The 72,089-nt window shown below is 38.1% G+C and overlaps 1 non-coding gene across 1 annotated transcript; it reads left to right on the top strand.

Moving 5' to 3' along the window:
- The first annotated feature begins 42,555 nt into the window (after positions 1-42,555).
- On the top strand, positions 42,556-42,662 carry LOC118760516 (U6 spliceosomal RNA). The gene has a single exon (XR_004996824.2). It is a non-coding gene; the product is annotated as a U6 spliceosomal RNA (small nuclear RNA).
- Positions 42,663-72,089: the final 29,427 nt, after the last annotated feature.

Genomic DNA, 72,089 nt, shown 5'->3' with positions numbered 1-72,089 from the left:
ACATGGTTTCCACTGAAATCATCATGCTAGTACAATGTGACCTCACCTCTTGTTCACGGTAGATTGTTTAAAGGTTTTCCACCTGACCCAGAGTGGGCCAATTTGTTCTATTCTGAGATGGAGTAAAAAGAGCATTCTAAACACTTAGTAAAAACTTGTTGACCTGAACTGAAGGAAGGGTGAAGCTTTCAGAAACCATATATAAAAAACTCTTCCAAAACATACAAATTAGGGGATGATTATTCCCATTTCAAGAGAAAAATTTTACTCTTCTAGAAGATTGACTGTAATTTCCCTTTAAATAGCAGTCTTCTAGTGCATTCAAGCTTTTGTTTATGATCATTAGGTGCTTGACAGGCTCAGGTTGAAGGGAGAGCATTTTAAAGCTAAAGCATAAGGAAACAATTTTTATTTGATTCTTGCTGTGTGTTTGGAGCCTGAGCTCTATAAAGTCCTCTCTTTTCCAAACAGTGGGTTGTGGGTTATTAAATGAATTAGCACCCAGTATCAATATCAAAGAAATGATGGTAGGAAATAATGGTGCTTTCTTTTTTTTTTAAAAGATTTATTCATTTTATTACAGCCAGATATACACAGAGAAGGAGAGACAGAGAGGAAGATCTTCCATCCGATGATTCACTCCCCAAGTGAGCTGCAACGGGCCGATGCACGCCAGTCCGATGCCAGGAACCTGGAACCTCTTCCGGGTCTCCCACGCGGGTGCAGGGTCCCAATGCATTGGGCCATCCTCGACTGCTTTCCCAGGCCACAAGCAGGGAGCTGGATGGGAAGTGGAGCTGCCGGGATTAGAACCAGCGCCCATATGGGATCCCGGGGCTTTCAAGGCGAGGACTTTAGCCACTAGGCCACGCCGCCAGGCCGAAATAATGGTGCTTTCAATGTGAATTCCAATTGGTATGCTTTATGCCTTGCATTTAAAGACTATATTAAATGTAGAATAAATTAATCGAAGAGTGATGTATGTGTACACATGAGAGAAATAGTTACCAAAGAAATTAAGGATTGCTAAACCAAAGAGTAGGAACCAACAGTATCATATCTATTGAGGATGAGTTTATGCACACTAATGACTACCAAAGTGCTTCTGCCACGTTGGAGGGTAAGAGGAAAACAAAGGCAGACAACCTCCTATTGGAGCAAGAGTTCTTTTTTTAATATTTATTTATTTATTTTGGAAAGGCAGATATCCAGAGAGGAGGAGAGACAGAGAGGAAGATCTTCCATCTGATGACTCACTCCCCCAGTGAGTACAATGGCCGGTGCTGTGCCAATCTGAAGCCAGGAGCCAGGAAATTCTTTCCAGGTCTCCCATGTGGGTGCAGGGTTCCAATGCTCTGGGCTGTCCTCGACTGCTTTCCCAGGCCACAAGCAGGGAGCTGGATGGGAAGTGGAGCAGCCGGGATTAGAACCGGCGCCCATATGGGATCCCAGCACGTTCAAGGCGAGGACCTTAACCACTACACTATTGAGTTTAATGTCAAATTTGGATAATCTGTCATTGAAGTGCTTGCATGTGTTTGGTTAAGGAAGTGATACATGGCCCTGATCAGGTTAGTGCTAGATAATACATAAAATGTCAAATTCAAGTTAGTCTTCTATGAAGAAGGAAAAAGGGGAAGAAATATGAAAAAGAGGTGGAGGAACAAAATAGAAGACAAAAAAAGATTTTGTGAACACTGATAGCTGCTAAGAGCCATGGGACTCTTCATTTTTATCATGCATGCAGTTGAACTCACATGCTTAGAAACTTTTGAACGAGTTCAGGCACAGCAAAATGTTTGTTATAATGTTTGAGTGAATTTAAATAATTTAAAGACAATAATACACTGTTTAAATCTGTGCAGGGCATCAAACATATTAATCATTTCTTTAAATCCCCATATATATTTTTTTAAAGATTTATTCATTTTATTACAGTCAGATATACAGAGGAGGAGAGACAGAGAGGAAGATCTTCCATCCGATGATTCACTCCCCAAGTGAGCCGCAACGGGCCGATGCGCGCCAATCCGATGCCAGGAACCAAAAACCTCTTCCGGGTCTCCCACGCGGGTGCAGGGTCCCAATGCATTGGGCCGTCCTCCACTGCTTTCCCAGGCCACAAGCAGGGAGCTGGATGGGAAGTGGCGCTGCCGGGATTAGAACCGGCGCCCATATGGGATCCCGGGGCTTTCAAGGCGAGGACTTTAGCCGCTAGGCCATGCCGCCGGGCCCTAAATCCCCATATATTTTAACAGTTACAGTAAAATCTCTGTCAGATTTGCACTTTGCAAGTTAACCCAGCTACTTTTTCAGTTTTAGTTTCTGACAGTTTTGTGATCATAAAATAATGTAATGTAGTATTCAAGGTAGTATCAATTAGGATTATAGTAAAAATTTAATATATATAATATATATCTCTATATATAGATAGATATAGATATAAATATAGATATACTCTTGTTCAGACAAAAGAGCTACTTATCCATGGAAGATGATCATACTTCTTTGTAAAAAAAATAAACTTTTTCTCTAGAATAGTTTAAAATTTTTTAAATGTTGTGAACTAGTATAAAGAATTCCCCTAAGTCCCATACTTATCTTCCCTATTATGAATATATTATATTCTATTTGTCACAATAAACTGCACCTACTTAATCACCCTACTTAAACATTTTTGAAAGTGTTACAGAGAGAAGGATAAAGAAACAGAGAATGAGATTCCATCCACTCGTTCACTCCACAAATGGCTGAAAAGGCCACGGGAGAGGAGGTCAAAGCCAGGAGCTTATTCAGCCTGCCATGAGGGTGGCAGGGGCCTAGATTCTTTTGCTGCAGGGAACTGGAATAAGAGAATACTTGAATCAGTTCCTATATGGGATTCCATTCTTGCAAACAACAATTTAACTCAGTATTGCCTTTACTCACTGTTTCCAGCTCCTAGAAACCATTTTAATTTCTCATATTAGTATGTTGTATTTATTAGAATTAAACCACACCAAGCTTCCTCTGTTTTTAAATCCAAACTTCCTCTGCATATTGATTTACTCAAGATAGACCTGGGTTTATTCCTGTTGTTCCAATATATGTGTTAATTTTGCCTTCTTTCATTCGTTAAGGTGTTCTGTCTTGAACAAGAAATTGTTTGCTTTTCATACTAGTTTCATGGTATTCCTGAAGCAGTCCAGATGCAAAGAACTGACAGGGATCTTCAATAACTCCTTTACTTTCTGAGACTTTGCACATGGTTCTTTCTGCTCTCTAGTCCCAAACTACTGCTGGAGAAGAGACTATATCAGCTCATAATTTGGTTGAAGCAATTTGTCACAGAACTAACACTTCAGCCAAGTTTGTTCGGTGGTCCATGTGAATGTAGACAGTGTAGGGGACCTTGGGGAATGGATGAATAGCATGACTTTTATTCTGTTCTCAACTTTTAGTTCTTCTAGCTTGCATTTTGACAGAAAATGGATAGCTATTGATTTAAACTTCAACTGTCTGGCAAGTGCCTTAACTGCAGAGATTTTTGTGTTGCTGATTGAAGCAAGATGCATAAGTTTCAGTTAGTGTGAATTGTTTTAGTTAGGATTAGGTCAGGCTGGTAGTGACAGAAAATTCATTCTATGAGGGGCTTGAATGAGACAGCTCATTTTTTAGTCATATACAGTGCTGAAGCTAGATGTAACAGAGTTAACTGTGTTAGTTTCATGATCTCGAGTCCTGCCATCGTTAGGTTCATTGCCAGTTGCATTATTTGTAGCCTTCATTCTCAAGGGGGTTTTGTTTCTCCGAAGGCTACTTCAGCTTGAGCCAGTGTTTCTCCATTCTAGACTGCAGGAATAGGCATAGGGGCAAAGAAGGGAACAACTTGCCCTATTCCAAGGGCACTGGTTATAAATGTTCCGTTTTGGCTTATGCCTACTTGGCCAAAATGCAGTTACATGATCACATTTACCTATAAGGGGGTTTCAAGAATGTAGTTTGAATTGTAGAATCACTACATGCTCTGTTAAAATTCAGGGTCACTGAAGGAAAACAGAAAATGAATGTTAGGGAGCAATTATCAGTCTGTGCCATGATATTAAAGGTAGAAACCTTGACATCCTGCAATGGAAAATAAAACATGATTTGTTCAGATCAAATGTTACTCCTGCCTCCACACAGCAGTAAATCTGCAAGTATATTTAGCTGCTGATGTCTTCCTCCCAAAATAGAAGTTTGGGTTGTGCTCGATGTCATTTATTATATAGCTATATGCCCTTTAATCCTTTTATTGTGTGCATATTTATTCAAAGTAATTCAACTTCTTAAAAAGTTATTGTGGAGAAAATGGATTTGGAATACCTAAAATTCCAAATTGTCTCTGGTTATGTAATGATTCTTTGGAGTGATGCTACCAGCTCCAGCCTAACTAGGCCTAAGCTTGTATAGCAGCTATATGACAGAACAGGGTTCTATGTTACTAAGAAGTACTTAGTATTGTGCTGTGTGATGAAGAAAAATGTGTGGATGTGGCAGTCTGCAGATGCTTTACTCCTCGTGTTAAACACTCCACCTTCTTGGAGCCTGCATTCGAGTTGGCTCCTAGACTTGTGTGTGCACAATCATAACATACATAAAGGAAGAAGAGTAAATTAAAACGATTTCAAGAGGAGAATACACTAGGAAGCAAGGTAGAATCAAGTTGTAAGGTACTTGGAAATATATATATGGGTTGAGAGAACGTTAAAGGCATATGAGCAAGGAGTAAGGTAAAAGGTAATCTTTTTGATAGGGTTTTGTAAATGAGGAGTTCTTAACTGTATTGCATGTGCTACACTTTATGCATTTCTTCGCCTGAACCAACTGGGTCCCACATGCATTCATTAATAAGTGCAATTGCAATTAGTTTGTATGTTGGGGTCTCCATAGACTTTGTTAATTCCTGCAAGAATCATATGTATCAAAATGTAATTAATATTGCCTAATGAATTTCCTGCTATGATCAATCATTTTGATGCTTTATATTTAAATGTGCCATTTACTTAAATACCAAGTAGCCACAGTTATCATGACAATTGATATGTTTTGGTCCCATGGAATTACTTGCCTAATTAGAGCAGATTATCTTCACAATTGTCTCTCAGAGATTTTTGGTTCCCTTGGCCATTGACGTGTAGGTGTATTGGGAGATAATTTAGCGGTCTCTACATTTGGCATGTTGCTCATTGCATGACTCTATGTGGCTGTCCTGAATACTATAAAGGGTAATGTATTCAAGTTGTTCCCCGAAGAAAATAAATAGTTCATCACAGCAAATGATATTTGTACTTTTTTCTGTACAGAATATACAGGATCATTTTTCTTGGGAAAAAGTGGAGAGGTAATATGATGACATTTTTAAAAAATAAGAAAAAGGTTGTTGCATGTTGGTCGTGTAGGCCACCTGAGGGTTAACTATCATGAGAGAAGCCTGCATCATTTAGAAAAATGAGACCAGATTCCAGTTCTATGGTATATGCAGTGTTTCGAGAAGGCAAAGCTTTGTGATAGCTTATAGGCAACAAGTAAAAATATAATAATGCTAGTGTACTGGGACATTCAGGAATAAACAGTTCTCAAAGAGGTTAAATGACCAGTTGGAATTAAAACTTTTTCTCATCACTTAATTTTTGAATGTTTTCTTGTTGGTTTTTGTCACTTTTGAGATTTCCTGTCCTTGTGAGAATACTTTTGAAATGATTCAGTTCTTCGCATCTGTATTATTTACCAGTCAGAGTGGGAGAAATAAAACAGTCTTACTAAACCAGATTTCAATAATCGCAAAAGCTATGTATACCTTTGGAGACATTAGTTGCAACCATTTTTCCTTCAACCTCTGCTCCTTACTCAGGTCTTACTCAAATAAGACTAAAATGTATGTAATCTTACCTTCTATCTGGCTATGCCATTGATCAAGGTGTCCTGCTTCAGAAGAAGTTCTAAAGCTTGGGGGGCGTTAGGGCCAGGTCTAGGAGGACCAACTGAAATGGTTCTGGGCTCTTCAAGAATTCTCCACAGAGGTGAACCTATAATCTGAATCCGTGATCTGGGGGATTAAGCATGGTGTACATGGCTAATCCTTTAGCTGGAGTTACAGGAGCTGACACAGGTACTGGGGCTGGGATGGGGGATGGAGCAGCCTTGAGAACTGTTCTTATACCAGGTTTCACTGGTGTGGTGCTTTAGTGTTGGGTTCATGCAATGTTCTGCTGTTTTTTTTTTTAACTCTTTCTTTCCTAAGTGGAAGATATCTGCACTATACTCCTCAACTTGGGGAGGAATTCCACAGGTAATTTGAGATTGTCCTACTTCCTTCAAGGAATCTTTAAATTTTTCTATGTGCTAAAGCCAGATAATGTAATGTCACATCTGTATTTGTTAGCTCTTTTGAGGGTATTTTCATGTGTGGATAGTTCAAAGTGATGCCTGCAAGAACACACTTTTAGAAAGGGCTATTTAGGTTACTCCCCAAATTAAAGATACATTTTCTTATTTGTTTTTAAAGCTTTATTTATGTTATTGCAAAGTCAGATATACAAAGAGGAGGAGAGGGACAAGAGGAAGATCCTCCTTGTGCTGGTTCACTCCTCAAGTGGCCTCAATGGCTGGAGCTGAGCAGATCCAAAGCCAGGATACCAGAGCCTCTTCTGGGTCTCTCACAAGGGTGCAGATTCCCAAGGCTTTGAGCTGTCCTCTACTGCTTTCTCAGGCCACAAACAGGGAGCTGGATGGGAAGTGGGGCTACTGGGATCCCAGTGCACTCAAGGCGAGGAATTTAGCTGCTAGACCATGGCACCGGGCCCAAAAGATGCTTTGATCATTAATATCACTATAAATGAAAGACAATCTACATACTAGGAGTAAAGTATATATTTATAACACATGAAATAATCTTAATATCAAGAATATATAATGACATCCTTATGTAACAAATAGAAAAAAAGCAGGAAAAAACTTGAGTGCCTTAGAGAAATGGAACCATACATAGTGAGGAGATGTATAATCTCACTAGATGAAGAACGCATGAAATACCATTTTACATCCATTTGGTCACTTTAAGGAAACCTGAGTATACCAAGTGTTAGAGAATATTTATGTGTGAATTATAGATTATTTGGAGTAAAAATTTGTATAGCTCCTTTGGGAAAAAAATACCTTTATCTAGTAAAGTTGAATATTTTGTGTCTTGTTACCTAGTGTTGATACTATATATGTTCCAAAAGAAACTGTATTGTATCTACACAATAAGATGCCTACTAGAATCTTTTGGTAGCATTTTCTGTAATAAAAAAAAATTGGGAGTCACTCAAATTCATGTGTAAAAGAGAATGAGCAGGTCCTGGCAAGATTGCTCTGCTAATATTCCATTTGCCAGCACTGGGATCCCATATGGATCACTGGTTCCTGTTTCAGCTGCTCCACTTCCTATCCAGCTCCATGGCTATGGCTTGGGAAAGCAGTAAGGATGGCCCAAAGCCTTGGGACCCTACGCTGAGGTGAGAGACCCAGAAGAAGTTCCTGGCTTCAGCTTGGCTTAGCTCTGGCTGTTGTAGCCATTTGGAAAGTGAAGTAGGGAATGGATTATCTTCTCTGTCTCTCCTTCTTTCTGTAAAATTTGCCTTTCCAGTGAAAATGAAATGAATCTTCCAAAAAATGAGCAGATGTATTGTAGACATTAAATAATGGGATATTGTAACTGAGAAAATGAATGACCTACAGCTGTAAACAACAACCTGAATGAAGCATAGTAATAAATCCTGAACACACTCAGAATATAACATTAAATAGAATGATCCTTTTGTAAAATTCAACAAAAAATCCAGTAATTTTAAGGAATATGCATAAATGGTTGAAAATGTCTTACAAGATAAAGAGAATTGTAAGCATACAGATTAGAGGAATGAAGAGATGGGAAATAGTAAAATGGAAGGATATGCGTAATGTTTCAGTTTAGGTGTTAGGCATGAGGTTTGTGGACATTTATTAGGATATTAACATAAATAGGTGCTATAAGCAGATGGAATAGAGAATTAAACAGTGGTGGTATAACCTGAACTAAGAATTATGATTTTAGCTCTGTGTAGCTGAAGCCCAAGAAAAATCCAAAACCATAATCTCCAAACATGGCCTACAAAGTCCCACGAGATCTGACTTTTGGTTTGCTTTTTGATTGAATTTCCTACCTTTTATATGCCTGTTCACTCAGCTTCAACTACACTGCTTTTTCTGTTGATCTTTTAGCTCTTTAAACATGTTCCTTACTCAGGGCTCAGAACATTCTTCCCTCAGATATTCATAGGTCTTGCTTCTTCACATCATTCAAGCCTGTACAGATAGATAAGGTAGCCCCTCTGAACCCCCTATCTAAAGTAAACATCAGTATTATTCTGTCCCTACATCTTGATGTTTTTCCTTGCACTGTTTACTAACAAATTCTCAATCTCTCTCTATATGTATATGTATTATATAAAATTGTATATATAATATATATATACTACATATTTTACATATGTATATATAAATTGTGTATGTGTCTATTCTATATATATATACACTTTTATTGTATGTATGTTCCTACTCTGAAGATACACTGACCAGATGTTATAACTTTGTTTAATATTGTATCTTTGTTCAGCCACTTTCTTCTTTGTTTAGATATTTTCCCTCTACAAACCTGTGATTTTTCTAGTCCCAATTAGCATTTCTCTTCTGGAATCCTATTCTACCATATGGATACCCCAAAATGAAACACCACATACAATTCTGTGACTCACTGAATGTTTGTCTGTTGCCCTAGATTTATAAATATTCAAAACCATACATCCTGTTATGCATACATGTTTGTATATGCATTTAATTCAAAGCATTTTAGTTGGGGCTGGCATTATGATCCAACATGTTAAGCCACACATTATTGATGCCATTCTCCCTTATCAGAGTGTAAGTATGAGTCACAACTTTGCCTATTTCTAATCCAGCTTCTTGTTAATGCTCCTGAAATTCAGCCTGGCTTAACCAGGCTTAAGTGCTTAGACACCTGCTCCCCTGTGGGAAACCCAGAGTTTCTGGCTCCTAGCTTTAGCTTGGGTCAGTACTGGTTGTTTTAGCAATTTAGAGAGTAAATCGGCACATAAAGATTAATATTCTCTCTCCTTCCTTCTCTCCCTCCCTTTTTCTCCCTCTCTCCCTCCTCCCTCCTCTCTCTGTGTGTCCCTCTCTATCAATTTTTCTTTAAAATAAATGAATGATTATTTAATCAATAAAACAGAAGAGTCAGCACGTGAATGATTCAGTCTTTGTGTTTAGGTTGCTAGAATATATGAATGAATGGGGTGATTGGGCACATAGAGATGACAAATTGCGACATAAATGGGAGGAGTTGCACGATTGAGGCTGAGACTGTTGTATTTCTACACAGTGCACCTTTCTGTTTAGATTTTGGTAAAGTTTGTTAGTTTTAGTGTGGAGTCTTCTGAGATACATCTCAGTTTAGATAATTTGTACATTTGCTTGAGGAACAAACATCCATGAACTTCTCAAATTTGGTGGAGTTGAGTTGAAGAGGCACTCATACCATATTGTGGTGCTCAGGTCCTGTGAAATGTTAGGGCTACACATGAGTAGGTTCATATTCCATGCTGTATGACTTTCACTGTGACCTAGTTTGTTCTTAGCTTATAACTCCTGTTTAGTGTGTGCCTTCCTTTTAATTTTTATTTATTTGTCCAGTGAAATACAAGATTCACTGGACAAGTCTCTGCTGTGTCATGTGAATAGCCAAGAGCTCTCGGTTGCTCGCAGATGCTCTCAGCGGTTTCATGTTTTCCAAATCAAATTACCCTTTTTTTCTGGCTCAGTCATCAGGGGATCATCTTTCTCATCATTATCAGCATTAACACGATGCCGTAATTATACACATAATTGGATCAGTTGCTCACTTGCATAGATAATTGCATGAATTTGCTGCCAGCTTTTCCACTTACCAAATATCATACCTCCTCTTACTGCATGTTCTCTTACACTTTTCCAGACCCATCAATGTGAAGAGGGAGAGTAGTGCTCTGAGCCAGGGTACCCCGTTCCACACAGTCTGTCTTTGTTTTCCAGTAATGATTTATTTTATCTCCTCAAAAGCTTCTCAAAGCATCATACTCCTGACTTTCTTGTGATCCAATGAGCCCAGAAAATAAAATGCATGTATTAGTCACAAATTTGACAGCACACATTCTTTTTTTAATTTAATATTTCAGGCTCTCTTCCTATTAGATTTTTTAAATTATCATTTGATTTTATGACAAAGTTCCATAGGCTCTGGGATTCCCCTGACCTCTCCCCATGCCCTCCCCCCATATTGATTTCATCCATATTATTACAATAGTACAGCTCATACCTCCATAATTCCATCATTGTGGGCATGTACCATGCAGAGAGTCCAGCATCTTATTGTCCAGATAAATTCAACAGTTTCCTTGGGAGACCATCTCTGGTCTGAAAGTAGAGCTGGCAGAATACCATCCCCTCCAATGAAAAGCCGCTGAACAACTTCAACCACAATTTACAACATTATGGAGTTAATTGACATGGTACTGAGTGACCAATATGTTAGAAAATGCAAGTTCTTAACCACATCCTGTGACTACTTCATTGACATCTCAATTTTAGTTTATACATAACCAACTGCTGTAAATCTTAAAGTAGTTATAGGATACTATTCAGCTGTCTCGTGTCTTTTTTTTCTTCATATTTAGCAGTTTATAGTGTTCAAGTGTGATTTTACTGAACTTCGTGAATTTTAAGATAATCCAAACAGGCTTATAATTCTAACAAGCCATGTATTAACGATTGAGGAGCAGAACAGTTTTAGGAGGGGTGTTCAGAGAAATCTTCAATACCTTAGTATTCAGTACCTTAGTATTCAATACCTTCAACACCTTATCTTCGTGTGCTACCTAGTAAGGTATATGAGAGTCCAGGCTGACTTTTTCTTGTCTGTTCTAAGCTTTCCTTATTGGTCTCTCTGTCTGATCTAATTTTGGGTACTCCGGAGCAACCCTGATGGTCATTGCAAGAGAGGGTTGGGAGCCAAAGTTGGAACTAAGTAAGGACCATAGAAAGCTCCTCTCCTGATTCCTGAAGGAAGTTGGCTGTTCTTCTGTCTCTGAGGACTGCTCAGGGCTCCTGGCTGTTGTTCCAATGTCCTTAGATCCTGTGAGGAAGGTTCTGGGCTTCTACCACCCAGTGTGGGAGATCCGAAAGGGAATGGATGACCTCAGAGTTCTCGGCCTACAAGGGCACTCTGATTCCCTGTGATCTCCTGACAGTTGGGATATAGTCCTTGGTGCCCATACTGATAGTCCTTGATGAGGTATCCACTGCTTCTGTGATGAAAACATTTTGGAGGTTATTGGGAGTCTCCGGGGTTAGGATACAAACCTCTTTCTGTCCTCCTGTTCCACTCTGGGGTTCCCTCCTGCTTTGAGTGCACATTCTTATTTATGTATGTTACTTTCTAAAATTTTTTAGTCAGAAGGGACATTCAAGATGGAAGATTGGCTTTCTTGTAACATGCAGTTTTCTAATAGTATGTTATTTCAGTGCAGACACATTCCTGGCAAGAATATTCAATTTAATTTTTTCCCAAGAAGGCAAAATAAACAACCTAAAGAAAAATACATCAATCTGTGTAAATCCAAGTATATAAACATCTAAGTCCTCACCAATTATTGGAAATTGTGAATGTGTCCTTTGGTGTGGCATGTCTACAAATTAACATAAACTTTATTTAAAAGAATTTGTTTTTTTGAAATCTAGTAATGATTTTCTTTTACTGTACCAATTTGTGGCAAGTCAACTACTGGAAGATTTAGCAGAGTGGTAATATCCTTTCTATTACCTTAGACACAATGGGAAATCTGGATCTTGAAAGAAATTATTTTTGCTCTGCAGTGGGTGCATAATTTCATATAGATCTGAGAAACAATAGTGAAAAGGCACATATTAAGTAGGCATTGGCTTTGTGTATGTAACATGTTTTTTATTTTGATCTAGTATTTTGCATACTGTGCAAGGTTCTGTGCTGTGCAGTATGAGGATTCAGATGAGTACAATAGAGGCTGTGATATTTAGGCAACTTAATCATTGTGACTGGCATCCAATAGCCCCATCCCGTTATGTCTATCTATTAGTTCAACCCTAAGTAATGTGTAAGGGATAAAATCTTTTGATGCATTCATGCATGTATTTGCATGTTTTGGGGATAGGAGAGTCATGATGAAACTGTACAGACAAAAGGCTCTTTTCATCAGTAAGTTGTTGCTTACCAAGTTAGTTGTTTTCTATAACAACTGAATATTGCTATTTTCCTGTCAGTGAATTAACTGAGCATTGCTGACCTCATCTGGTCTCACACATGCATCTGAAGATCTGTGGATCTCATGAGAGATTCCCTGTTGAAGATGGCCTCCACTTGGATGACTAAGCTCTTCTCCATACTCCTTTGTCTCTCTCTAGCATGTTAGCATGGCTGTGTTCATATGGTGATGGCATAGATCTAATGGCAGGCACATACAAGCAAAGATTGCTTTTGTGTCACAGTTAATATTCATTTACAGAAAGGAAATTACACATCTAAACTTAAAATGTGGTAAAATTGAAACAAAAAATTGAGCAACCACAAATGGCATTGCTGGCCCCTTAACAATAAAAATCATCTTTAATATATATGATACAATCTGCTGATGTCTTTAGAAATGGAATTGGTGACGTTCAAATGGATGCTACTAAGGTTATAATAATAAAGCTATCATGTCTGCTACTAAGGTTATAATAATAGCACTATAATGTCCAATACCATGAAAAAATTCTCCTTCTATATTTTCATGGTATGTTGTAAAACTAACATTGAGCTAACATTTAATTCTTAGCTAATATATACCACTAAGCAGCTTAAAAAGGGTATGAGACACTGTAATAATGGCAACAGTGGAAAAATGGTGGCATATAATGAATGCTTATATTTCCCCCCCCTCCCAATTTGTGTATTGAAGCTTAAACTATCAATGTGATATTACTTAGAAATGCTGATTCTGGGAGGTAATGCTTATGAGCATTGAACTCTCATAAATGGAAATACTTCTCTCAGAAGTGAATACATGTTTGAGACAATCTTGCTGTATCTTTATCAGACGAGAATACAACTGAACAGTCACCTGCAAATCAGGAATGAAGTTTTACGCAGACATAGGATCCAGTAGCACTTGATGTTTGACTAGGTACCATGGAAAGGGGTTTGAGTGTGAAGTGTGGACCGAGACCTGTCCCTAGCATCAGCCAGTGTGATGACTCACACACTTCTCCCTCACACTCTTAAGAATCAGCCTAAGCATAAAATAAAGAGATACAGAACTCGGGATCTAAAGAGGAAGCATGGACATCGCCATTGGCAGAGTTCTATGAGTGATCATTTGGAGCCCCACAGTATAGCATGGCTGGTAACCCTGATGCTGCAGCTCCTGGGTCAGGGGAGTGAGTAGACAGCGGAAGCTGAAGCTGTGCACAGCTGACCTGAAGCTTGCTAAGGGTAACACTACAGTGACAGTGTAGGGGGAAAAACACCTTTTACGTGTTTTCCTCCCTCCTTCTGTTCCCACACCATTGCCCCAATTTCATCACCCTTAGGGAAGGCAGAGGAGCCTGTGGATGAATTCACATAACCTTCTAGACTGAGAAGTAAACGATTTCTGATTAAGACACCTAAATTGATGATAATTGATTATCACATTCCAAAATGATGATGAATAGTAAAAGATTTGAAAATAACTTAGGAAAAATAGTTAACAAAAAGTGTGACTTTGGGACTACAAAAAATATGCTTGCTGGAGAATATAAGAAATGTCTTCAGCTATGTAAAACGCTGCCACACAGACCCCAATGTTGCAGCTCAATTGACAATTGCTAAGATATTAATCAGCAGATGTCCATCAACTCATGGCTGAGTATATACATTGAAATAATATTCATCCATTAAAAATGAAATTCTTTCTTTGATTTCAAATGGCTACAACTGGAAATCATTATATTTAGTGAAATAAGCCATTGTCAAGAATAATAAATACTTTTTGTCTGATATGTATCAGCTAATATAGAATGCAAAAAAATGTATTGGAACAAAACAGGGAAAAAATGTTGCTTTGTTTCATTCTAGAAGGCAGAACTGGCCTGTCTTGGGAAGGGAAAAACACATTCTTATCTGCGAGCTGTAAGATCATACAGGATTGGCTAGTGCATGTTTCTATCACTTCTTTGTCTCTGCTTTCCCCTTGCTCACTGCAGTCCAACCACACTGGCCACTTCTCTGTTCCTTGTGCATAATCAGGCCTACTCTTTGTTTTAAAGATTTAGTTATTTTTATTGGAGAGACAGATATACAGAGAGGAGGAGAGACAGAGGGGGAGAAATTCTGTCCGCTGGTTCACTCCCCAAGTGGCTGCAACAGCCAGAACTGAGCCGATCCAAAACCAAGAGCTTCTTCCGAGTCTCCCATGCGGGTGCAGGTCCCAAGGCTTTGGGCCGTCCTCGACTGCTTTCCCAGGCCACAGGCAGGGAGCTGGATAGGAAATGGGGCTGCCGGGATTAGAACCGGTGCCCATATGGGATCCCAGCACATCCAAGGTGAGGACTTTAACCACTATGCTATCATGCTGGGCTCTCAGGGCTATTCTTACCTCAGGTTTGTCAAGTATACTGTTCCCTCTCATATTGTTTTGATTCTCTCCTTGTAGCTATTAATTTCTGAGTTCAAAGTCACCTCCTTCATCAGGGTCATTTTTCAAGGATGCAGTAACTCCATCTAGAGCTCTCTTGTGTTTAATGGGAACCCCTGTTTTTCCATACATATTAGCAGGGAGCTGGATCAGAAGTGGAGCAGCCAGGACACTAGTTATGGAATGCTCATATTGTAGGTAGCAGCCATGCATCAGTGCCAGCTTCATAAAAGTGTCTTTTTTAATGTTTTTATTTCATACTTATTCTCCTTCAGATAGAGTGTAAACTTCCTGAAACTAAGGATACTGTCTTCCTTATTGTCACAAGATCTTTGTTAAACAGAATTTGGTGTTCAATAAGTTCTCAATAAGTATGAAATTAATAAATTGAATCTTTCAGTATTTGGGGGCTATCTTGTGAGATAATGAGTTCCTTGTCTTTCCAAGTATTTAAAGAGACATCAAGTAGAGGTAGGATAACCATCTATCAAAGAGACCTTCATTAGATAAAACACTGACCGGACCAATATTCTTGGAACTCAATTATAATGTCTGCATTTTAAGTTATGTGTAATTTTACAATACCTACAATCTAGGGTTCTTCTGTTATACAATTCATGAAGATTTCAAGCTTTGTAATCTCATACTTTTTAAAGGTTTATTAGTTTGTGGGAAGCTTGTTGAGATCAGACTATTGCCACCTAGGATGTGTCTCTATTTTTGATTTGTTTGCACTGTGGGCTCTTAAAATTGAATTTTAGCCACAATGTCATGCAGGTACAGAGTCTTGAATAAACTTCATTCAAGCGATCATCTGACCATTATCTTCTCCCATTTTTAGTTCCTCAAAGACTTGCTTAAAATGTGTGAATTAACTGGGTCTTAAAGAATGGATGGGACAATTTTGGATTATATTAGATAGTTTAATGTGGTGAAAGAGCCTGAATGAAGACATGGCCATGGGAATTAACACAGGATCTTCGTTAAAATAAGGGAACTTGGTAGATTGTTATGAGTAGTCAATGATTTTTTTAGATTGGTGTTATAACATTTATTAAAATAATTCTGTGAGTTAATAGAAACAACAAGGAACCAAAAAATTAAAACGCAGGCCATTAAAACCCAACTAAAACCGATAAGTGTCTTTTTTTGTGAAAATAGCAATTTAATTTTATTTCATTTTGTGACACAGTTTTATAGGTTTTGGGATTCCCACAACCCCTCCCCATGCCCTCCCCCCATGGTGGATTCCTCCACCTTGTTGCAGCATTACAGTTCAAATCCAGTCATGATTCTTTCATTGCAAGAATAGAGTCCAGCATCTTATTGTGCAGATAAATTCAATGGTTTCTTGGGGAGCCCATCTCTGGTCTGAAAGTAGAGCCGGGAGTGTATCGTCCCGACCAATTAAAAGCCACAACATAACATCAACAACAATTTACAGCATTATGGAGTTAATTGACATGGTATTGAGTGACCAATATGTTAGAAAATGCAAGTTCTTAACCACATCCTGTGACTACTTCAGTGACATTTCAATTTTAGTTTATACACAACTGGCTGCTACCCACCTTAAAATGGCTATAGGATACTATTCAGCTGTCTCATGTCTATTTTCATTTTTATATTTAGCAGTTTATAGTATTGAAGCATAATTTTTACTGAATTTTACAGCATTAGACATTGCAAAACTATAAAGACATACAGGGGGAATCAAGAGCGATCCTGACAACCTCTTAACAGGAGGTCATATACACAGAGCGGGGGAGGGGGAACCCAGAGTGGAGCAGGAGGACAGGAGGAAGCTTGTATCCCAACCCTGGAGACTCCTGGATCCTCACCAAGGAATATCAGTGTGGGCACCAAGGACTATATACCAACTGCCAAGGAGACAACGGAAAATTGGAATGCCCTTGTAGGCTGAGAACTCTGAGGTCATCTACTCCTTTTTGGATCTCCCACATGGGATAGAAGATGCCCAGATCCTTTCTCACAGGATCTACTGTCTTCAGAACAATAACCAGGAGCCCTGAGCGGTCCTCAGAAACAGAAGAACAGCCAAGTTCCTTCAGGACTCGGGAGGGGAGCTTTCTGTGGTCCTTACTTAGTTCCAACTTTGGATCCCCATCCTCTCTTGCAGTGACCATCAGGGTCACTCTGGAGGCACCCCCCCCAAAAAAAATTAGATCAGATAGACAGAGACCAATAAGGAAAGCTTAGAACCAGACAGGAAACGGTCAGCTTGGAGTCACATATACCTTACTAGGTAGGACACAAAGATTAGTTACTCCTCACTAAGGTATTAAAGATTTCTCTGCACACCCCTCCTAAAACAGTTAATGACTTTTGAAGAAAGGTTTGTAGATTGATTAGGGAAAGCCAGGTTAGCTTTTAATCATTTAGAAGCTTGAATATCAAGTGTGCATTTTATCCATAGAAAGTAGAATTTCAACGTAAGGGAAGGATGTGCACATGGGAAATAGTCGGGAAACCTGACCAAGACTTTTGAAAGATGTTTAATCTAAATTTTTCTGAAATGGAAATCTGAGGTGCATAAAGGAGAAATAACTTGCCCATGTTTTTATACCAGTTTACAACAGAGCAGTGGAAAGAGCCACAGCTTTGTCATGCTAGCACAGTGTACCACACACTTCGTTATGCAAGTTACAGAACTGAGAGAGGTTCTTGCCATTTTAGGCATCACATATTTATTTAAACATGCAAGTAATGCATTAAGAGGAATTCTCTTCTAACAGATGTTTAGGAGCATGTCCTGGAGACTCTGAGGACAATGAATGTGTGGCAATGACTGTTTTGATCATGAGCAGTACCACAGGGCACGGTGTTCCTCTGCAAACAAGAAGACCCTATCTACTGAGTCCATAGTATTTGGCCCAGCTGGGGAGATGATTAAATTTAGACATTAGATGGAAATGATCAAGTACCTCTCACCACATGTTCAGTGGTTTTGTTTAATTTCCAAATGGTGCACTGGCTAGAATCCTCCTGTTTTAATTGATTGATAGTCTCTTATTTGGCTGCCCAATGCACTCCTTTCCAACAATCATTATGATCCGTCACTGCTTTGTGTTGGACTAGCAATATTCACTATTCCTGGAGATTCCATTTTGAGTGGGCAATCCAGACTGGCAGCATGGGTAACAAAAGCTGCTTAAGATCTAAGTGACAGCATTGCGATTGATTTTTTTAGGGAATATGTAACTACTTGTGATGTGCCCTGTGGGTTCTAGAAACCCTGACATGTGATGTTTTCTGCTACCTTTCTGCCACCAAGCTTCACTGAACCTACAAATATCACTGCTTAAGTGAGAGGGGGACAGGAGAGGTACCTTTTTGTTCTTAAAATTGAATCTGTGAAACACATGAACTTTGTTCTCTTTATAGAAAAAAATAGTCATAGATGATTTCATATCTTCTGTCATTTAACATCTATGGAACTTTAGGCAAGTTGTTTCTCACCTCTAAAGTGAAAGTGGTAGCATTTAACTAACAGGAATTAAGTATTAAACTTCTGGTTTTTATTTTCATTTTCCTTGAAAGGCAAATAGAAAGATGTAAGAAGACACACACACACACACACACACACACACACACACACACACACACAGATATCTTTTCCATTCACTGATTCACTCTTTAGGGTGAAGCAAGGAGGCTAAAACTCAACCTGGGACTCTTAAATGTATGGCAAGGGAATCCAAGTACTTAACCAATCACTTGTTACTTCTGAGTGTACGCGTTAGCAGGAAAGTGAATTGAAAATAGAGAAACCAAGATTTAAACTAGAAATTCCCATATGGGCAAATAGTTATTTCAAGTGGCATCTTAATGCTGTGTCAAAGGCTTGTCCTGAGTAAAATGTTTTTAAGTGTGTGCAATATAAACTCATTTATGTGTATACTAGCATTGTGGATATGGAGATGGATAGAATTGAAGGTGGGGCCCGATGTGATAGCCTAGCGGATAAAGTCCTCACCTTGAACACACCAGGATCCCATATGGCTGCTGGTTCTAATCCTGACAGCCCTGCTTCTCATCCAGCTCCCTGCTTGTGGCCTGGGAAAGCAGTCAAGGTCAGCCCAAAGCCTTGGGACCCTGTACCCACATGGGAGACCCGGAAGAAGCTCTTGGCTTCTGGCTTCGAATTGGCTCAATTTCAGCCTTTGCAGCCACTTGGAGAGCGAAGCACTGGAAGGAAAATCTTCCTCTCTGTCTCTCCTTCTTTCTATACATCTGCCTTTCCAAGAAAATAAGTAAATCTTTTTTAAAAAATTGAAAAGTGTCCAACTTTGTTTTAGTAACCGACATACTTGTAAGGATAAAATTAAGTTCATCCTATTAAAAGAGAAAATAGGTCTTTAAGTGAGAGAGATGATGAATAGATAAGTTCAGAGTGTAGAAGATAGTGAAAATCCAATTCGAAGGATACTTTCTGGAATTGGACAGGTTTCATTTGGTACCACATAGGTCATATATATTCAAAGTAGAAAGTTGCCAAAAAGACATGAAATGCAGGAAACATCCAACAAATTCTGTTTTGCTAAAAAGCTTTTAAAGTCTATGATCCAGCATGTTTCAGGGAGGCAGGAACAAACACTAGATTTAGGAGCCCTGACAACCAGTCCTGACTCTATTATTTATCACAGTTGTGAGTTTACACAAATTGTTTAGCATCTCTAGGCCTTAAACTCTTAATTTGTAAAATGAGTGCTGAACTAGAACAGAAGTTAATAAATACTCCTTACAGGTCATGTCTGGCTGTTTTGCGCAGTCTGTATGTTAACATCTGATTTCAAAGAATTGTTTACCTAGTATAAAAAATGTAATGTATAGGAGTGCGATTGACTGAGAGTTGACTGTTGTGCATAGACTTTAAGTACACTCTTGAAGAACAGTGAAAAACAGTGTTTTTTTTTTTTTCCTCCCTTTTGGTTGTTGAGTTGAATTCTTTACTCAATGGAATATTAAGCCTGTGTTTGAGAAGTGAACCAGAGTTATGCCATGGTAAAAACTGAGAGAGAGACAAATAAGGAAGAAAGAGATAGCATAGGTGAGGAACTTGGACGTGAGGGAGGGTTTGGGGGTAGGATCACTGTGCTCCTAAAATTATTGTGAATAGCTTTCATGATAGTTTGAATTACCCATAATTTGTTCCCTTTATATGAATAAAATAACTTTAAACACTAAAAGAGCAAAACATACTGAAATGAATGGTATTAGCCAAGAGATCCACACTTATAAATCTAAAAAATCACTTTCTTCTCATAGTGGTTTTCCAACTTTATGAAAGTGTATTTAACCTATAAAATTATCTACACTTATAGTGAAACAAAGCAACCAAGAGGCATGTATGAGAGAGAAATCATCAGTGATTGTCCAGCCTGAGAATCACACCTGTGATTCTCACAGCTCTCTTGCCCATCAAGACATTTTCCAGGCCCTGGAGTAGATGACCAGTTAGATATTTTCTCCTTTTGTTTTCTTTTGTTATTGTTTTTATATTTTGTTTTATTATCCTGTAAAACTCAGGTGATGTCAGTCAAATAGTATACTATTGGTTAGCTTCATAACTATTATTAAAAGAATACTATGTACCCAGATTTTACACAAGACCAATGACTTATTAGTTATCTCCCAAACACTGCTTCGTGTAGCAAGTACTGGTACTGACAGTCAACATGAGCTTAAGCAGCCATGCGATTTTGGATGAGCGGACATTTGGTATATTGACTCCTAATTCCTAAATTTTCAGAGACAGATGTTTTCATAGATAGGTGCTATGAAATAGGAAGTAACACCGGCTATGAAATGTATACAGACAACTCTTTTTTTTCTACAAACAGGTTTATATGTCTCTTGGGAAATTAACTCAGCGGATTTTTCAACATTGACAGTGTATAATTTCAGTGCTTCATTGACTTGAAATTGTTTGAATGGACTATTTTCTTTTTCTTCCACTTACATTCTTACACTGACAATAAAATATATGGAGGAGTAGACGTGTAGTACAATGGTTAAATGGCCATTTTGGACCATGCCCCGTATTTGAGTGTGTTGTCCATGTTTGGTTGTTCTGCTTCCAATCTAGCTTCCTGCTTTATACACATTGGGATGCTGCAGATGATACCTCAACAATTGGATCCCTACCCACCCATATGGGAGACCTGGATTAAGTTACAGGTTTTTTGCTTTTATCTTGCTCAGCTCTGATTGTTGTGACCATTTGGGTACTGAAACAGCTGATGGAAATCGTGTCTCCATTCTCCCACCTGCATTGTGTGTATTTGCATATGAGCAATCCTTTCAAGTCAAATGAAAACAAATATCTGAAAGTATAATGAATGTAATTCATAAATAGAGTTAAAAGTGCATTTGGTTGTCATTTCCTTTTAGCTCTTTATATTCAGATAAGAAAATATTTGACATATTTTCCATGATTTCCTTTAATAAAATTTGTTTTTTTCACTTGAATGCAAAGAGAAATATCTTTAGTCTACTAAATCACACCCTTATGGCTGCAGTCATTGGGTGTAGTCATGTTCAAGCTAGGAGACTGGAATTTCATTGGGGTCTCCAACATTGGCAGCAAGGACACCAACTCTTGGACTGTCCAGAGTGCTTGAAGATAGCAGAATAGCCAGGTCTTGAGTCAGCACTCTGATATAGGATGCTTATGTAGGAAACAGTGACTTTCTCCACTTTTGCAACAATGTCAGCCCCTCTGAGCATTTCCAGCCCCTCTGACATTTCTCTTTCTTTTCATTTCACCAGGATAACTTCAGCCTTCATGAATTCTTTCCCTATCTTTACTTCTCTTTTGCTCACATGTCATTTTTCTTCCTAAGGCTTTCTTCCAAGGGACAGAATTCTCTTAAGTCTCTTTGTTTTACAATGACAGTCACATGGAAATGCCTCAAGAATACTGAAATCGCTGAATAGTACTCTATAGCCGTTTCAAGGGGTATAACAGCCGGCTCTATATATAAACTAAAATTGAAATATCAACGAGCTAATCACAGGATGTGGCTAAGAACTTGCATTTTTTTTTCTCTTAACATATTGGTTACTCAAAACCATGTCAATTCCATAATGGTGTAAATCGTTGTTGATGTTATGTCAGGATTCTTAATTGACTGGGACAATTTTCTACCAACTCTACCTTCAGACCAGAAATGGTCTCACCAAGAAACTGTTCAACTTATCTGGACAATAAAATGCTGGACTCTATACTTGGCATAAGTTTGCAAGGAAAGAATCCTGATTGAATTTGAACTGTAATATTGCAACAAGCTGGAGGAATCCACCATGGGGGAAAGGGATGGGGAGGGGATGGGGGAAACCCAGAGCCTATGTAACTGTCACATAATGCAATGTAATTAATTAAAAAAAGAAAAGAATACTGAATTCGAGGAATCAAGATGGCAGAATAGAGTAAGGACACATTTAAACAGAGAAATATTAGCCAGTGTGAAGCAGAGATGGCACCTTTTAGGAAATAGGAGAGGACAGAAAAACAGCAGAGGGGTACCTGGAGACTGACAGACACAGGAAAGCAGTGAACACAACAGTGTGGTGTTGCAGTGACTGATACCCCAGCAGCATTCAGCAAGTGGCAATTCGAATCACACCAGCAGCCAGAACTCCACCAGCAACAAGGTGGGAAGGGACTTTCACTGGGAGCTTGAGAGGTGAACCCAGACAAAGAACTGCCTGTCCTGCTGATCTGTTTGATTTGACCAGGAGCAGAGACAGAGCCACAGATCCCAGATAGGCAGTGCAGGAACAGGGTGGATTTCACAACCCAGTCTGCTTCTTAGAGCTGAATTAGGGCCCATTTTGCTTAACCAGGCAAGGGCTATGGGGCAGGACTGCACATGCACTTGCCTGGGAGTGAACTCATTTCTGACTCAGTGAACTACAACAACGTGGCATCTTAAAGGGTCCACCCAAGACAGGTCTGAGTAGCCCTCAGCCAGCAGATTAAGAACTCTGGTAGTGGCACATCAGGCGCCATTTCTTACAGTGTGGCAAAGAATTTAAGACTGAAGAGGACAACAGTGAGATGTACATGTGCTGAGCTTGATGAGAAATCACTGAGCTCAGTGCATTGCACTGGTCCCACAGGAAATTAATACAGATTACGCATTATATGGGTCAAAATAGGTCCGTGTGGCCCTCAGAACTAACAGCCTATAATAGGTTCTCGCAAGATCCGCACCACCAATAACCAAGCTATACAGAACACCTGGAGTCTCCCTAATCCTGGAACCTGCTCCAACCAGAAGTGGGAGAAAGGTTATATAGACAAAAGTGCAGCCTCAGTACAGTATCACAGGTAGTGGAGACTGGCGAGCCAGGAGTTGGGGCTACAGAGACCATGGTGGAAATCTACATAAGAATGCAGACCTGGAACTCACTGGAGAGAGTGACACAAGTGACTACAAACAAAGAGCCATGTACCAACCACAATAAGTAAAACCAAACTGTAGACCTGTGGGTGACAGAGCTTAGAAACCTGCCCCAAGGAGAAGACTCTGCTAACCAGAAGTACAATGATTAAGAGCAAAGGAAGAGACAGAGGCAAAGTGAATATTACTGAAGACTCTCATGTAAAGGAGCAAAACCCTGTGGCAACCTCAGAGTTCACTGAGGAAGACATTGAGAAATGGGAGATACAGACTTCAAAACACTTGTCATAAAACTTTTTATCAACAAGAGAAACATGTAAAGCAGGCATTCAAGGAATTCAAGGAATATGTCACACTGGAAATGAATCAAATGAAAGCTGATATATCAGAAATGAAGAATACAGTGGAGCACATTAAAAGTACGGTGGAGAGTCTCCAAAATAGAATGAAGGAGGCAGAAGAAAGACTCTCAGCATTGAAAGATATTTCTTGTCACCAGGAGGAAACAAACAAAAATCTGGAATCAAATCTGGGTGAGGCCAAAAAAAATATTCAAGAATTGAAAGACACTGTTAAAAGGCCAAATACAAGAGTTATGGGAGTTGCAGAAGGTGTTGACGTATGCCTTGTTAAAGTTATAAGCCAGTTAGGACTATCCTAAAATCTGCCAAGTTCAGTAAAAATTATGCTTCAATACAATAAACTGCTAAATACAAAAATGAAAATAGACACGAGACGGGTGAATAGTATCCTATAGCCATTTTAAGGTGGATAGTAGCCGGTTGTATATAAACTAAAATTGAAATGTCAATGAAGTAGTCACAGGATGTGGTTAAGGACGATATTCTGCCAGCTCTGCTTTTAGACCAGAGATGGGATCCTTAAGAAACTCTTGAATTTATCTGGACAATAAGATGCTGGACTCTATGCATGGTACATGCTTGCAATGAAAGAATCATGACTGGATTTGAACTGTAATAATGCAATAAAGTGGAGTAATTCACCATGCGTTAATGGTACGGGGAGGGGTTGGGGGAACCTCAGAGCTTATGAAACGATGTCATAAAATGAAATAAGGGAAAATTTCCCTAATCTAAAGAAAGAAATAGGAAACAACATCCAGGAGGGGCACAGAACTCCCAACAGACTAGACCAAAAGCAGTCTTCACCAAGACACATGATCATCAAGCTCTCTTCAATCGGAAATAAGTAAAAGATCCTTAAATGTGCATGTGAAAAAAAAAATCAACTGACATAAAGGAATGTCAATTAAACTCACAGGAGACCTCTCCCAGGAAACTTTACAGGCCAGAAGAGAATGGAGAGACATATTCTAGATTCTAAAACCAAAAAAAAAAAAAAAATCGTTGTCCCGGGATAATGTACCCAGCAAAACTTTCATTTGTCTTTGAAAATGAAATAAAATTCTTCCCTAGTAAAGAAAAGTTAAAAGAATATGCCTTTTCCAAACGTGCCCTACAAATGATACTTAAAGATATTCTCTTGACAGAGAAAAGGAATAGTGCCCACCAATACCAAAAGCAAATGCGAAGAACAGTCCAGTAAAATAACAACAAAAGACTAAATCAATGAACAACCCAGTGCTAAAATGACAGAACTAAATTACCACCTATTTGTATTAACCTTGAATGTAAATGGTTTAAACTCATCAATCAAATGTCATAGATTAGTAGCCTGGATTAAAAAGTAAAACCCAATAATTTGTTGCCTACAGAAGACATATCTCACCAACAAAGATCAGCAGAATCCATCTCATGGATTTTGATTTTTTTGTTAGTTTCATTTCTTCAAAACACTTTCTTATTAAATTCTTCAATGATTCATAGATCATATAGAAGCATCATTTTCTTCCAGAAGGTTCTTGATTTCATTTTTCACTTCTTCAGTAACACATTAGTCATTTAGTAATATGTTATTTAACTTCATGCCATTTTTAATTTCTTCTTCCTGTTGTTGATTTTGTTTTGTGGCTTTTCAGTTAAGGGGATGTATAGTACCTGTGTAATGGAGACCATCGTATCCAGAGTCATGTTTTTATGGCATTGTAAATTTCTGTTTTTTGTCCTGTTGGTTTTCTTTCGTGGCTTTTCACTTGCGTGGATTTATAGTGACTGTGTAGCAGAGACTGACATGTTCAGATGTGAGGATATGGTGCAGTGTGCATCTCTACTTCTGGATTGAGGATGGACTCCCAGTGGAACTGATGAATGGGTCTTGACAATGGGATGCTGAATTTTCTGCCATTGTCCATTCCCATAATGATGGATTTATGACTGTCTATGAGGAACTATGCTGTTGTAATGATATGGGAGGACAACTCAGTGAGGACAAGGAGGAAATCAGGGAAAGGGGGTAGTGGAAATTCCAAGGCCTATGAAACTGTATCATGAAATGATAATGATAACAATAATAAAAAAGGAAAAAATACTGAATTCATTCAACTTAATTTAACTCTCTGAGTACTTAAATATGTAACAATTAGTGTCATTGAAAACTTTTGTAAAGATCTTGCTTTCCAATTTGAACTTCATTGTTAGTTGCCAGCAGCTATAAATGCAAATATAACTAATAGCATGATTAGATTTTCCCAGGATATATTTAAAATTTATTGCTATGTGATTTCAAGAGCACTGTATAAGGAGTCCTAAAATCGGGGATTTAATCTTAGCTCTTGCTCCAATGAGAAGAATGTCTTTGCGCAAATAACTTTGGATCTTCATGCCTCTTCTTTAAAAGAGTGTTAGAGATGCGGTGATCACTCAGATCCCTTTCCTGTTGTATCAGTGAGGTTCTTTCAAGGCAGTACTCAACTGGTAGGCTATGTTTGACCCCATTTCTGTTTTCTACTACCTGTGAGCTAAGTTTTATTTCACATTCCAGATCATTTTATATAACATTAACGTGTTACAGAGATTTCTGTGTATTCCAAGTCTAAAATACACTGACCTCTTACAGAATAATCTAACCGTTGGTATAAGGGTTGTAAGTGTGTACTGCGAGTTCAGTTTTGTTCATTATGAATTGTACTCCCTAAGATAAATTTCATTGTCTTATGACCTATATAACTTATTCTACAAAATTAAGATTATAGTATTTACAAATGTTGTGAAGAAAATATGCATGTGATGTTTTAGAAAGCCATCTATTACATAATTATTTTTAAAAATTTTTATCAAAGATCGCAGGTTACATGCATTTCATAGGTACAATTCTAAAATAACCATAATACCCTTTCTCCTTTTGCCTCCCTAAATCTCCCCCCTTTCTCCTGTTCTCTCCTCTCCTTCCCTCACTCCTCTCCTTCTCTCTCTCCTCTCCTTCTTGCCTCTCCTCTCTCATTTTTACAAAAGCATAATTTCAGTCCACTCTATAATCACCAGGTTAAGGCACAACTAACCATAATATTCAACAAGCAAAAAGTATAAGTCTCAATAAATATTGGCTATTGGTATTATTTTTTAAATTTATTTTAAATAAATATAATTCCTATGCTTACTCTGTCTTGTAGAACCTTTGTTTAAACATTTCATTGGGTATAGATATCCAAGTTGACAGTCCAATCCACTCTTCATCAAATGCATTTTAGATATCTTTTTAAAGATTCATACATTCTCTTTTGAAAGGTAGATTTTAAAGAGTGAGTATTAGAAACAGATCTTCCATCTGCTGGTTCACTCCCCAGGCCACTGCCACAGCTGGAACTGAGCTGATCCAAAGCCAGGAGCCTTGAGCTTCTTCCAGGTCTCCCACGCAGGGTCCCAAGGCTTTGGGCCGACCTTGACTGCTTTCCCAGGCCACAAGCAGAGAGCTGGATGGGAAGTGGATCAGCAGAATACGAACTGGCACCCATTTGGATCTTGGTGTGTACAAAGTGAGAATTTAGACATTTTAACCATCTCTTTCAATTATTTTTTATTTCTGCCATTTTGGAGAGACTGTCAGACTTTCTCCTTTGAAGGATCTTTTCTTTGCTGTTTTAAAGGTTTTCTTTTATTATCTATGTTTATCCTCAGCTGTATCACTATGTATCTGTGGATTTAATTGTGGTTTTGTGTGTGTGTGATTCCATGCAGGTAAGTTGAGGTCTTCCATCAGTTTTGAAAAATTAACAGTCTTTATTTTCATCTTTCTTGACTTTCTCATGATATTTGAGTTGTGTGTGTGTATATATATATGCATGTATTTATATGTACATGTGTCAAATGTACATATATGTCAGATTCTTGGCTGTTTTCTTTTTACTATTTTTCTTTCACTATTTTGTATATTTTGTTTCTGTTGGTCTCATGCTGTAAAGCTTAAAAAGTAAACTATCTCTTTTTTCCTCTAATCAGCTATTAAGATAGTCCTTCATATTCTTGCATATCATTGAATGTGTCATGTCTCTTTATGCCTCAGGCTCCATTTTCTTGCTTCATCATTTCATTTTTAATAAACATTTTCAATTGGAATAGTTCTAGTTACAGAAAACTGCAAAGATTGTGGAGCATGCCTATATATACTACAGTCATTTTTGCTTTGCTGTTAATATATTATGTTAATTTGGCATTTTCGTAATCAGCAGGCAGTGTTCATTATTGCATAAATTCCATATTTCACTTATATATGTTTACTTTTAACATCTACTTTCTGTTCCAGCACAGTACTCAAGATGACATATGGCTCTTGTGTCCCTTACCTGGGCTCTGCTTGACTGTGACTTTTTCAGTCCTTTGTTACTTTTTCTCACTTTGGCAGTTTTGAGGAATCCTTGCAAGGCATTTTGTAAGGTCCCTCAATTGGAATACCTCTGGTTTACAATATCATTTGCATTACATTTAGTTATTTGATTTTGAGGTAAGAAGTGATTCACTAAACAAGAATTCATCAAACTGTTGGTACAGGTTCCCTGCTAAAGTCATATTGAATAGAAAGGAATGATTCTCAATTGCTACCTATACAGAGCTGCTAAACTTATTGGGCACTCTTAAATGATGCAAAGCTTTCTTAAAAGTCAATGCTATGTCTTCAATTAAGGCCTGTCTTAAGCCAAGGGGATAAATAGTAAAATTTCATCTCATATATCCAAAATAAAAACAACCTATAAAATATCACAGGACTTGAACACAAAATACTGTTTCAGTTCTTTTGTGTTATATATGAAGATAATTCTATTTTTGTTTTTTTTTTTAGAGTCATTTTGGAAGCAACATAAAAAAATCTAAGTAGATTTAACAATGATACTTTGACTAAAATTGGAAGCATCACAGACAAATATTTACCACTTCTGCCAAGCCAGTAACTACTGTATGAAATTTGTAGTTGATAACAATTTTCCTTTGGTTCATGCTTGCATTCTCCCACTTATTTTTGCACCAAGACCTTTTCTTGTATTATTTATAATGGTCATCTTGTAAACACTCAGACAATATTAGAGTCTTTTAAACTTCAGTCCCTAAGCAAGTTAGGTACTCAGTAAAAAAAGTACCCCTACTAAACATCCACAATATTTATATTTAAAAAGGAATAAACACCTCAGTCATATGATACTGGAAATAAGGGCTTCTTGAGGTCACAAATGAAGGCAATTTGTAGTTAAATGGGAAGATAAATCCCACAAAAAGAATAGGATGTGGCATTGAAATTGAGCAGCCAAGGCAAAAAGGAGAAACTTGAAATGAATGTGGGTGAATTGATAGCAAGAATTTCCTGTGTCAGAATGGAAGCATAGAAATGGGCAGGTGATTACAGGCCAGCTTTTCAGCAAAAGAGTTGCTCATAAAGGGGATAATAGCATATGAGACTGGTGAAGGGAATTGAAAAGAAAGAGGCAATATGGTATCAACAAAGTACCAAGTTAAAATGTAGGAAAACAAGAAATGGCAAACTAAAGAGCAAACTCCCATTTAAATGTGATGGGATCAGCTGGGGTCCCTCAAGTATTGCACTGCTGTGCCTCAGCTCATTGTGACCCTCAGGAAAAATTGTGATGCTTCCATGACACAATGAGATTCCTGTGGTGTCTCTAGTTCTTATTCATTACACAGGCTGCCATTGAAAACTCTCTTCTAAGAACAGGTTCTAATTTGTCAAGGATAACAAACACTAGGTAAATGATGGCCTCCATTAAAGCATGGTAGGCATTTTTAAAATGCAAATGATAACCTATCAGCATGGAAGGGAATTCCAAGTTGCTGTGTGCCAATAGAGCATGTGCTATATTGAGTTCATAATTGCAAGCTGCTAGAATTTCAGTGTTTATGAGGGGTTTGTGAATTCTTGACTCTTGTTATTAAATGATACTTGGTATTGGCAATGCTTATGATCTAACTGGCCAATGAAGCTTTGTTTCCCCTATGCTGTTATCATATGTTTTGTTTTCTAAAGAACTTCTGCTCAGCCGTGTATATGAGACTCCTTTATAAAAATAATTGTACAAGCCACCTTCATTTTGTGTAACACTTTATATTTAGTTGGTTACTTTCATACCCTTTATCTCAATTGATCCTCAGTTGAATTTAGGAAAGTAGGCTCAGCAGTGACTGCTGTTTACAGCTGAGGAAATATAGACTTAGGAAGATTTGATGACCAAAGTCACATAATTAGTGAGTGACTGAAATTAAAGTATACCCCATGTCTCCTGACACATAATTCTGTACTCTGTCACACCATGCTTCCGTCTTTTATAGTTCTAGTAATTTTGATTCCTCATTATCACACTTGTTTCCTCTTCTTTATCTTCTTTCTGTTGCTAAGACAAAACCAAAGTCTCTTTAGAGATTTTTCTGTTAAAAAACATCTGAATCCCTTGCGAGGTGAGGTAGCTAAAGTTCAAAACTGAATCAATCACTAGATAGGATGGCTGAATTATACTATTCATATATATTGGTATTCATATTTTTTAACTCCCTCATCTATGCCCTTTCCCCTTCCTTCCCTGGATGATCTGTGAGTGTGAAGAAAGAGATAAAGACTGAGCATTTTAGGTGATTATGAAATCTTGAATTTTATCTCTCTGAGGTTCACATGGCTTAAAATTATTAGCTACCATTTGTTAAATGCTTAATATATCAAACACTGGGTCAGGTCATTATATTTAATAAAACAGCATTATATTCTGCTGGAAAGTATTTTCAAAATGTGATTGTGAACTGTAGAGGCTTCTTCAAATAATCTGTAAGCTTTTAGTGTAACTTCTGTTTTGCTATATATTTTTTGAAGAACTTGGGTAATCCAAGGATTTTTTTTAGTTGTATTTATTGACCTGAATATTGTCTAATACAATTACTATGCCATTGGTTTGTGACTGGGTGCGTAAGTCCCAAAGATAGTTCCATTACCAACTCCAGGAGAAAATTTACTCCTTCAGTATTTTTTTGCTCGGATAACTAAGGCCAGGCTGCATGGTAGATAAGAGTAAAACATCTCCTTGGAAAACCAGTATAGAATAATTACTGTGACTATTTGATAGATTTGGTGCTGGGATTTGAGTCCCCCTTACCCTCAATACATATCTTGGACATCAACTCCTGATGTACATGTCATCTTGGAAGATGGGGCTTTTGGGGCATGATTAACTGATGAAGGAGAACCATCATCATAAGATTGAGGGAATTATCTTGAATAAGCTTGTTACTGAAGTGAATTTGCCACCATAGGCATTTTGCCTATTGGGTAAGCCATCTGACTGAAACATCTGTGTTCTACTTGGGGTACCTGCGTTAAATTCCAGCTCTGGCTCCTGATTACAGCAACCTGCTCATGCGAATTCTGGAAGACCGTGTTGGTTGAAATGCTGGCCTTCCTGCCACTCACGTAGGAGAGCAAGATTGACTTTTTCTCTTCTTGCTTTGATCCCTTGCCCCATACCAGCCATTACAGGCGTCTGGGGAGTGAGCTGCAGATGAGCACTCGCCCTTCTCTGTCTGATGTTCAAATAAATACAATTTAAAAACAGTTAATAAGATCTTTAAAACAATGGCAGCCTATTGCTTTTGTGATCTCTGTTCTTTTACCATGGAGAATGCAACAAGGTTATCCTCACCAAATGTCAGACCATTGATATTGTACAACCTACTCTACAGAATTGTATAAATTGTTTATAAGTCACCACATTTGATATATTAAATTACACCAACATAAAAAAATAACCCAAGGAAGTTGATATCATGGAAATAAGGGGTTCACATAATGAATACTTGGAAAATGTGAAAGTGACCTTGAAACTAGGTAACAGGTGAATGCTGGAAGTTTTGTAGTGAATCCTGAAAAAGTCTGTGTTGCTGTAACTATTAGGGGTGATTCTGCTAAGGGCTAGGGAAAAAGAATAAATGTCTAGGGAAAATGTGGAACTTCTTAAGATTACTTAAGAGGTTAGAGTCAGAATGTTGACACAAATATTGGCAATAATGACAATTTTGATGAGTTTCAAATTGAAATGATGGAAATGGCCATTCTTTTAAAACTGTTGAAATATTGGCGAAGTTGTGTATATGTCCACGGGCTTTAAAGAAGGGAGAATTTAATATCAGTGAGATAGAATGCATTTTTAAAAGATTTATTTTATTTTTATTTAAAAGGCAGAGTTAGAAAAGAAATGACAGAAAAATCTCTATCACTCCCCAAAGGGCCAGAATGGCCAGAGCTGAGCTGATCTGATGCCAGGAACCAGGAGCTTCTTCTGGGTCTCCCATATGGACACAGGGTCCCAAGTACATGAAACATCCTCCACCATTTTCTCCAGCCTTAGACATAAAGCTTGATTGTAAGCTGAGCAACCTGGACTTAAAAAGAACTGGTGCCCATATGAGATGCCCACATCACGGGGCAGAGGATAAACACACAGAGCTTCCACAACAGCCCCAGAAATATGTTCCTAAACAACATATTGAAGGGAGTATGATACTTTCATCTGACCACATATAGTAAGGGGTATTAATGGCAAGAAATTATTTAAAGATGGAATTTATAAGGGAAGCATTACAGAAATAGTTGTAAAGTTTTTAACTTGGCCATGTAAATCTAGAAATGTGTATCCAGGAGAAAAAACGTAAGGCTGTGGACAAATGACCATTTCTAAAGAGAGTGGTATTCATTCACACAATAGAAGAAAGACCTAGAAAGTATTTCTGACACTCCAAAGCTGTATCTTCTATCCCAGGTCCACGGCAGTACCTGGTAAGGAAGGCTTCTTGAGCGATGCCTCAGGACATTACTAATATCTTGGCACAGGACTACCCCATCACAGCAGCAGTGGCTATGCAGACCCAGGAGGGGCTCTTACCTCCTGTCTGGGTGGTGCTGGCATGTGATGATACACAGGCAGTTCCTTTAGGACAACAGAGCTTTAGGGAACATGCCAACCACTAACCCCTTCCCCATGTGTAATAATACTCTTCTACCTGTCCATAAAAAAACCCTTTTCCAGGATGCATTTGCTCCATCCCAGACCTGGGGGAAATACGCCATGGAAATTCTGCTCTGTGTGGCATTTATAGAGGTATCATAAATCTCCCTGGTGGCTTTTTCTTGTAGATACATCCCTTCTGACTGCAGGAAAGAGGCTGACACCTTGGGGGTGGAAGAGACCTACTTTTTGTTGGACACTGCAACTGGGCATGGGGGAGGAGGGCATGCTTGGAGTGCTCTCCCTTTCTCCTCTGCAGGCACTTTCTGTTTTTGGCCAACTGCCCACTCATGATGTGTATTTCTCTGTGCTAGGAACCATGCTTGTGTGTGTGTGTGTTTGACTACCACACTTTCGGTATGAGGTATAAATATTAGTGGCATCTAAGCTTATGCTGATTCTCTAGACATGCAGATTGTGCAAATTGTGGGATTCATGGATATATCCACCCAAATGTAGAAGACTGTTGTGAACCTCGACATTGACCCTGTAGGTCAATGCCTGGTGATACCATATTAGTTTGGCCACTGCAGAAATGCCAGAACTAGAGAGCTATCAGTATGTAGATCCAGATAGGGAGAGTTATAAGCATAAGTCTCCAAGTTGTGATAGTGTCATATCTACACCAGTAGAGCTAAAGAGGCAGATGAGCCTAAAACCTTGGAAAAAACTTATTCCCCAGTGTTCCCAGGTGGGTATAAAATTAAGAAATCACTGTAATGTCATGGCACAATTTTGTTTTCCCTTTTGGGTTTTGGGCTGACTTGAGAACACTCCCACCCTCCACCTTTTGTCTGTTTTGTATTTCTGAATGGGAATGTCCGATCATATTTTGGAAGCAGATAACTTGTTAACTAACAACTTATGCTCACAGAGAGGCAACTGTCTAAGGTTAACTATGATCTGAGTTGTCTTTTGAATTCTGAATTGGATAAGACCCTGGATCTTGGAATATGAGTTGATGTTGGAATGAGTGAATACCTTTATATATTTTGCATTGTGAAAAGGAAATGCATTTTGGTGGCTTGAAGCAGAATGATGAAAAGCATGTGACTTAATGTGAGCTAATTCCAAATGCACAAAGTTGGGACTTAATGCCTAATATGAAGTGATTGTGACAGAAAGATTGCGTCTGCTCTTGTGAATGATTTAATTTAGATATTGTGGGAGCGAGCTCCTTGTTCTTGAGAGTTGGTTTATTATAAGCCTGAGATCCATTCGTTTTGATTTCATACTGTGTTTCTACTCTGCCTGCTGTCACAGGTTGATGCAGTACAAAGGCCCTTAATAAATGTGAGCTACTAAACCTTGGACTTCACAGCTTTCAGATCCGTGAAATTTAACTTACGTTCTCTATAAATGACTCATTCTGGTATTCTGTTATAATAAAACTGACTCGGATCCATGATTATTACAGATAATAATAGTGAATGGGGAGAGGATTAGGGTTAAAGCAGGTATATTTTGTTTCCAGACAATTATTTTGAGATTCAGATTTCGCTAGAGAAATTCTACATGATAAGTTTTATGAAGAAAGTTTCTAAGTGTAGGAGATCTGAAATTTCTTCCCAGCCAAAAGAGAAGCATATTTTGAGTGCAACTGAGGAGGTGATGCAAAAGTGATGTCCCTGTCCTTTAAAATGGATTGGTGGCTGGATGCATCATGGATGGGTGTATTTATTCAACAGTGATGGGAAGAAAGAGTGAGAGTCTTCTGTTGGTTCACTCCCAAAATGACTACATCAGGGATGGTCTAGCTGTTTGAAAGTAGCGTACTGCTTTCTAATTGTTAGGTCTTCAATTCTCATATTTACACAATATTCCAAATATACATAAATTTTGTTTGATAGTCACAATCTTCTTTTCTATAATTCTTAAAAATGTCTGTTTCCATCTAGCATATACTAGCATGAGCTAGATGAGTACTTCATATCTGAAATCTGTTCCCTTATGCTTTAGTCTCTCTGTGTTGATAGTCATTTAGTTCCAGCATTGCAAATTTCGAGATTAGTTAGAACACTGTTACACTTGTATTTATGTTGTAATTAATATGTTTATAGAAATTCACATACTTGACAAAATGTTAACTTAGGATAGGAAGCAATAGGAACACAAGTGTCAAAAAAGAGCACGTAAAAATCATACTGTTATAGGTTAAGATGGTTTGTTTAGATTCATAAACTGCTCTCAACTGATCAAAATTCTTGTTTGGTACACTAAATATATTTTGTAAAGCAGATTAATGTTGCAAAGAGGAAAACAAATATTAATTATAACTACTTTTGCTTCTCTCCTTGGAATTAAGACCACAGGCACAATAAATTATGTGGGAAAGAAAACTGGTGAATGAAGCATTAAGGCCTAGTATCTTAGGTTATCATTAGGAAAAAAAAATCACAAAATTGTTGAGATAAAAAAATTATTTCTTTAAGCAAAGTGTAAGAGCTCAAAAATCATTTGTGGTTTATTTTTTACTTTGTTAACTTTTAGGAAGTTTTCCAGTTTCTTTTGTATAAATGATTCATCATCACACAGTGATATCTTAACATGTTATTTTATTACCACACAAAACAATAAATAGCTAAACAATATGCTGAGCTATTTATTAGATCATAAAGGGGTAGAAAAATATTTTTTAGAATAAATTGTTTAGGAAATTAGTCCAATTGTTCTTTTGATTTATGTATTTGGTGGTTGAAAATGTCTCAGTAATCAATATAATACTTCCGATATTAAAGATTCTTCATTTTCTGAATTTTAGTCTCATGTCAGATTTTGCATCTTGATTTTCCTCTGCATTCCAAAATAAGACGGAGTTGGATTGAATGCCTAGCTCTCTGGACAGAACACAAATATGAGGCCTTTTCAATATAGAGAGGGGTATACAGTTATGAAAAAGTTGGAAAAGGTAGTCAAGCAAATATTTCCAACCCATAGAATATAGTTCTTAGTGGGTCCCTGTTGAGGCTTAAAAGGTCATTTTAGGATAAATTGAAGGCCAACTTTCAAACAGCAGATAGCAATTTATGGAGCTCATTATTCCCAAAAGTGAATGAGTCAAGAAACAATCTATAAGGAGACTTTATATAAAGAATTTGCAAACCTAGAATAAACTACAGATTTCTTAGAACTAAATTGTATCCCTGAATAATTTGGGTTATTGTATCAAGATTATTAAGTCATTTACAGTTGTCATAGTTATCACTGTGTTGGATTAGCTTTACCATTTTATTTTCAACTTTCCTTAAATTTGTATCATGCAATGCAAATATTTCCCCACATTTGAATCTCCATCATTCCCTCCAAACTTATATACTATAATGTTTAAGTTATTTACATATATTTGTTTGTTTGTTGTCAATTTCATGATAGCAATTTTTACACTTTCTACAGTTTTTTCTTTTGAAGTTTTTTGAATATCATGTGAAGTCTTAATGATATGCTTATTGTGCATTGTTCAATTCAGGTTTAGCACTAAGTATGTCTTAAATTTTTGTCTTGTCTCTTTTTTTAAAGTTAATCTTACTGTGTAATGCAACACCAAAGCATCTTTATCCTAACAGTAATGTAGTTCACCATTACCTTACCATGCCTACTGCATACTCTTCCTGACCTTGGTAACCAACATTCTGTTAACAGCTTCTGTGAGACTTGTTTTTTTTTTAAGATTCCACATATGTATGATTAGATATTATATATATATATATATATATATCCATACACATGCATACATACCAGTTACTTTAAAGTTTTCCATACACATACATACATACCAGTTACTTTAAAGTTACATACATACCAGTTACATACATACGTACCAGTCACTACATATATATATATATATATATATATATATATATATATATATATATATCCATACACATACATACATACCAGTTACTTTATCTTGTTCAATAGTTGATATGGTTCTCTAAAATGTGATTTTTTTTTGGATACCTGATATTATGTCAACGTAAGTTTTTGGAAATTTTTCCAGTCCTTGAATCTGCCTTAATGTGTGCTTCCTGTCCAGAAAATGCAAGCTGGTTGCTTATTTTCTCTAAGCTTATTCATACTTCAAGCATTTCAGTGGTAGATGCGCATCACTGACCCCAAAGTTGAGATTTCCAGAAGTTTAATCTTTGTAACTCTTTCATTATTAGATTGTTCTTCAAAACAGGCCCTTTCCAAATTTATAGTTGATGTATTATTCAGAATGAAATTCTAGAACTAGCTTCCATCTATGTGCACTGACTTGGGAATAGAGACTTTCAGTTTTATCTGGTTCTGTGTCCTACCATGACAGATGTAGACTTGAGCTCCAAGCCAAAATCCTATACTGATTTCACAGTGTCCAGTGATTGAGCCTTACTCTACTCTACTCAAGATATAGGGGAGTGGTTTTTGAGGCTATACTTCAGCCCCTTTGGTAAGGAAAGTCCAAGGGCTTGGTCTACAAAGGCCTTGGGACAGGAGTCCTGAAGCCCTCCCAGTAATGATTTTACAGTTGTACTCCTGGTACTGTAAGGCATGGAGCTGTGTGTGTGTGTGTGGTGAAGGAAGGCTGACCCACGGTTTTTCCTTCCTTCATTCTTGCTTTCATTTTATTTAAATTATCTATTTTTATTTGAAAAGGAGATTTACAGAGAGGAGAGACAGAGAGATCTTCCATTTGCTGGTTCACTTCCAAAATAGTCACAATGGCTGGAGCTGGTCTAGTTATAAGTCAGAAGCCAGGAGCTTCTTCCAAATCTCTCACATGAGTGTAGGAGCTCAAGGGCTTGAGCTGTCTTCCATTGCTTCCCCAGGTCCTAAGCAGATAGCTGATGCTGATGCTTCAGATGAGCCTATTGAGCCACCATGTCAGCCTTACTTCCTTCATTTGTTTCTTTGCTTCTTTCTTTGCCTCCCTTTTCCTTACCTTCTTCAGTGCATCTGTTACAGTCAGGCACTGTGGCTTCTCATCTGACTTCCTTAACTCCTGTGAATGCAAATTGACTGTGGATGTTCAATTTGTTCTTTCTGTTGGGGCAAGATCAGTGGAATGTCTTAGCCAGACATTTATCACCTTACACAGTTACTGTGTTTATATTTGTGATGTAAATGTGGTAAGAGTACTTAAGATCTATTCTTTGATCACTTTCCCATGTACAATAGAGTATTATTAGTTATAGTCACTATGCCACACTTTACATTTAACAGAACATCTATTTTTCTTACCCTATATTTCCCTGCCTTTCCTACCTAGCCCTAGAAATCACTGTTCTATTATTTCTAGAAATTCAGCTTCTAAGAATTCCATATATAAATCAGAAAATGTAATCTTTTTAGTATTTCTTATTTTATGTAGTATAATTTCCTCCATATTCTTCTATGTTATAGGTGGAGGAATATTATTTTTATGACTGATGTTATCTGTTTTTCAATGTTGATTTGCCACTTTCATTACACTGTTTCCATGTCTTAGCTATTGTGAGTAATGCTGCGATAAAATTGGGAGTATTGATGTTGTCGAGACCCTGATTTCACTTCTGTTTCTTACATACCGGGAGATAGGATTGGTGGATCATGTAGTAGTTCTGGTTTAATTTCTTTGAGGTGTAGCCATACTATTTTCCATGGTAGCCATACCAGTTTCTCTATATCCTTGGCAACATTGATTATCTTGACATTGAGTGGACTCTGGGTATAATGAAAGCTTTCTCTGTGTTACATTTGGGTTTTCCAAAGGCTGAACTGTGTCATTTGGTTTAGGTTACTGGCTGGGCTTCTTGTCTGAGGTAATACACCTTCTATGTTGCATAGCCTTGCAGACTGCTGGCTAGATAGTTCCAGGCAAGCAGAACTGTTCTCGCTTTCTGGCCAAATGGGCCACTGCATCAAATTTGTGCATGGGTTGAACAGCTGGCTGGGCTCTTTGATTGGATAAAATCTCTAACACAGGTACAGCTAAACTGCCAAGATCCAAGAACTGGTCATTGCAAGGCTGCCTTCCTTGTTTTTTCCTAGCTGATCCTAGGTGAATTCACAAAATGTCTTCACACAGGATGAAACAATAATGCACATTCTTGAAAGTGTCCCAGAACACTGGGGAAACTAGCCTCCTTTGAGTCATCATCTTCTTTCAACTATAGAAATCATCTGCCCAGAGAACCTTCCTGTTTGGCAATGCATGGTTGATGGAAGGATCCTGTACTGCAGGTATAACCTTTCTTCTGTCCTTCTTAATGAAATGTCCTTGTATTTGAATTCCAAAGGTGCTTTGGTCTCATCCCTGAAATGTGAGATCGTCACAATGGCCATGGCAGGGCAAGGGTACTAGTATGTCTTTTTGTGAGGATAATTAGAGCCCAGGACCTCGTATTTCACCATCTTGGTGACATAGATTCTGATTATTTTTTCTGATTCATTCATAATTTCAGAATAATCTGTTGCCTCCCAGAACATCTGTAAGTTCTTATACTTGTCATTTTACCTTTGTTGTTGTTCTTTTTTTTTTTATTCCCTTGGAACTGAACATTTATTTTGGTGTAGAAATTTTCAAAATTCCTGTATAACTTTCTCATAATGTACATTTCCTTGATCTTTTATGAAGATTCCTCATGATAGCATACTTGAAAGATAATTTTGATGCTTATATAGTTCCAATTTAATGTTTTTCCTCAGCACTTCGACTATATTGCTTTATGTTTTCTCAAGGGTTCGCTTTTGTGGAGTAGAATCCTATTACCAGTTCAGATGTCCCTTGTAAATTACACATAGCATTCCCATGCCTGCATTTTGCTTCTTTTCTCTATCACTTCTTTAGATTGTCATACTACATATGTCTAAATGTGCTTGGTATATATTGTCTATTCCAAATCAGAGGATACATACATTTCATTAATTTCAGCATTTTCTGAGCCATTATTTCTTTAAATATAGCCTTAACAATTTGCTTTAATTTTGCTTTCTAGATCTTCAGTTAGGCATGCATTAAACTTTCCTGTAGTATCCACCGACTCTGAAATTCTATTTAATAGTTTCCTTATTTTGTGGCTTACTTTGGTTTTTATTTTTGCTTCATATGATTTTTTAATTTTCTTCCTTTGCAAAGCTATCTGCTTTTTTTAAAGATTTATTCATTTTTTTTTTTTTACTACAGCCAGATATACACAGAGGAGGAGAGACAGAGAGGAAGATCTTCCATCCAATGATTCACTCCCCAAGTGAGCTGCAACGGGCCGATGCGCGCCAATCCGAAGCCGGGAACCTGGAACCTAATCCAGGTCTCCCACGCGGGTGCAGGGTCCCAATGCATTGGGCCGTCCTTCCTCAACTGCTTTCCCAGGCCACAAGCAGGGAGCTGGATGGGAAGTGGAGCTGCCGGGATTAGAACCGGCGCCCATATGGGATCCCGGGGCTTTCAAGGCGAGGACTTTAGCCGCTAGGCCACGCCGCCGGGCCCGTAAAGCTATCTGCTTTTATACTATGTTGTACAATTATAATATCTGAAGTCTTTGAGAATAGAGAATAAGTTTTTTCTTCTTGTTTCCATGCAAGCTCTAAGTATGTTTATGCTGCAGTTGAATTCATTCTGCATGAGTTCTGCGGATCTGTGCTTAATGATGCTTCCCTCAAAAGGGGTTTTTGTGTTTGTTTCTTCCAGGTGCAGAGTTGTTACCAACCAGAGACCTCTTTAATTTAACTTCTTGTTTTTCAGTTTCCTGAGAATGGTATAAATACAAATTGCAGATATAACTGAGGTTAGGCAGATTGCAACCCGTCTCCTGAGAGTTCATTTTCCTACACCTGGAGTTAGAGAGAGAGGCAGTTTTTTTGCTCATGGGCTTCCTTTGGCATCAGGCAAATATTTTGCTCTTATTCAGTAAGGGGAGCTTCTCCCTCAACGCTGTAGCAGGGGATTCAATTCAGACATCCTGCTTGCTCTTGATCCGGTCCAAGGCATATGTTACCTAGGGCATATACAAGTTAATTCTTCAGATGAGTTTCTGGAATAATTAGCCTGTGAACCAGGTTTATATTTGCATTTGATCATCACTTTGTCTTCAGTGCCTCTCTCTTGCATGTGCACTATTTGTTTTCCTCACCATTTCCCTGTCTTTTAAGATCTCTTATTTCCTATCATCTCAACCATGTATTTAAAATTGAGTGTGTTGTAGCTTACCTATAATGAAGGTGGTTTGAGGAAGGACATTTCAGATTATCCATACTGCTATGCTGATGAAAGTACACCCTGCCCTTTTAATAGGTATTCAATAAAAGCAGGCCTGATGTCAGAGATGAAACTTATTTTTTTTCTAACCTTATCTTTGGAGCCCTGTATCAGAATCCTGTGATGGATTCCACAGGGAGAAAAGTCTTTTATTTCTTTTTCATAGTTTTCCCTGGAATTGTTGACAGATTCAGATGCCTGTATTATTGCCAAACAACAACCCAAAGTAGTTTGGAGACATTGCTGTAGGACTTCCAAACTGGGTCCACATGCTCAACATACATAAAGTCAGTCACTAACGTTGGGGTGGTAGAACAAAGTGGGCAATTATTTCAAAGTGTGGAGCAAGAAGACAAGGAGGTATTGATTAATTCCTGGGATTCCAGAATAGTTATGTTTGAAGATTCTAATATATTGAAATTGGGATTTAAAGACACATGATCAGCCTGTGTACAAGTTCTTGGTTGGTCAATACAGCTCACTTTTCCTTTGGTTGATTGATGATGCAGTGCTGTTTAGGGAATTCATGTTGGCATTGTGACCTCCAGTATGTCAAGGAATTACATGAAAGTGGCATGGTAGTTATATTATCTATAGTCCTGCAATTCCCTTACCCAAATGCACTAAAAATCTACACTGGCCACTGAGGGGTTTTTTTTTGTTTGTTTTTTGTTTTTTGTTTGTTTGTTTTTTTGAAGCAAATGACTACTTGAGTCTAGTAACTAAAACATTTTAAGAACCAGTGGACCTCTCCCCTAAGTCAGTGCATGCATTTTTATTAAAAGCAGTCACAGAGGCCTTAAGCTAAGGGAGGCTGACAAAGGGATGTTTCTACATTATAGGGGTTCAATTTCAGTATCTAGGTCATTGCTCTGAGCTTAGCAAACAATGTTGTGAATGATTTACAAATACCAATTATATCAATTATTTGTAGTACAATAAATACTGGTGAAAATAATGCTCATTCTGTTTACTATTTTAGTATTGTTTATATTTTTACTTTTTAGCTTAGTTGTACAAGAAACTGGAATAAATGGAAGCTTCCTTCAGAAACTAGAAATATCTCCTGAGAAATTAAAGCTCACTAGAAACAACTGTATTAAATTTGCAGCCATAAGGCAAACAGAGCAGGATTCCTCTGGAAAGCATGTGATATACTTGGCATCAGGTGCTATGGTACATAACGTTTTTATGGTCTTGATTTTGATATTTCATTGCTTTTGAGATTTTAGGACAGTTATTCTCCCTCTGAAAAACCTGTAAAAAAGAAAATAGTAGCCCCTGACTGATATCTATTTAGGGCTGGCATGGGCACTCACAGGTAAACCTTTTGCATTCTGTAGAACATAAAAATATTTTGCAAAACATTAACATCAGAGAGCATCAGACTGTCACAATGATAAGGCATGACAAAAAATCATCACTATGTAGAGCAATCATTTCTGAATGCAGACAAAACAAACGGTTTCTAGCTCCTAAGCAATTGCAGTTTTATACTTGCTGGATTTCGGTACCTCTTGTATAAAAATTAGTGGTATCCAATTTAGAGAGATATTGTTGATTATTGGGAAAGCCTAATATGAAGCAAATCCATGCTTATGTAAACTCTTTCCAGAAATCCAAACCCTTTCACATCCTTCTTTCAACTGAAAATGCCCTCTTATTCCTCCATGAAATGCCATGCCATATTGCAAAGAGCCAATACATTAAGTTTGTTCAACTGTGCTCACTTTGGCAGCACATATACTAAAATTGGAATGACACAGAGAAGATTAGTATGACCCCTCCACCAGGATGACATGCAAATTTGTGAAGCAGTCTATATTTTTAGGAAATAATTAAAGTCAAGAAGCAACCAATAGAATGGGAGAAAATCTTTGCACACTACACAAGTGATAAGGGACTCGTATCAGGATTTACAAAGAGTTTCAGAAACTCAGAGTCAGTTAAAAAAAACTATGAAGAAATGGGCAAAGGAAATGAGACATTTTTCAAAAGAGCAGATTCAAATGGCTAACAGATACATGAAAAGTTGCCCAAGCTCCCTAGCCATCAGAGAGATACAAATGAAAACCACTTTGAGGTACCATCTAATTCCAGTGAGATTGGCCTACATTCAGAATTCTACTAACAACACCTGCGGGGGTGGATGCAGGGAGAAAGGTACCCTCCTTCACTGCTTGTGGGTGTGCAGGCTAGTATAACTACTAAGGAAATTAGTATGGAGAGTGCTTAGAGAATTGCAAATAAATCTGCCATATAACCCAGCTATCCACTCCTAGGAATATACACGAAGGAAATGAAACTGCATGTAAGAAAGAGATCTGTAATCTTATATTCACAGCAGCACAATCTACAGTAGCAAAGACATAATCTACAATAGCATCTGGAAACATTCTAGATGCATGTCCAAATGAGAGTGGTAAAAGAAACTTTGGTGCATCCACTCCATGGAATATTACTCAGCCATTAAGAAGAATGAATTTATACCATTTGCAACTAGATGGTCCCAACTAGTGACCATTATGCTCAGTGAAATAAGTCAATCCCAAAAGGACAAATAGCATACATTCTCCCTAATATAAAGAAGCCATCGTGCAGATTTTAAGTTCAATAACCCTTTCCATACTGTTTTTGCTGAATCCCATGTGTTTTGATGTTTTTTATTTCATTTTCATTTCTTCCAAATGGTTTCTTTTCTTGTTGAATTCACTGCTGACTCATGGATTGGATGGTGTCATCATTTTACTCAAGAGGCTTTTGTGTTTTCATTATCTATGCATTGGTGATCCAGTGGCATGCTTTTTAGACTCCATGTTGCTGCAATTTTATTGTTGTTTTAGTTTCATACCTGTTGTTGACTTTGTTTCATGGCTTCTCATTTAAGGGAATTTGTAGTGATAGCATAGTAGAGACTGCCTTACCCAGATGTGAAGATACAATGCTACATGCATCCCTACTTCCAAATCAAAGATGGACTCCCAGTGAAACTGTTGGAAACATGTAGACAATGGGATGCTAGACTGTGTGACATTGTTTGTACCAGCAATGTCGAGGCACACTTAAATAATAGATTGATAGAATCATAACTCCTTATGAACAACTATACTATTGTAATAATATGGAGAAAATCAGGGGATGGGAATTTGTAGGGAGGGAGAAATCCACACCCTATGGAACCACACCATAAAATTCAATAAATAAATAAATAAATATGTAAATATTTTTTAAAAATTTGTTCAACTATAGAATTTTTTCTGGTGATCTGTTTGGGTATTGATGTAGAACTGTACATTGCTGATGAGTAACACATGACTCAATTAGACAGTTTATCAAAAAATAAATTTTAACATTGGGAGCACAGGTTACAATGGGATAGATGTGAAATTTCCCTGCCATAACATCATAAATCATGCACATAGTGATCCGAATGTGCTGGTACCCTATTTGAAATGAAGAAAGAAAAAGAGGCAAGGGTTACACTTCGCTATTTTGGGGAGAATAAACTACTATCATATTGATGAACTTGTTATCTGGTATTCATTCACCCCCATAGTGTTTTACAGCAATATTCATAATTACTCAATTTTCATACAGGAAATTTTTCCAAAGAATGAAGACCACTACTTTAGAACAATATAGCTCCCTTCAGAGCAAAAGAAAGAGAAATTAGAATTACACATTTATGTTTTAGATTTCTGGTAACATAATCCCATGGGTTAGGTGAAACCAGTTTAATGTAAATGTGAAGTGTAACAAAATATGAGTTTGTGAGCCTTTCAGAGGAAGCAGGAAATTTGATGTGCTGAGATAGCAAATAGGACTGAGGAAGTCTGAGTTTATTTCCCAGCCTCAGAGCACTCGGCCTAGATTTGTGAAAATGTTAAGAATGATGAATGAGCTGTAAATAGAAGATTTCTCTGACTGTGAGCCATAAACAACCATAAATGGATTAGACTGAACAGCTGGGAGCAAAATCGTGGGCATTATGCAGGCACACAGTACCAGCTGCGGACTGTAACTTGCATCCCACCCTATTGATTAGCTGTTCCATGGACCATAATAAAACTATCATGGTTAATTGCTAGAAAGAAGCACACACCTAAAAATAGGCAAGTTAAGGTGTCAGCCCTCCACTTTACTTCGCAAAGGTATTATAATTTGTGTTTCATCACAGCACTTTTTCTGAGGGATCTGTATTGCTCATATAACCCTCCCCAACCACAGAAGCACACACTTTTCTCAGGCATGGGGACATTGATTACATTGTGTTGCCTTCTAGCTATGGATCAGTGACTTCATGTATAAGTAACTTCTGATCTGCTAAAATTCCAAAGGAAAAATGTAGCATGTTACAATGCAACCTAGGTAACACTGAACATGTTTTTCAATATCAGGCTATACATTGTATCCAGCAGGTCAACTTGATCATTTAATTCTGTCTGCATTTCTACTTACACAGAAACTGTACAAGTAGCAACCCCATACATCTTCTAGTTACGAAGTGGATATTAGTCTTCTTCATTATTGTTATTTACACTCAAGGGAAGGCGACAGGTGTTTGATAAGGGACTCTGTGGTGTTCCTCCTGCATTTAATATGTGTAGTATATTGGATAGAGAATGTTTTGGTTTATGTCATATACTGTATTAGGAAGGAGCTAATGGACTATTTAGTTTGGTATTCTATCACAGCTATCCTATTTGAAAAGGTGATACATCACTTGAGGCTTTATTGTAAGAGGGTGTGTGAACAGTATTGGCTACTTGCTTTTCCCCCTATAGTGCAATATAGGTACATGTGCTTGGTTCATAAATCATACACATGTCACTGGTGGGGGGATGGGTGTGTTTTACCAATGTGCAGTATGATGTGAGAGGAACTTATTTCTAGGAGCTGTACACCTCTCTACCTGGTTTCCTGAAATACTCTGGAATATACTTTTCCATCTGCTGTATTGCCAGAATTTCCACAACATGTTGCCTAAAAGCACCATTTGGTTTTATTGATTCTTGTATGCGGTTGATAAGATCCTTGACTGTGTTTTTATTTGCATGATGGCATAGGAAAGAAGTTGTTTGCCAGTAGGGTACAACTTTCCTTACTGTGACCACCCAGGCTGCCTGATGATCTGATTTACTGCCCTGGCCATTTTGGTCCCCTCCTATTTACAACCAACCCACAAACATAGGCTTAAAACAGTCATCTGTATTTCATTGGTGGAATTAATGCATGTTTATTGAGTCTCTACTATGTATTTGGGTAGCTTAGCACTGAGAGTAGACACACGCCTGGGTGTATTATATAAACAACTTCCATTTTATTTATGGTACTAATGTTATACCATATCACATTTTTTTCCTTCCACAGCACAATGGTGTATGCACTCATTAAGGTTTTTGGTTTAGGTGTTTTGAAGCAAAATTAGGGCCATGGCTAAAAAAGACAACATTCTTAAAACCAGAGATTTGGAGGCAAAATACAGATGTAACAGCCGCATGGTCAAACCTTCTAGAATTTTTGCTATTTTTTGTAGTTTGCAGATTTTCCTTTTTAATGAATTATAGGAATAATCAAAGCCCCTAAGAAATGAAGACTTTCTTCTTCACTATGGATCCCTGAATTTTTCATGAGAAACAATTTCAGTTGTTGAATCAGTTCCCCTGATCAGCTTGGGAGATTAATCTCTCCCCTCTGGACAACTGTGTAGTGGGTTGTGTTCTCCCAAAAGGTATGTCTGACCTTACCTTTGGACCTGCAAATGGAAATAGGGTCTTTGAAAATGTGATTAATTTAAGGATCCTGATCTGAAATTGTATTGGATTTTGGATGGGCCCCAAATCCAATGAGTTGTATTTTTAGAAATTAGGGAAAGATTTGAGGTACAGGAAGAGGGAAATCCAAGCAAAAATGAATATAATAATTAACGTGATCTAGCAGCAAACCAAAGAAAGTCAAGGAATGCCTACAGTAGCCACACAGTAGGGGAGAGGCATGGCACAGCATCTCTGATTCTCTAGAACAAACCATACTGCTAAAATCCTGGTTTCAGTTTTGGCCTTCAGAACTGTAAAAGGACAAATTTGTGTTGTTTTAAGTTACCAAATGATTAATTTGTTACAGCAGGCCTAGGAATCCAATACAAAGTCCCATTCTTAATTTCATACCCGGTTCCCCTAGAATGAACTTAGTATAAATGGAAAGTGTTTGTTGCCATTGGTGAATGATCCCTACTAGTTGTTTCCTTTGCTAAACATCTTTGATATCACTTTTTATGTGCTAAACTCTACTGAAAACTTTACTTGTTTAGATACAAGCATGCTATAATTATTTTTCTTTCCTTCTTAGCATCTCTACTAATCTTAAAAACTTAAAACACCGTATATTCTATGATAGCATGTTTCTGAAGTACCTCTTACATATTCATTGTGACTTGCACATTCAAATATTTCCCTCAGAGTTTCATCAGAAAATCTTATTCTTTTAAAAATATATGCATGTATCCAGCTGTGGGCAATGGCCTAGGTTGCATTGTACTTAGGCAAGTATTACATTGCTGGGAGAAAAGCAGCTAATACCTGGCAGGCATCCTGTGCCTAGCTAATACCAAATCTGTGTTTTCCACACCAGTGTGCCAGCACATTCATCTAGTCTACTCTATTTTTTTCTTCTAAAGATATGTTTGGGGGGGGGGGAGTGCCAATTCTGTGAGTCCTGGTGGCAGACGATCCGACGGGGTCCTGATCATCTGGCTTTGATCCTTAGGCCTTCCTGTGTGGTGGGTGCTGGGTCCATGAGTTCCAGGGGCAAGTAGTCCAGCAGGGCCCAGGTCAGGCACTCCGGGATGCCCTCCTCAGTGGAAAAACTGGAGCAGTGGATGGCAGGCCCAGAAGCACAAGGAGGATATGGCAGCCCATTAAGGCCTATAGAGGAAATCTGGTACGATAGCAGAAGGAAGGTGCAACATATCAGACAACTACTCCAACAAAGCAATGAGAGCAAATATCTGGGCAAATGGAGATTCTAAGGTTGACTATGTCAGCCAATGGACCTTGGAAGGATTTCTTCATCCTTGGATCAGTGAGATTGACAGCATTTCAGAACTATCAAAACCACTTAAGCAGAATGCTTGGAACATGCTCCACATTGGGGATGCTGGGTTGATACTTGTGGCTGTTTCCCATCTCTGAGTAATGGGCCAGTTGGGAGGCTAGGTTGGCTTACAACCTTTTCTCCCCACTTCCCAGGACGAAGGAAAAGAATATTTGGAAGCCATGGTCTCACCCACTTTCCCGTAACCCTTGACCCTTACAACTCTGATCAACTATGTGATCAGCATTAAAAATTAAAATTAAATATATTTATATATATTATATATACATGTATACGCACAAAATATGGGCCTTAAAATGTATGGCTCTTGTGTATTCTGACAATTTTTTATATCCAAATGAGCAATGAATCTTTCTTTTTTTTAATGAACTGTGAAAGTACCGTTATGTGTATGTTGGATGTGGGGTATTAGTGAAATCCTTTTATGGACTGAATTTGTAGTCCTAGAATTGGCAAGTTGTGTTCTTCCTGTTTTTATTGACTGTAATAGTGTGTACGAAGTTTCTTCTGTCTGGTCTGTTTGATAACCAATCATCCTTTTCTTGCAGTGCTAAGAAAGGAAAGTGGTTTTAGTTATGAATGTACCTTTTCCTTCTGCTGTGGCCCTTGTGTGTTTTCTAGCAAGGGCTGAATTAATTCTCTGCAGGCCACAGGTATCTTTCACTTACAACCCTAATTTGTATACTCATAAAATAAGAAGTAAGGTAGCAGTTAAGTAGGCCAATGGTAGGAGAACACGGGAGAAGCAGTTAAAACAATCTCACTTCTTAAAATGGTGTTTGATCATGCGCCTCATGTGGACCAGATCAGGGAAAAACCAGGCTGGGCTAATTATTCCTACTGGTGCAATCTACAATTAGAGTGGGTGAGGGTTGTTGGGACTTAGCCACAGCATCAGCTGGCAGAAGCTGGCACTGGGGGCTAGCTCTGTCAAGTTAAACCACAGAACCACCTGGAGAGTGCATAATCTGGGAGTGGGAGTGGCCTGGGAGGGAAATAGTGGGCTCCTCCCTCTTGGGTTACCACCCCCACGGGAGGGCACAAAAACTAGGACAGGGGCTAGGGTGGCTAGACAGAGACACCCAACAACATCCGTGAAGGCTGGATATTTGAGCTGGTTAGATGGAACAAGGTTTTAATACCCATTGACATGTATGAGAGCAGAAGGGGATGTGGGACAGACTGGACTAGTCAGCCACACATACTGGCAAACCAGGGTAGGGGGAGGGCCTGGTGAGGGTTATTGTGGGTCGCTCCGACTAGGCTGCAGCTCCCACTGGTTTATGTGAGGGCTGAGTATGTGCTGGGCAGAACCAGGCTGGACTGCAAACCCCCATTGGTTCCAGTGGAAGACAGGGATGGAAACAGAACCAACCCAGCAATTGCAACCACCGGCTGATCGGGGCAATGGACTGTGCCAGGCCCTCTGCTTTCTAGTACATACAAGAATCTGGTTTGGGAACACCTCAAAGTTTCTTTTGGGATCCCCGCAATCAAGCTTCCGGACTCAGAACTCTAACCATCAAAAGACAGAGGACAGAACAAGTCAATCAACCACCTCAGCTATATGTTGGCAATGAAAATACTGGGCAAACCTAACATAACATGTTAGTTTGTTATATGTTGTGTGTAAACTAAAATTGAAATGTCAATGAGATGGTCACAGAAGGTGGTTAAGAACTCGCATTTACTTTTACCATATTGGTTACTCATTACTATGTCAATTAATTCCATAATGATGTAAATTTTTGCTGATGGTATGTTGGAGCTTTTAATTGATCGGGATGATACTCTGCTGGCTCTGTCTTCAGACCAGAGAGGGTATACCTAAGAAGCCGTTGAACTTGACTGGACAATAAGATGATGGACTCTATGTTTGGTATATGCTTGCAATGGGGGAATCTCAACTGAACTTGAACTGTGGTTATGCAACAAGGTGGAGGGATCCACCATGGTGGGAGGGTTTGGGGAGGGGTGGGGAGAATCCCAGTACCTATGAAACTGTGTTACATAATACAATGTAATTAATGAATTAAAAATAATAATAATAATAAAAAAGAAAATACTGGGCAAATGGAGACTCTATGATAGACTATGTCAATCAGTGGATTCTCCGACGACATCATCATGCTTGGAGTGGTGAGAGTGGCAGCAATTCAGAACTGTTGAACTATCAAAACCACTTGAGTAAGACCCTCGGAGCATGCCCCACATCAGGGACCTGGGGTGGGTGGGAGACTGGGTGGGGCTTCTCCCTTAAAATCCTCTTTTACATCAGATGTATTAAGGAAACAATATGGAACTAATTGTTTTGCCCATCTTCCTGTAGTGCTTCAACATTTTTACCCTAATTATGTCAAGATTGTAAAAAGAAATAATAAAAAAATTATTTCCACGGCAGGAGAGACCAAAAAAAAAATGGTGTTTGATCAATGCTCCAAAATTTGGATTATTGGTCTATTATATGTGATTAACCTTTTTTTTAAAGGAAAGAATAAGGAGGAATATATAATAGTGGATAAAAAGGCACTTATTCTAACACATTAACTCTGCATTCCTCTTCCTGCTTTTCAGAATCCAGTGTGATAGCTAGTTGTAGGTTTCAACTCAACTGGATTAAGGTTTACCCTAAAAGCTGACAGAGCATTATTTCTGGGCATGTCTGTTAGGATGTTTAAGGAAGAGACTGGCGTTTGACTCAGTGGGCTAAGTAAGAAAGATTCACACCCATCCCATGTGGACAGGTTCCTTTTAATCATCTAGAGACAGAGGGCCAATTGTCAGAGGAATGGTGAATTCATTCTCCCTTTCACTGATGCTAAAACACACTTCTTTTTTTCTTGCACATCAGAACCCCACCAAGTTCCCCAGTGTTTGGGGACTAGTCCTCACAGAAATGCCCCCTGACACCAACATTCTCAGGCTGTCAGTCTTATATTGCCAGTTAAACTGTCAGCTTGCTTGCTTCTAAGTCATTTGTACTTGAACTGAGCCATGCTATCTTCTTACCTTCATTCTGTAGTTCACCGAGAGAACACTGCAGGACTCTTTAGCTCAATAATTTAATGAACCAATACAGCTAATTAATCTTCTGTTATCTAGTTATCTTCCAGCTATCCCATTCGTTCTATTTCTGAAAATAATTCTGACCAATACATATACTCCACATTCTGAAAAAAAAATGTAGCTTTCAAAATTTAAATCTGCCTTGATAGATCAAAATGATTCTTTTAAAGTGAAAGGGTTGGAGGTAGAGATAGGTTTTATTAAAAAAAAAACAGGATATGGGTGTGGTTCATTAATTGATAAATGTATTATACTAATATGAGATAATAACTGGGGAGGCTGCGCATGGTTCATTAATTGTGACAATACATCATACAAATATAAACTTTCCCTAAGGCAACCAGGGTATTTGGAATTCTTTATACTAACTCAAAAGTTTTACAAATTTAAAACCAATCTGAAATAGAGCACTTTTAAAGAAGTAGTTACATTTTCCTTGCTTATGGGCTTTGATCAAATCAGAATAAACTTCTCTCTCTCCAAATTCCCTGACATTTCCTGTACAAGGATGTCAAGGAATAGATCCAGTACATTCTGTCATTTTGTATGTAGATTCTCCAACTAAACGCCTACCCATAAGGTTCTGCATGCTAGGGACAGAAGGGATAAAAGCCTTCCCTGTAATTCAAGCAGTCTGACAGGGTTAAGTTTTTGTGTTTGTGTTTGATTTTTTAAAATTATTTTTCATGACACAATTACATAGCACATAGCAGAATGATAGACTTGTGGCTGCTGCTGAAGGACTATACTACTGTAATAATGTGGGGGGAAACAGTGGGAGCATGGAATAGGAGAGTAGACGGGGAGATTTCTGTGTTTAGCGTAAGTTTTAAGTTGGGTAGAAGTAGATGGGAAAGCTAAAAGCTATGGCTTGGCATCAGTAAAGAACACAAGTGTATGTCAACCAGTAGATTCCTTAGAGATTTCATGATGCTTGGAGTGGCGAGATCAGCAGTAATTCAGAACTGTCGAACTATCAAAACTTCTTGAACAGGACCCTCAGAACATGCCCTACACTAAAAAAAATTTTTTTAATTTAAAAAGAACACAAGTGTCTCCAATCTTTTGCTAGGTGTCTTCATACATTGGCTTAAGGGAACATTTCAGATCATACCAAATTTCTTCACAGTTTGCTGAAATTTGGACCCAAATTCACATTTCCTCTGACAATTGGCCCTCTGTCTCTAGATGATTAAAAGGAACCTGTCCACATGGGATGGGTGTGAATCTTTCTTACTTAGCCCACTGAGTCAAACACCAGTCTCTTCCTTAAACATCCTAACAGACATGCCCAGAAATAATGCTCTGTCAGCTTTTAGGGTAAACCTTAATCCAGTTGAGTTGAAACCTACAACTAGCTATCACACTGGATTCTGAAAAGCAGGAAGAGGAATGCAGAGTTAATGTGTTAGAATAAGTGCCTTTTTATCCACTATTATATATTCCTCCTTATTCTTTCCTTTAAAAAAAAGGTTAATCACATATAATAGACCAATAATCCAAATTTTGGAGCATTGATCAAACACTATTTTAAGAAGTGAGATTGTTTTTAACTGCTTCTCCCTTGTTCTCCTACCATTGGCCTACTTAACTGCTGCTAACTTCTGTAAGTCATTCTCATCCGTAGCCTGGAGCTCCTTCTCATATATCTTAACTTGTCTATTATGTCATTCTCCTAACTATTACATGAATTGCATTATAGTTAGTATTTTCACCTGTTTTTTTTTCTCTGCAATCCCCAGTTCCTAGCATGGTTCAGTAATAGTAGATTCTAATAAATATTTGTTATTAAACGTTTTACAGAAGGAATCAGAATGGAAGTGGGTTTAAACTGTGGGGAAAAAAATGAAATGGTCTGAAAACATTGGTTATTATGGTAGTGGCAAAAAGTGCCAGGCTGTGTGAAGTCACATAACTGTATTTTGATGTACTCTTCCCATGGGGCAAACAGCATAGTCCAGGATGGCAGCAGGAAAAGCGGAGAGCAAAGGCAAAACCAATAATTCTTGCTGTGATCTCACTGCCATTTTCTGTGGTATTCCTCCTGTCTCCTTCATTCTTCCCGATCAAGGAAATGTTCAAGAATATGGGCATAATTAATTCAAAATTATCTTGACAACATTCTGATGGTTTGCTAAGCACAACTATCATTCATCAATTCTTTTTTTTTAGTACTATAATATTGTTGTTTCACAAACCCTGAGTTCAAGAAAAGTATGCTTATTTGAACACAGGCAATTCTAATATTTTAGTTTGAGACAACTAGACTGCAAATAAATTGCATGAATATGGTTCCACCACTGTTGGAACAGGCAGCACTAGTGTGTGTGAAGCTGAAATTTTGGGGTGTTATGGAAACATGCCTCCCTTCTCTCTTCCTCTGGCAGGCTATTTGTGGCAAATCATGCCACAAGTGAGATAATTGTGAATGGGGCAAAGGAGATAGTTGCATCTTGCTGGGAGGCTATTGAGAAATAAGTCTGTCCTTTTCCAGTTGAGAGCTTCTGATGCTGCTGCATTTTCCTTGTCTCACTTCCTTCAGCAGTAACTTCTTCCTTCTTCCTCAATTTATTTGTTTTTACTTGAAAGGGAGATTTACAGAGAGAACGAGAGACAAGCAAAGATTTTCCATTTACTGTTTCATTCCACAAATAGCTACAAAATCTTGAGCTGAGCCAATCCAAAGCCAGGAGCTGCTTCTGGATCTCTCACATGGGTGCTGTGTCCCAAGAATTTAAGCCATCTGCTTCCTTCCTAGACCATAATCAGGGAACTGGATTGGAAATGAAAACAGCTGGTTCATAAACCAGTACCTATGTGGGTTAAAGGTGAAGGATTAACTTGTTTAGCCATTGTGCTGGCCCCCACCACTAACTTCCACCACTTAATTGATGTTCTTGAGTTAGAAATAAGGATTTCCTGGAATTGGAGGCATCTATATGGGCTTGCCTTTAGGGATGCATTCTTACCATTTTTAAAAATGTTTTTTATGTGCCTCTTGATTAGCTGATAATTGTTATTAATGGAATCTCTTTCTTCCTGGCTGACTGGCCAGGCTAAAGAATAAAAATTGTAAGGAAATGGAATTAATAACTTCATCATAATGCATCATACAGATAAGCCAGTAATTGCAAGGTCAGATGAGCATACACAGATAGATTGTTAGCTGGTTATAATATAATGAAAGAGCAGACCTTTTGCATAAGTTTATGAATAATGTTTCTCATGAAGACAGGAGATTGATTATCCCAGAAAAGCTTCCCCCTGAACCTGAGACCAACAGCAATCACAATAATGAAATATTAATAGCAAATTTGAGAATCTATCAGAAGTAAATTTCATAACCCACTCTAATGAGCTTCTTCTTTCTAATATTGAAGAGAAGCTAAATGAAATATTACCAAAGGCAGAAACAGAAGACTGTTCTGCATTCGGGGCCAGATTAAGATTGTTTCATCACAAAGAGGCGATTTGATGAGGTGCTGGTTTGGAGAGAACAAAAGGAAGTTTAGATAATTTCCTTGTTATGCTTACTACTGTCTGTTTAACTTTATTAATTTTCCATATAAAATGAAAAATGATTGTGTCAGTTTCACTTTAGGGAAATTAGTCTTTGGATGCCTTTTTCTTTCTAAAACCAAGTATATAATTATACTTTTATAAGAAGTTGAAGAGTTATGTTTGTTAGTTCCTTAGCAACCATAGGTACACTGAGTTTCTAAACTGGAGATCAAAATCAAAATACTTAGAGTAAAAATAGTATATATTGTAATTTTGAATGATGGCCAAAATGCAAATGATCACTTCAAGATAGCTTTAATTTTTCTAATTTCTATAAAGCTATGTGGATAGCACATGGCACAAACACAATTTTCAGCTTTTATATTTAGCAATGCATGTGAAATTTATGTTCTTTGTGGTTTTTATTGCTCACATGGAGATACCTAATTGTATACCAATACTGTGTAATTCATTTTATTTTCAAATTTCAAAAAAAGATGATATGTTACTTTAAGGCAAATCAAAATTAATGTAATTTAAGACCAGTGTAAAAGTTGCCTCTTGTGATATTTCACACTTGAATTGGTGTCTCCTGCAGTGGGGCTAGGCTCACATTGTATGTCTTTACAAGTACTATTTGTGATCAAAGCAAACTCATCAAAACCTAGTTCTGTGGCCATACTAAAAACCACTTTACCTGAGTGAATTTTATGGTATGTGAAATATATGTCAATAAAGCTGTTTTTATTTTGTTTGTAAAAGCAGTTGGATCCCACTGCCCCTGCAATACTTACTGTCCTCTAAGTATTGTCTTCTGGGTGGTAACCTCTTATTGGCCTTATAGCCACTCACAGACTCAAAAAATCTGTGATCATCCAAACACCAAACAAAATGTTCAGCAGATACCGCTCTACAATTATGTGAAAATTAAGCCTATGGGAAGAAACCTAGAGAAACTAGTGGCAGTGTTATGAAGAAATGCAATGGGCAGATAGTCATCTCCAATGCTTGTTACATGAGCAGTATGGAAACTAAAAAGTACTAAATCCTAAAAATTCAGAAATTTCCTCCTTAAGGTGTCAAGGAACATCAAGGTATTGTTGATATGCAACAAAATTCATCCTGTTAAAATTTCACACAATGTTTTTTTTTCCCCAAAAACTTTAAAGTTGTTGTGTAAAAGTCAATTTATAAATAGCTTCCTTAAAGCCAGTAACAGAAATGTGGATTTGAGAATCAGTATGGCGGGATAGGGTAAGGACACGCTTAAATGGACAGAAAAACATTTAATCAGGATGAAGCACAGAGGACACATTCCAGGAAATCGGAGAGGACAGAAAAACAGCAGAGGCATACCTGGAGACTGTCAGGCACAGGAAAGCAGCAGACACAATGGTGTGGTGTTGCAGTGACTGATACCCCAGCAGCATTCAGCTAACAGCAATCTGAACTCCACCAACAACCAGAACTCCACCAGCAACAAGGTGGGAAGGGACTTTCACTGGGAGCTTGGGAGGTGAACCCAGACAAAGAACTGTCCATCCTGTTGGTCCGTTTGATTTGACCAGGAGCAGAGACAGAGCAGCAGATCCAAGACTGGCAGTGTGAGAACAGGGTGGATTTCATAGCCCAGTCAGCCCCCTAGAGCTAAATTGGGCCCCATTTTGCGTAAGGAGGCAAAGGCAAGGGAAAGGACTGAGAATGCACTGAGCTGGGAGTGAACTCATTTCTGACTCAGTGAACTCCAGCAACGTGGCATTCTACAGGTTCCACCCAAGACAGGTCTGGGTAGCCCTCAGACCTGACGGCCAGCAGATCAAAAAGTCTAGTAGTGGCACGTCAGGTGCCATTTTGTACACTGTGGTAATAGCTTTAGGATTGCAGGTGACAATAGTGAACTACGCATGTGCTGAGCTCGTGAGAACTCACTGAGGTCCATGTATTGCACTGGTCCCGCAGGAAAATAATACTAACTGTGGCACTGTATGGGTCAAAATAGGTCCGTGTGGCACCCAGACCTAACGTCCAACAGGTTCCAACAAGATTGGCACCACCAACAACGTAACTATATAGCACACCTGGTGTCTCCCTAATCCTGGGACCTGCTCCAACTGGAAGTAGGAGAAAGGTTGTAAAGACAACGGTGTAGCCTCAGCATGATATCACAGGATGAGGAGAGTGGTGAGCCAGGAGCTGGGGCTTTGGAGACTACGGTGGAAATCTAACATAAGAACCCAGACCTGGAACTCGCTGGAGGGAGTGGCACAAATGGCTGCAAGCACAAAGTTCTGTACCAACTGCAATAAGTAAAATCCAATTGTATATCTGTGGGTGACAGAGCCAAGAAACCTGCCCGAAGGAGAAGAGTCTGCTAACCAGAAGTAAAATGACCAAGAGCAAAGGAAGAGACAAAGGCACAATGAATATTACTGAAAACTCCCCTGCAGAGGAGTAAAACCCTTTGCAAACCTCAGAGTTAACTGAGGAAGACCTCAAGAAAATGGGGCACACAGAATTCATAAAACTCATTTTAAAGCTTCTGATCAAAAATGAGAAGCACATACAAGAGTTCAAAGAATTTAAGGAAGCAATAAAGCAAATCAAGGCTGATATATCAGAAATTAAGAACATAGTAGAGCAAATTAAAAGTGCAGTGGAGAGTCTCCAAATAGAATGAAGTAGGCAGAAGAAAGAATCTCAGAATTGGAAGATAATTCCTGTCACCAGGGGGAAACAAAAAAAAAAGGTTGGAAGCAGAGCTGGATCAGGCCAAAAAAGAGTATTCAAGAATTGAAAGATACTACCAAGAGGTCTAACATAAGAGTTATGGGAGTCCCAGAAGGTGCAGAAAGAGAAGCTGAGTTTGCAGATGTATTTAATGAAATAATAAGGGAACATTTCCCTAATCTGGAGAAAGAATTGGGAAACAAGATCCAGGAGGGGCACAGAACTCCCAACAGGCCTAAACATAAGTGATCTTCACCAAGACACATGATCATCAAGCTCTTTTCAATTGAACATAAGGAAAAGATCCTTAAATGTACACGTGAAAAAAATCAATTGACATTTAAAGGGATGCCAATTAAACTCACAGGAGATCTCTCCCAGGAAACTCTACAGGCAAGGAGAGAATGGAATGACATATTCCAGATTCTAAAAGAAAAAAATTGTCAGCCTAGGATAACATATCCAGCAAAGCTTTCTTTTGTCTTTGAAAATGAAATAAAATTCTTCCACAGTAAAGAAAGGCTAAAAGAATTTGCCTCTTCCAAACCTGCCCTACAAATGATATTTCAAGATATCCTCTTTGTGTGTCTTGTTTTTACTAATTATTTTGCATTATGTGACAGTTTCATAGGCTCTGGGAATTCCCCCACCACTCCCCACGCTCCCCCCCCCCCCGGTGGATTCCTCCACCTTGATGCAGTATTACAGTTCAAATTCAATCAAGATTCTTTCCTTACAAACATATACCAAGCACAGAGTCCAGCTACTTATTGTCCAGATGGGTTGAACAGTTTCTTGGGGAGACCATTTCTGGTCCGAAGTTATAGCTGGTAGAATATCATCCCAGTCAATTAAGAGTCCCAATATAACATCAACAGCAATTTGCAACATTATGGAATTGACATGGTTTTGAGTAACCAGTATGTTAAAAAAAAAAAAAAAGAAGCAAGTTCATAAGAAAGCTATGGTTTATCTACTCTATGGAATACTACTCAGGTATTAAAAAAAACGAAATGCAGTTCTTTGTGGTCAAATGGGCCCGACTGGAATCCATCATGCTAAGATGTTCTCTTGACAGAGAAGAGGAATAGTACCCACCAAAACCAAAGGCAAATGGGAAGAACATCCCAGTAAAATGACAACAGAAGACTAATCCAATGAACAACCCGTTCCTAAAATGACAGGCCCAAAGTACCACCCATACATATTAACCGTGCATGTAATGGATTAAGCTCAATCAAATGTCATAGATTAGTAGACTGGATTAAAAAACAAAACCCATCTATTTGTTTTCTAGAAGAGACACATTTCACCAACAAAAATCAGCGGGAACTATATTGCATGGGTTTTAATGTTTTCTGTTAGTTTCATCTCTTCAAAAACACTTTCTTTTGATTAAATTCTTCAATGACTCTTAGATCATACAGTAGCATCATTTTCTTCAAGAAGGTTCTTGATTTTCATTTCTTCAGCTAAACATTAGTCATTTAGCAGCATGTTACTTAATTTCATGTTAATTTTTTTCTTCCTGATGTTGATTTTGTCTTTTTTTTTAAAGATTTATTTATTTTTATTACAAAGCCAGACATACAGAGAGGAGGAGAGACAGAAAGATATTCGATGATTCACTCCCCAAGTGAGTGCAATGGCCGGTGCTGTGCCAATCTGGAGCCAGGAGCCAGGAACTTCCTCCGGGTCGCCCACATGTGGGCAGGATCCCAAAGCATTGGGCTGTCCTCGACTGCTTTCCCAGGCCACAGCAGGAAGCTGGATGGGAAGGAGCTGCCTGGATTAGATCCGACACCCATATGGGATCCCAGCACAATCAAGGGGAGGACTTTTGCCACTAGGCCATGCTGCCGGGCCCAATTTTTGTGGTTTTTCATTTAAGCGGATGTATAGTAACTGTGTAATGGAATGTATCATATGTAGTAACATGTTATTTAACTTAAAAGAAAAAGAAGATGAGATAGGAGGGCGAAAGAGAAAGGATTAGCCCAAGTATAAACCATAAGATGCCGTTTGATCAAGGACCTATGTTTGACAAGCCAGTGACTCTCAGTGTGGACCCTAAAATGGCAGAAACGGAAAGTCCTAGTCTCCCTCTGACCCTATATGTTTCCAAATCATAGGTTCCTGGAGTAGAGCCCAGCAATCCAGAAGATTCTGGAGCATGCCAGCATTTGCAGATTGATGGTTTGTGCTAATTTCACAGGCACCCATTGCTCACAGAGTTAAGAACTGGGAAAAGACACATTGTTGTTCCACAGGGGCTTATGAGGTTGCAGAAGGGCTAAGCAACAGGCTGGGAACATGGCAAAACATGGTCCAGGTGCTTGGGGCCTTGCCACCCATGTAGGGAGAACTCACTGGAGCTCCTCATTTCAGTTTGACCCAAACCTGGCTGCTTGTGGCCATTTGTGGAGTGAACCAGTTAAGAGAGGATCTTTCTCTCTCTCCACTTCTCTCTCTGCCTTCCCTCATCAGCCACTCTTTCAAATAAATAAATAAATCTTTCAAAAGAGAAAAAAGGTGGATTTTGAGGGAAGTAAATGAATAGCAGCTCTTACGTGTAACTTACTATTTCATAGAGACAGTACTACAACCTCCTAAGTTAGGCAAATCACCAGAATCAGGGTAAGGATTAATGTTTTTGCTCATAAAACTGAGTACAAATCTTTTACATAGTTAATTAAATGTAGGACCTTGGTGAACCTTTGAACTTTGTCTTGTACATTATAGTTCCTATATGTAAAAGTATTTCTCCATTTTTATAACATAGTAACTACTATTCGTTTAAAGTTATGTGTTTGGAGCCAGCATGGTGATACAGCACATTAGCTGTTGCCTGTGATTCCAGCATTCCCTATCAAAGTGTTCTTAAGTCCTGGCTGCTCTCTTTCCGATCTGGATTCCTGCCGATGATCTTGTGAAAGCTGGCCATGATGGCCATTAAATTATTTGGCTGATGTCAGTTATATGGGCTATCTGGACAGATTTATGGGATCCTCGCTTTTGCCTTGATGAGACTGAGACTTTGAGGCCATTTTGGAAGTGAAACTGCAGACGGGAGATCTGTCTGTCCTTCTCTCTTCCACCTTGCCTTTGAAAGAAACACAAAATAAAATTCTATAGAACTATTGTTTAGAAAATCTACATGACTTGTAGATTTACCCTAGATTGTCAAGGGATAAGCTGAATAAGATTAAGCAAAATTCACATTATGAAACTATTGTTATTCAACTGAGTGTTTTATAAATGCCTCCTGAGTCCAAGAAGAATTTAAATGCTTTTTAGATAATTTTAAATCAAAGAATAAGATGCATGTTAAAAAAGTTCAATGATTACAGCCAGCAAGAAGACCAGCAAGTGTTTGAAAATGTAAACTTCTCTATCTCTATACAAAGATACACACACAAACATTATATATATATATATATATATATATATATATATAAACACACAAAAACACATATATTTTAGTTGGTGATGTACACATTTTGCTTGTTTAAAAGAGTCATAGGGCCCACCATGGTAGCCTAGCAGCTAAAGTCCTCACCTTGCATATACCGGGATCCCATTAGGGCACCGGTTCTTATCCTGGCTGCTCTACTTCCCACCCAGCTCCCTGCTTCTGGCCTGGGAAAGCATTGGAGGATGGCCCAAAACCTTGTAACCCTGCACCCGAGTGGGAGAACCGGAAGAGGCCCCTGGCTCCAGGCTTCAGATTCATGCAGCTCCGGCCATTACTGCCACACGGGGAGTGAATCAATGGTTGGCAGATCTTTCTGTCTTTCCTCCTCTCTGTATATCTAACTTTCTAATAAAAGAATAAAATAAATCTTTTTTAAAAAGAGTCATAAAGGAAGAGATGGACAAATGTTCCATCTGCTCTCTTACTCCTTAAATGGCCACAGTGGCCAAGACTAAAACATTTTGAATCCAGGAATTTCTTCTGTGTGTTTCAGGTGGATGCATGGGCCCAAACACTTGGGCCGTTCTTAACTGCTTTTGCACGTACCTTAGCAGTGGATATGAATTGCAAGTGAACAGTCTGAACTTGAATCAGTGCCCATACGGAAAGCTAGCACTGTAAACAGTGGATTAATCTATTGTGCCACAGCATTGATCTCTCTAGTTAATCTTGAAAGATGTTTATATGTATATATAAAAGCTTTTATTTTTATTGGAAAGTCACATATACAGAGAGGAAGAGAGACAGAGAAGAAGATCTTCTGTCCAGTGATTGACTCCTCAAGTGAGTGCAACATCCGAAACTGTGCCGATCCAAAGTCAGGAGCCTGGAGCCTCTTCCAGGTCTACAACGCAGGTGCAGGGTCCTAAGGCTTCAGGCCATCCTTCACTGCTTCCCCAGGCCACAAGCAGGGTGCTGATTGGGAAGCGGGGCCTTCAGAATGTGAACCAGCACCCAAAAGGGGTTCTGGCACGTTCAAGGCAAGGACTTTAGCCACTAGGCTAAAGCACCAGGCCCAAGATGTTATATTTTTGACTGGTGGAAGTAACATAAAGAGAACTTTCGAAATTGAGGGCTGAATGAAATAAGGTGCCAAGGTAGATAGCATGGAAAAGAACTCACTAAGCACAACTAAGTATTTATTTACATGATAGAACAGTTGACACTAATCACATGAAATATATAGAGCGTATTATACTGGTACTATAGAGAATTTTTTAAAGACTTATTTTTATTGGAAAGTCAGATTTACAGAGAAAAAGAGTCAAAGATCTTCTGTTCATTGATTCAATCCCCATGTGGCTGTAATGGCCGGAGCTGTGCGATTCTGAGGCCAGGAGCCAGGAACCTCTTCCCACACAAGTGCAGGGTCCCAAGCCTTTGAGCCTTTCTCAACTGCTTTCCCAGGCCACAAGCAGGGAGCTGGATGGGACATGGAGTAGCCGGGATGGAAATTGGTGCCCTTATGGCTTCCCAGCACATGAAAGGTGAGGACTTCAGCCACTAAGCTACCATGCCAGGCCCTACTACAGATAATTTAAAGAAATAAAAATTCCATCCTTCATTCAAAAATTCCTAAAGGGCTACATGTCAATATAGAAATAATTTCTCAGTCTCCAACACGAGCCTCCACTTCCATCCTTCTTTCTCTCTGTTCTTTCATGAAAGTGTGTGACAAGGAACAGTTAATAGGAAACTCTTTTTGTATTTTCTATGGAAGTATGGCTAAACTTACCATTGCTTATGTCAACCAGGTCGGCAATTTATTTAGAATTGAATTCTAGAGAAAGTTTTGTTTCACTTGAACAACTGATAAGGATTGTGTTCAAGAGTGTCAACCATCTTGTTTGACTTTGGCTACCAGAAAGCTCTTATCCAAATTTGAGGCTTAGTGATAGTCAATTGATTTTATGCTAGAATTTATATAGAATAGAATCTTAATATCACTAATTCAGCAATTTATTGTCTATGGGTAGATTCAGGTACTAAATGGGTGAACAATAAAACTATATAATTTGTATTTGTCCTGCTTTTGATTCCCTATTTCCATTAATCATTTGATTACTCAATGTGTTCTTACTGTTAAATAACCTTGTGCAATGAGTTAGGATATACATAATGCATAAATAAGTAACGTAGCTACATGAAAATGTTGATTGGGAAAATATACTATAAGTACATTTCAATACAATAAACTTTGTCTATGGGGATTTTTTTTTTCTGTAGTCAAACTCCTTGTGTATGGCTGTATCAGCTGCTGGAAAGGAATTTGTAAAGTTGAAATCTTGTTTCTAAAGTAGTATGGAACAGATAAAAGCAATTTCTTCCTGTTCGCTATCAATTCTTGAAGCACCCCCTGAAAAAAACTATAAACAAAGGATGGATTTTGACACTATTATGGTCTAGTCCTTTACAGCCATTTCCAGATGAGTGATTTCAGTGTCTTTCCCACTTGTGTTCTCATTTCAGTCAAGTCCTAGGTTGACAAAAAGATTTTCCTAGTCCTCTTGAATCTTTAAGGCATAAGAGGCAACAGTTTTATTCAAGATAGACATACAAGCTAGTGTACAAATACAATTTTAAGGGTTTCTGGTTAAAAATTAAACTAACTTTAACATAGTTATAAACAGTGACCCACATTTAAAATAATTTTTTTCATGAGCCATTGGTAGGTACAATGAAATGAAGTGGACCTGTCTTCTACCATTTTGGACTTACTACTTATTGTGTGTATGCTCTTTGAGGGAGAGGGTAGAAAATACAGGTAAGTATATAATCAGCAAGTGGAATGCAGTTAAGTGAGTAATAGAGCATTTAACATTAAAGAAAGTATCATTGTATTATTTGATTTGTAACTATGAACTACATTAAGTCTATACTTTTTACATTAATACCACGATATGGATTTTAAAAACAGAAAGAGATATTAAATCTCAAAAGGGATGAGGTCGATTTTGTGTAGACATAGCATTTGAGTACAGTCTTGAATGATGGTTATCATTTTGGTTAGAAATGAATATGACAAATGGTATGCTCACAAGAAGGAAATGAGCAAACAAAGGGAGATGTGAAACATTATGCAATGTTTAGTTGTTCAGGGTGTTTGAAATAGAAACTGAGAGGACAAATCCATGGGGCATGAAGCCTGGAGGTTTTTCCTGGATCAAAACCATGCAGGATCCTATGTGTGGCTATTAGGGGGAGGGATTTTTGGAGGAAATGATCATTCTTGGTAAAAAAAAAAAAATACAGTGTGGATGATTGATAACTTCAGAGAAACCTTCACATACTGTCTTAGTCTAGCACATTATTAGGTCTTTGTTACAATGAGCTGTTGGCTCTAGCTTTTATGAGAGAATAAAATAGTAAAACCACAAAAAATATTTTAAACCAAAATTGAGGAGCAACTAAATATTTGACAGTTGAGATAAAATGCTGACTTAAGCAGAGGCCCTAACCTTGAGAGTCCGTGGTGTTTGGAGATGCACAATTTATGTTTTATTGAGATGATTTCAGCTGAACAATCTTGAAGATTCAAAGTTAATAAGTATATTTAAGATCCATTAATGTGAGAAGCTGGTGCAAGTAGTGATGTAAGAATGCGAATGCCTGGATCTGCTGCTCACATAGCCCTGAGCCTACCCACTTTTTGGAGGTGCCTTGTGAAACCCAGGAGTGCTGGAAAAACTGTGCTACTTCAGACACTTGGACGTCTTTGTGGGCAAGAGTGGTATCGTTGAGAGATAAATGTTTTGGAATGTTAGTTGTATATGCTGGAGCCCACTAGTTGGTGGGCCAGTCAATTGGTACCACAAGAAAATAGAGACAGTTGGGAGCTGCATAGACCTGAAGGGGTGAAAAGGAAAGGAGATTATTTATTAGGATACAAATGGGTTTGTGAAAGGACCAGAAGACCTCTATGTGGCCTGATGACATATTTCCCCTACATCCAAGCATGTTTTGGTTTGTTCCCTCTGCCTCACTGAACCTCCTTATCCTTTGCCTCCCCAAATAATTTGTTTTCTTGCTGACTTGATTTCTTGCTTTTTTACCCAGAATGGAAAATTTCCAGAACTTTGACAGCAGGAAGCCTGAATGCTTCCTGACAATTCACAGTTTAATACCCTTACCTCTTTACCTCGGGTTGTGTTGTTATTGCTTCTACATCTTCAATTACATCTCCCCAAAAGACTAGCTTATTGTCTCCCTCATTATACAGGCATCACTGTTCCCAGGCTCTACTTTGAATAAATCTTCTGGTGAATTAAAATCGTTTATCTGTCCCTTGATTCTTGTTATCCTGCCTATATCAACCTGCCTTCTTCAAAACCTTCTTTCATGACATCTCTTTGATTAGCATTTAAAACTGGCTTAGCATTACACGTGCAGGAGACATATAGCAGAAGGCATGGTTAAGCTGCACTTATTTGGCAACTGAGATGACACTTGTTTTCTTTTCCCCATTCATTCTAACCAAATATTTCAGGCTCAGCCTTGATTTGGGGTAACAGAATTCATAGAGACCCTCTCAGCCCCACTCTTCCTGCTCAGCAAACATCTTTTCTTCTTTGCATGGGCTGCTGTCTTGCCCTTGAAACTTGCTATGCTCTGGATGCAGGGGACTTGGCCCTGGGTCAGAAGCCTCCCTCTGCAGTAATGTATACTATTAAGCAAATGGCACTGAGCAATGTTCTCTTCCCAAGTCAAAATGCTCCCATTTAGGTAAAATTTGAGCCTGCTGCTGGCAGTTAGGAGTCAGAATGGCAAAGGGAAATACAATGTAAAAGCAATATGAGTTTGAATGAAATTATGATAAGTGTCAGATGGCACCATTATCCGCATCCCCATAGGCAGGCATTAGGGAAGCTCAGTAATGTAATGCTGGAACTGAATTCCAATAGTGGAAGGAAGAGTGGCATTCTGAACAGGAGTGTGAAACAAACATGTTAACTCTTCAAAGTCTTTTGGGAGCCACAGATGTGGAATGAGTGACCATGATGTATGTGTTGGTTGACTGAGTGAGTAAAGCTGTGAAATGGGGTGTGTGTGTGTGTGTGTGTGTCTAAGTGTCTGGATATTATTCTTATATACACACGCAGACAGTTGGTAGGGAGAAAACAAATGTGTGTTTTCTGTTTCAAGCCTAAGAAAGAAAGGGACATTCATATTGAATTTATTTTCAAATATTCAGCAGACAGGTGTACACACAAATGAATTTCTAGATAATAAACACTCGTTCATTTGAAATGAAAAGCTTTTTAATTTAACCATGTGTAGGTGATACCTTCCCTGATTAAGAAATCAGATTAACACTATCCTAGCTTATTAAACTGAATGTAACAAATAGGTATCATTTTTGGTGATTTATTTTAATGTTATTATTGACACTTATAATGTTTTTTTGTAATTTAATTGGTGCTTGTATTTTAAAATAAGTATAACTTTTATTATTACGCACTTTTGGGGAAAGACAGTAGCATTTTTGTCTAGGGATTAAATGATGGAGAGAATTAGCACTCAAGAAAGGACAGGCAATGCAGTTAGAAGATAGCATGTTCAAGAACAGTGCAGAACACACGTTTTATTTTGAAAAGAGTGAACAGTCTATTGTAACTAGGGCATGGGTATTTAAATCCCGTATTATAATGATGGAATGAAATAAGGAACTAATATAGCAGTTTGTGACTGAATTGAGATGACTATGTGAATTATTATAACATGTGTGAACTTTACCCAGTGCATAATGGTGGGTTATCAAAGGCTTTGAAGCAGGGCAGTGAGATATAATCTTTGTGAGTATGTTTACGTGAGATTATGTCTTTATCAGTGGAATATTGGAGTGAGGCTTAAACACCCAGTTGTCTGCTCAGTCCCTTTATGTAATCTGATGGACAGTGCCATTCCAGCAGCTCAAAGCCTTTTCCAATCGGTGAGCTTCCCCCATTACCCTCCAAAAATGTAAATTCTGAAATTACTTATCTTCTTTGTTTCTATCTGCAAGTAGCTCTTGTATAAACATGTTTACTGTGTGCTCAGCATTTAATTATTTTATAATTTATAAGCATATTTCTATTGAAATTATTTAATATTTTGTTAAGTAGGTATTGATTGTGCTCTCCTTTTGACAAAGGAGAAAATTAAGGCTCAAAGATGGTAACTAACCCACTTGTGATCACGTAACTACCAAGTAATAAATGGAAGAGCTTCTACTCTAAAACCCCCATTATTATGGTATCTCAGCCAAGGTGACATAAGTTTGAGTTAAGTTGGAGAAAAGACACTGAATTTGATATTATTTTTAGAATTGTTGTTTTACCTTCAGAAAGTCCAAATATGCAGAAGTTCACTAAAATCTTGTTATGAATCTTGACCAATGTGTTTTTCAGCACAGAAATCTGAAAAAGCACATTCATCAAAGTCAACCATTTGAAGAAGTTATTTTGAAAATACTGGTGGGAAACAGGATTTCTTGTGTGACTCTGTGTGTGTGTGTGCATGCACACACACACTGATCTGTGTGCAAGTGTGCTCATGCAAAGACACTGAATGCTTAGGCAGTTGCTATTATTGTTATTGTGTTTACTCAACAGTAATGGTGTGTAAATTATTTAAAAGCAGTCTGTTGTTTACCCATTAATTAGATTTACCACCCCATCCCTATTTGTCTTGGTCTGCAGGTTTATGGCCCATTATTGCCTTACTGAAACTTGTCATTTGTCCAGATGTTGCAGTTTTCAGAATTCTTTCAGATATTGTTATTCACTTCAATTTTACAGTAGCATCGTATATAAGGGAGGCTCAAAAGACATTTAATGTCTTGCTTAAAGCAACACAGAGTAAATGGACCAATCAGACTAGACATCATATTTCATTTTAATTCAGCATTCTCTTTATTCAACCACTGGCCCCATTTTATTCCCATCATCAAGTACAGTGCATGGGCATAGTAGGTGGCCAATCAAAGTTTTTCAAAGGAAGGATGAATAAATATCAGCTAATATTAGCATTGAGTTTTGGAAGATTTGAGAATACCTTACTGGTAGCTAATGATTTTCAGTATTTTCTTAAAATCAATCTTTTAGTGACACACCAAGAGTAATTCCAATCAACTCTCATAGTTCACTGAGGATGAACTAGTGTTATATTGATTTTGCAGTAGCTTCCAAGGATTGTGGTGATGGTTAACGTCATTCTTTTGATTAAAAGTAATTACATCTAATTATATGAGAAAGAGCATTTGTAGTAGGTAAGGAAGAATAGCAAGTTAGATGACTTTAGTTCAATTCCATGCACTGTAATGACCATTGTGACCTTGCAAAAAATAATACAACATTCTGAACCACAACTTCCACATTGATAAAAAAAGATTATTCTTTCTTCATCAATAGCCTTATTATGAATATGAAATGAGATCATATATATGGATGTATTACATACATGTATGTACATAATGTGTATATATGTATATATATATATATATGAGTAATCTTGTAGAATATCTTCTGCAAGCATTACATGGTGTTTTTATTACTATTTGATGTTTTCAGTAAGATTATATTCACCAACAGCTATAATGCCTAGTTAGCTGCTGTCTTCCAATCAGAAATGTCATGCTGTAGAAAATGCTAATGTTATATCCTGACAAGGAGAACATTAGAAAGAAGTAATGACTCATTTTTGCCACACAGAAGCAGGCATTCCGTTTTGTGACTCTTTGTTATGGATGTTATGGATTTTGCTTGAAATAGCTGCACAGTGAACTTACTGAATGTGATATTGTGTGGGGATGATTCATTTCTTACACAGACATTTTCTGCAATACAAAACTTTGCTGCAAATGTTCAGAAGGAGCTTTTTACATGTGTGAAAGTCTGAAGCAATCAAATCTGAGAGCCAGTAGGAATTTATTTACTGCTTTGAAACCTTTAGTTGTACCAACTCGTTCAAATGTAAACTATATGAAAACTCACTGTCTTTTGCGTGAACAGATTTCTCTTCCTGTTGTTGTGTTTAGTGATTTTCCAGGTGTCTGTTTGACTCTGCTTTCACCTTCTTCACAAGTCACCAAGCTTGTTGACTGTTACTTGACAGTGTTCTTTATGTGTATCTCCTTCTCTCAATAGTCACCACTTCATATTTTTGTTATTCCCTGGTATTATTTGAGTCTGCTAACTGATCTCCCTGCTTCTTACTTGATCTTCTCAGCACATCCCGCTTCTCTTCAAGTGGATCTGCCTAAATTATTGCAGTTCATCACTGCATTTCCTTGCTCAGAACCTTCCATTTCTACCAATTGCTAACAGAATGGGCCAGACCCTGGTATCAAGATCATCCATGCCCTATTCTGGGCTTAATAGTCTGTCACAATGATTACCCATTTACTTTAGTATAAAAGGCCCTTTTTGTGTGATCCTTTTAAGAATCCATATTGTTCTTTCCTAGCTCTGTGTCTTTTTTCCTTCTGCATGAAAGCATCTTACTCCAAACCCAACAATAACCTTCCCATCCTTCACAATGAAACTCAAATGGAATCCAAATAACATCTCCTGAAATATGAACTCTAGAGTTATATAGTCCAAGGTGAAATTATGGCTGTATTACTCTTGGATGAGATGTTTTATGCGTCCTTTGACTTTGGGCAAATTACTCTACCCCTCAAAATGGAAAATTTTGTGCATAAAGTACTATAACGCATGGAAAGTTTATCATATTTTATTAATCATTTAATAAAAGGTAATTGCATTCATGATTGTTTCTCCAAGGAACATATAACTCCCATCTGAATTCTTAAACCTCTTTATAACATTTTTAGGATTTGTGTCTCATGCTAATTATATTTTAATATGTTACATATTGAGAGTTTGCAGATTTGTTGAAGCTGGAGGACTTATGTTTCTCCATTCAGTTGCCTCTATAATAGGCAATCAGTAAATGTTTTCATTATAAATGTGATTTGAAGAAGGAGCACATCACTGGCTCCTATATTTTTTTCTGAATATTTGTAATAATGACTTCATATACAATGCAATTAGATGTGGACTGGCAGCATCTTTGTGAAAGAATGTAGAAAAAGCATCTATTTTGCATTTGAGAAAAAATGAAATAATAAAGTATTCAAATAACACCATACCATCTCAATGAGTTGCCAATGATCAAGAATATTCCTTAGGTCAGTTGATATCGCAGTGGTAAACAACTATGTGTTTACTTGCTTCCTTATTAACATAAGTCACATTAAATAAAACCCATAGTATCATGCACTTACAGAAATATTTTAAATATAAAATAATGGCCACACATATTTATCTACACTTAGAGATCCATATTTTGTTGTTCTTCATTCTGGCCTAACTTGAACCACTCCCGAGAATTATGTAAATCCTGGTCTGTTTTCTGAAATAAAAAATGGAGAATATGCCTATTAAAAATAAGTGCTTCCATTCTTGTTCCCGTCTGTGTATCATAGAGAAAGGGCAAGGATCACCATATGATAAAATCACGAATATTCTGACTTGGACTTTAAGTTGGCACTGATGCTGGTGTTTCTTAGATGCTAGGAGGAGGAGAATTACATGAGAAGTGAATTAAAAAAAATGAGAAGTCAGGTGAATCCGAGTAAGCTTTACCATGTAGCTTTACTCGCTAGATAAGGTACTTACAGTTCTTTCTGTTTCCCAGAGTCCACACTCCATTCAGAGCCATGATGGCAAACACTCTATCTGCCAGCATGTGAAAAGTGCACAGCCTCCTTAGCTAAGTGCTCTCACTTCTTAATATGCAGAAAATAATGATGTTCAAACCAGCAGGCTTGAGCAACTATGGAGCGGGACTGAACTGGAGGAATACAATGAGAGCATAACTTAATGTTTTGTGCCCTGGTTTGTTGTGTGTAAAGTTTGAGCCACTTGTCAATGTCAATGAGAGAATAGCCTCACATGTGAGACTGTATTATTATTTTGGCCTAATGCTTTGTGCACAGTGGGTGCTCAATGTTGGCTGTTTACTGCATGGTCAATTTCACCAGAAGGCAGTTCTATGATCTGAGTTCTTTTGTAGCCAGCTACAATGGGTTTGATTCTTTCTCTGGAAGAATGGTTGCAATCAATGTGTAAACTGATGGTATAACCCTCCCCTTGAGATAAATTGATGACATCCATGCTGCGCTCCAGGGAAAACTGAAAGCAGTCCTCTCCTGGTCCAATAAACAGTGGCGTTTTTCCTCAGTGCTTCTGTACACGTTAATGAGCCAGGAAAGATTGCATGTAAAAATAAAATACTTCATTGATGTACAGTTGTAGGCTTTATATCATTTAAATGTTTCCATTCCCTTGGTTTTTGTTAGGAAGAATGCAATCCTGACAAATGGCATGAATGCAATTGGCTTTGTCCCAATTTCATGTGGAGTATCAAATCAGGCTTGGAGCATTTGCAGAGCAATAGCTTGAGATTGATGGATGGAAATCTGATAATCTACAAACGTGACCCAGCACAACATTTTCTTCATTTGTTTTGTGAGGATTAATTCAACTGTTTTCTCCTTTCATGGCAGTGAATATACAGTATGTCACAAATAATGTCTTGTAAACAAATTTTGAGCTTTCTTAATCTCTGTAAATACCCTGAGTTGGCCTTTTATCTTCATGTCCTTTGTTGGGTTCTAGGATAGAGTACCAAAGCATGTGGAAAACCATGGAAGAAAGAAGGCTCCAATCAAAGAGAGCAATGGTTCAGCAAACGCACTGCTTGTTCCAGGAGCTTTTATTTCTCTCTGGTATTTTAAATACAATTTTGACAGTTTGTTGATAGATTTTCCTCGTCTTGGCAATCATGACTAAAATATCAGATGTGAAAATATACTGCAATGAAATGCATTTTAATAAAGCATCCCATGTTTAATGTGACACTGAAATTCTATTTCAGAGAATGGAAGTAATGATGTCAGCAGAAGAAATTTGGCTTGTCAGCTTGGCTATGGACACAAATACCATCCAAGAAGTGTTCTCTTAAGCTAGACTTCCCAGCCTGTTTAAGAGCAGTGTTTTGGACCAGGACCACATTAAAAATTCTGAGAAAAGTCAGCCTTAAACCTTCTTCCCTCACACAGGCAAAATTTTGCTCACAAGTTCTGAGGTTTTATAGATCTTTTCAAGTTTTTAGCCAGTAGGGGTCCATGTTAAAAAACAAAAGGAAACAAAAACCTCTCACTTAGAAGAGGCTATAAAAAATAGTGGCAGCTTCATTATAGCCAAAGGGATTTTTAGGCAGTTTTTAAAAGAGTTTTCAAAACAGAACTGATAGACTCTAAGGTAGTGGTGTGAATCGAACAGGCACTATATAACAATATCTTCCTTTCCCACTCCTGCCCTATGTTTCT

This window comes from Ochotona princeps, chromosome X (assembly GCF_030435755.1).
Source record: "Ochotona princeps isolate mOchPri1 chromosome X, mOchPri1.hap1, whole genome shotgun sequence".
Lineage (NCBI taxonomy): Eukaryota > Metazoa > Chordata > Mammalia > Lagomorpha > Ochotonidae > Ochotona > Ochotona princeps.
This window is presented reverse-complemented; position numbering and strand designations above follow the sequence as displayed.